The 72,089-nt window shown below is 41.6% G+C and overlaps 1 protein-coding gene and 1 pseudogene across 1 annotated transcript; both read left to right on the top strand.

Moving 5' to 3' along the window:
• Positions 1-11,694: 11,694 nt before the first annotated feature.
• Positions 11,695-31,980, top strand: LOC146611895 (plasma membrane calcium-transporting ATPase 1-like; annotated as a pseudogene).
• Positions 31,981-67,125: 35,145 nt separating this feature from the next.
• On the top strand, positions 67,126-67,902 carry olig4 (oligodendrocyte transcription factor 4). Its single transcript, XM_085343319.1, has one exon. It carries the CDS (start codon positions 67,126-67,128, stop codon positions 67,900-67,902), a length of 777 nt encoding a protein of 258 aa, XP_085199445.1.
• Positions 67,903-72,089: the final 4,187 nt, after the last annotated feature.

Below are 72,089 nucleotides of genomic sequence, written 5' to 3' on the forward strand. Positions count from 1 at the left end.
TCTTCGTTTTCAGTGACCAAAAACGCTGTTTACGTGTGGACGAAAGGTGCAAACGCATAGAAAAATCTGCGTTTTCAAAGATACCCGGGTACGTGTGGACGTAGTCTGAGCATGCACCAGTTTATTGTATTTCCAGACTTGCTTTCGGCACAATTTACAGTGAACGCTACTCTGTTTTTTGTCAGACTTGAAATAGCCGAAATACCTTCACACTACGGAACTTCTGTGGCTCTTCTGTTCGACAATCTCTCCGGCATTGGAACCATCATCTGTTTTCTCTTCGGTAACCTTCGGTCACGCTCGGTTGATTTTTCTAGTCGGCACACTCATTTCCTCCATTACCCGGGCGGTACGGTGGCTGGCTGCTTCCCAAACAAATACACATGTGCGGTTTGGCACTTGTGCTGTACGTAACAAGTCACGCGACGTGACGCTGCGGCTGTGATTGGTTCGGCTCTGCGCTACTTAATTTGGATTGGCTGACTTTTTTTTTTTTTTTTAAGAGGACAAGAGCGGCGAGGTCTATCGCAATAGTTCAATTTTTCTATCGAGAAAAAGTTATATCGCAATACATATCGTTATCGTTCTATCGCCCAGCTCTACTCACCAGTAACCAAACACTCTACTGCTTCTGTTTTCAAGGAAAGTGTTTAATATGCTTAAAATGTTTCTGTTATTCTTTAAACTGGTTAAGTCTAATTGTTGAATGTTGCCATTGTGTTTCTTAAATTTGTACAGTCTTAGTTCAAGCAGTAGGATCAAAGCCATTCCTTTGATCCTGACCACCTCTCCAACCACTCTGTGCTGGGGGAGGTTTTATTGTAGATACATCCTATCTGAAAGATCTGTTTCTTTTGATGTAAGCTTCCTGGGTTTATGACCCTGACACACACACACACACACACACACACACACACACTCTTACAGAAGTTCACACATATACATAAAATGCTTTGTCTGTCTTAGAACCAAGGGGGCGTGGCTTTGTTCTGTCGTGTTTTGTGTGAACTGTCTCTCAATAAATGGTAGCAGGAGGAGGTCAGATCTGGGGGTCATTTTCGTGGTGGACACAGACGAGGCCTCCCTTGCGCAAATAATCGATCGATCGACTGTCTTGTTTTCTTCATGATGAATAAGTCTCTAGAATTAGCGGGGCTTGTGGAAACACAGACCCAACAAAACTCTTCTGTATTCTTGGTGTCTCCGGTGATTTTTACATGATTTAATCAGCAGTAATTGATCATCGGTGCAATCTTGTGAACCAGTGAAGCACTGGACAAATTGGATGTAATGAACCATGTCTGTTTAAAAAAAATGCAAAGGCATGTCCTTTTTTAAGAACTCAGCCATGGATCATTTCAACCTCCAGATAGTCTTTCTCAGACTTTACCAGAGTAGCTTTGTTCGTTTTACAGTATCACACAAAGCTATAAGTAATTCTTATAATGGGACATAGTGAAGCTTTAAGCTAATAGGGCTTAAAGCCACTTTTTCTTGATCAGCTATCCTTCACAAGTTTAAGTTATGGAGAGCTGGTGGGCGGGGTATTGTTTTTAATCAGCTCTTGCTGACATCATACAGATCTAAGACAAACAAAAAGCTGTCAAAACAGAGTTTAGAGCATTAAAAAGCCTGAGCTTTAACGTCACGGACATGTCTTTTTGGTATCTCGTTATTTCAACCTCCGAGGAAAAGGGACTGGTTGCTGACCCTGGAAAAAAACAAGTGTATTCTCTGACCTGGTTGTGTGGGTTTGCTGGGTAAAGGTAGTTGCAAAAAGGATGCTGCATCAAAAACCTGTTTGTAATCTCTTAATTACTGTTCACTATCAGAGTAATCTGTACAGGCTTGATGGTTGCCTGCAGCTTGCATGGAAGATGCAGATTTGTCTGCAAACACTTGATAATTAACCACAAAGCGGTAATGAAACTTGAAAAAGAGCGATGTAAACCAAACCAGGTGACTTCTCTCTTTCAAAGTCAAACTTCTTTCTGGTTTGTGTTGTCCTCTGCTTAGTAGGCGAGTGTTTGTAGATGAGTTGGTGCCTTCTCTGCAAACTACACAGCAATAGTCTAGCAGCTAAAACAATCACGAGGTTTTCAGTGCACCCATACGGTAAAAAAATACATTTTTCCTGGCCAAAATATATTTCAAATATATGGTAAATATATTTTGTATTTGTGATGCTCCAAAAAAATATATTTTTGAAATTGAAAATATATTTCTTTCAAACCAAAATACATTTCAAAACATATTTTAGGGTGAAGAAAATACATTTCCAACCTTACAGTAGAATGTATATCAAAGTATCCTTTATTTAAAATATATTTAGTGCAATAATGATGATAATGATAACAATACTAAAAGTAACATGTTTTATGCACATCTGCAAAAAACAGTTGGATTCAAACAAAACAGAGTCAAAGGTCTATCACGAATTAGGTTGTTTATTCATTTGCTTACAGTATTTCACATTACACAATATCTCACTATAATGTAGCGTTCATTGACTTTGAAATTATCTGTCAGTGATACAGTAAACAAGATACAACAACTGCTATGTACACTTTAGTTTTTGACAATATATACAATTTAGTACTTAAAGGAACACACTCCACTGTTTTGGAAATAGGCTCATTCTCCATCTCCCTCAGAGTTAAAAATGCAGCGTCTTCTTTCTAGATCCGTACGTTAATAGGGCTCTGGAGCGTGATCTTACGGGATGGGGCGTAGCCAGGATTTTTGGTCAAGGCGCCATATTAGCAGGCCAAACAAATGCTTGCTGTGTGGTCGGTTGTAATGTTAGATTGCACTACCGACAAAGGAATAAGCTTGAAAACAGGCTCTCTTTTCATTGTTTCCTCACCTGGAAACATCATGAGGGAGCTTATGTGTTGGATGTTACCAAAAGAAGGCGTCTAGCCTGGATAGCAGCTGCGAGACGAGCTGATATTCAGTTCTCTACCAGCCACAGATATCTGTTGGTGTGCTCCAGTATTTTCATTCAGGTAAGTTCTAAATAAGTTCATATTATTATTTATAGCCTGTTAATTTTATTTTCAATAGCACAAACTTAGAACAAACATGCAGAACTACCTTCTATTTATAGAGTTGCTAATTATTTGGCATTATTGCAACAAACCAGCCTATGAAATGAATGAAACAAATCCTGACTGGGTTCCAACACTACACATGGGGCACTACGAAATCCCTGCTTCAAACTACATGCTACATACCACCATGCCAATCAGATTACTTCTTCCATGTGAGGGTAAAAAGGTGACCTTCCTGGATAAGATGGCAAAGGTTTGCTGCGTTTTGGTGAACATGTGCCCCAGTGTGGTAGTAAAACCAGGGAAAAATGCTCTTGTTAAATACTTTTAAGTCTTGTGCTGTTTATGTAGTGATAAGTTTTCAAAAGAGACAGTAAATTACAGAATGCTAGTAGTGGGTGATATTATACAAATGCTGTCATGATTTTATGTGAACATTTTGTCATTTGTAAACTATACATAACATTTTTTCTACATTGTAACTGATGTGATGTTCGACAAAGTGCTTTTAATTAAAAATAGGCAAACATTTCTTTGTTTCTTTATTCAACTTTTGAACAGTGGTATTTAGTAAGTACATATTCAGTAAATGCAAAGTATTTACATGGCCCCCTAAATTAAAACATTATGGGTTATTCAGAACAGAACTATGCTTGGAAAAATATTGTCCCATCAGTTGATCCAACTCCTCCACAGTAGCAGGTGGAACTTTTCTTTTTTGAGGATGGCTTCTTTTACCTGTCACAACGAATGGTCTGTTTATGTTTTGATCAAGAACCTTTTTTTTGGGCAGCTGAAGAGGAGAAGTCTATCTTATGGCCAACCTCTGGCTGTATCTTGGTCATATTACCCAGCAAAACCCAGTATGCAGGTTCATCTGTAACAGTCCTTGTGCCACAGATCCTCACTGTTGCTTCTACATTAAACAGAAGAGCAGTGACATGGCTGCAAGTCTCCACGACTCTAGCCATACAGCTGCAGTGGGCGGCTTCAACCTTCCCTGTGATGCTCACAATGACCTGTGGCTGCAATGCTGCAATTCAGTCTTTAAGAGTGCAGGACCTAAAACACACACAGACAAAGTTCATTTAAAGACAAGAACTTTAATAAGCCAAGTCCGACACAAATGTGTTTTATTTACTTTCAAATCCATTTATCATAAATGTAACAAATAAAGTGTTTTTATGTATCCATCTATAGAACGCTGCATGTTATATTCTAAATCTGCATGTTTCTTTTTAGAAACCTATCAGCAAAAAATGAACCTAAAGTATGTAATGCAAGGATGTAATCACTTTCAAGAGGGAGAAAACATAAAGTTCGACTTTAAGTGACAACTATGGACACCTAATATGACAAGCAGATTCTGCAGGTCATTAATCAATGTATAAAACTAAAACAGAATGTATTTTTAGTGACACAGGACACAAACAAGGAAGCAAGATGTGTAATTAGGATTATTTATAATAAATATGAATTAATTAGGGCAATTTCTTTAACCATAAAGAATAACAATCCTTCAGGACAGTGTCACATCAGTGCACTGAACTCATTATGTTATCCACCTAACAGCCTCCACATGTTCTCACTGTCACTGCCTTGGTGAATTGGATGTGCGCCTCCAGAGATTTATAATTGCGAAATTGGTGCGCCGTGTATGCTCTGACTCCACAGACAAGGTATGAGAGTAGATCATGCTAAGTCAATAGCGGTTTGGTCTTCAGGGTTTCTACTCCACGGCTATATTTCATACGGGTCCACATTTCAACAATCAAGTACCGTCTCTTTGCATCTGGACAGAATCTGTCTCTATACCGTCATTTTCTTTTGAGCTACGTTTCAGAATGGTTCGTAGCAATCTTGTTTTGATTCGTGACCTGCCAAGATGGTGCTGCGCTCCCACAATGCATTGCGACATTACGTCAACTCCAAAGCCCTTTGCGTGCAGGAGTGTATGCGCATGCGCATTGCCACGGTGGTTTAAAAAATAAAGATATAATGAAAAGTAATTAATAAAAATTAAATATTTAAACATTCCCACAAATGTGCAATGAACGTGCAAAAACTCTCTTTAGTAGTTGTTGCTGTTTCTTTCTTTCTTTCTTCTTTTTTTTTTTTTTGAAAAATAACGACGTCTCTGAGGCGCGAAATCTGACAGCGAGAGGAACGGCCGGATACAGGAGACGGGAAGAAACAAGCCGATTATGTTCGCGTTAATTAAGTGGTTGGAAGATGTAAAATTCTCAATTCTGCCAACTGAACATATACGAGATTTTAATGAGGATGAATAATTAGCCGGCATGGAGGAAACGGACCTTTATTTCGTGGAGTGGCGACAAGAAGCCAAGGCGGGTGGCCAGTCTAAGAAGCCTCCATCATCAAGCTAGCAGGTGCCTTTTCCCATATAATATTACTTTATTCTCGTGTATTTGGAACGGAAGCGTAGAGCTGCCACCCAGGCAAAAGAGAAATATAAGTATATCACGTTATAACGTGAAAAGTTTATCGTTCTAACAATATACTATCATGTTTGAACAACATGTTTGAACAACATTGTACGAAAAATGTACATAATTATCACGTCCGTACAATATTGTGCGAACGTGACAATTATGTATATTATAATAACGTGATATTATATTATACAAACATGAAAAGCATAATGTTAGAACAATAAACATTTCACGTCATAACGTGATACAGCTCTATTTTTCTTTTGCCTGGGTGGCAGCTCCACGCTTCCATAATTTGGTAATCAAAATATGTAACTTAATTAATTATATTGTGACGTACTTTTGCCTTTTCTTATTATTCTGCCTTCTCAATAACTATCAAAGCCTATTCACATTTAATTTGGCTTTCACAGAAATCCTACCTCTCCTTCTGGCTACAGAGTACTTACCAAGGTTAGAAACAAAGAACAGTTATGCTTTATTAATGTTCGCTAATTACAATGTTCCACATTTCCTTGCTTTTTAAGTCATTTTTAGGCTTTTTAGAGTTTTTGTTTTTTATTTTTTTAGCAGTAATGTTTCTGCCTATTTATTTCAGCCCATGAAATCGAATGCAGATCTTCCTAATGTGAGATTTACATAAATGTAAGTAATTTTGTTTGTCATTGTCATTAATGTTGTTGCTGTTGTTGTTTTTGTGCAGTTTGCAATCATATAAACCTAGCAAGCATCAGTCAGCACAGTGACTAACCTAAACAGATTCTTGCTTTATTCACATATATTATATGTAATTATATATACCTGCACATTGTACCTAGGGTTGCAGCCACTTGGCCCCACCCCATTGTTGTGACAGCCCTGATTGTACTTATACACTGCATCTGAACAGGGAACAGTCTGCCACATTAATGTATTTTTAAGTGACTTGTTTGTAATACATGAATTTGTTTTTTACAGATGTCAAAGTCTCAACCTCATGCTGCCCTCCCCCATCCTCCTAAAGTAAGTATTTGTTGTTGTAGTTTTTTATGCGGTGTCTGTGTCACATGCTAATCATAATTATTGAAATAACTGTTTTCTAACAGATTTTCCAAAACACTAGTTATGTTTGTTGTCATTCAGACCAATACTACTGCTTAGACATTGTTTAGTGGTCATGCATGTTTGACAAGCTCGTTATGATACCAAAACAGTAGGCCTATCACAATAATCGATATATCGACTTAACACACAATACATGTACATGACCTCAATAATTGTTGATGATGTAATTTATCCGCCATTATATTTACAAAAATAAAATATAATGATAACATAACAATAACATTAAATAACATTGTTTTCTATTTGTTAGAAAATTTACTATTTATTCAAGTTTTTAAGGTATCTAATATTTTGATTCCTAATTTCAATGATCTAAATACTTTAAGAATTAGATGTTGGTTTGTCAATTGAAAGTGTGTAGATCTTGCATTATTATGGTGTTATATTATGATTATACATTCAAAGACATAAAATGGTCTTAAAATGACAATGACATAACTTGTCGCAATTGTTTATGGGGCAATATACCGACCAACAAAAAGTCGCTATCGTAACAGGCCTTCAAAACAGACGGTTTTATGATTGATAAATTCAAAAAATAAATACATTTAATTTCTCTGAGATTCTCTAATATTCAGTTACAGTTCACAACACAGTTACCCGTACATGCAGTATTATACTGTAAATATAAATCTCTGCATTTAGCATCCCACTAGAAGCGTCACAGTTACTGCCTCTTTTTTTTTTTTTTTTTTACAAATACCTGTACTATCACTAACACATTTACTGTTTTACTTTTAGCCTGTGGATACAAATGCAGATTTCCTTAATGTAAGTTGTGCATTTTAATTACATCATGTTATTTTTATTATTATTTATTTATTTATTTTATTTTACATTCAAATATTTCAAGCTTCTTGGTTAAAGAAGCTTGATTGCTAGTAGGTAAAGAATAGTTCACCTATAATTCATATTCCCAATTAATTTCTCACCTCTGATTGAATGCCTTTGTTTGTTTTCCTTTTGACTATAACAAAACATTTTTGCTGGATATATATGGTGAATTTATATGCATAGATACAGTCGTAGTGCTTGACACATGCAAACAGCAGTAGATGTACTAAAAAGGAAATAATTACAATCATGATGTTGATTGCTGATGTCAGTATATATATTTTAGAGGAATGTTTTGTTTTTCACCCAAAATGAACTATATTGCTTCAGAAGAGATTTATTACCCTATATAAACAGTATCTATATATTGTTCTGTTTTTTGTTTGTTTTTGTTATTTTCAGGTTCAATGGTGCGTGTTCTTCTAATGGCCGCCTTCCCACTGGAGGTTTTGATCCACAGCAATTTAAAAGGTAATCAGCTTTGAAAGTCAGTTCAAATGGTTAGCTAATAGTACTTTAAAAAGCCTACAACTCTGTCACCAGTTTCTTTACCAAAAATTACCCATAAAAGTATCGCTCAATAGCATATATTGTAGTTCAAATGTTTAGTTGTACAAATATCAAATTTTTGGAAATCTAAAACTAGTCAAACACTCAAATGTTCATGCTTTTTATAGGAGGACAGAGCAAAACGGACATCGGCGCAGAGTGAAGAACTGCCCTTGATAAGGACACTATGACAGCCATATATAGTAAGTGAAGACTTTCTGTGTATCTAAAATTGCATACAGCACAAGTAACTTACTTTGCAACCATTAAAATAGGTTGTAAAGTAAGTTACCAATACAAATAGGTGATGATGCATTGTAGTGGTTGGTCTCAGACAAAGAAGGTCAACAGATTTATGAATGCTGGAAGGTAAGGAGAGACGACCAAAAGGGGTGTTAGCATTACTGTAATGTGAACTGGATAGACTTCCCATCTAGGGAAAAAAAGAGGTAAAATTATGCGTAAAATATATCTGTATTAATATCTGTATCTATATAAACAGAAATATCTGTTTGCTAAATGAAGCCAGCTAACATATATCACATTTTTATTTTAACTCTGATAAAAGTAATAGAACTGTGACTTTTGTTTGTTACAGTGGCGGTAAGGAAGGGGTTTCCCAGCGTGTCCAGAAGGGCTTTGAGGATTGCCGTGAAAGCTGGGGGAACTGAGACTGCTGGAAAAGGAAAAGAAATTACATTTTAAGTATGCTGACTTATGTTCATACAATCACACACACATATACACACATATGTGTGTGTGTGTGTGTATATATATATATATATATATGCTAAAATACATTTTAAATATATAAATATATTTTAAAATGTATTTTAGCACATATATTTTTTGGCCATTTTTTGTATATTTTGAAATATATTTCAAAATGTATTTTAAAATATATTTTTTTACCGTATGGGCAGCACCATACACCACTTTGCAACCAATTTCACCAACCTCTCACTACCACACAGTTACACACTTTTCCCCTTAGCAGCTGGTCATTACCATGGGGTCATGGTTTCCAGGCCTGCATGACTGGAGCAACCACTCAAAACCAGGTGGTGAATACTCATTTTTTACTCTTTACTGGTGGTTGCCAGGTGGTTATCAATCGATCTCCATGCCTGTGTGACGGTTGCTGGAATGTAAAGGAGGCTGCACTTTAGGACTGCTTGGCCAGTGTTATCAAAGGTTTAAAGGGTTACGGTCTCACTACAGTTGTAGATACCACGCTATAGAAAATCCACTGCATGGAGTGAATCCATACATGCATGGGGAGAATATGCAAATTCTACACAGAAAGGTCCCAGCTGGCTGGTGGAGTCAAACTCAGGACGTTCTTTGAGGGCATACTGTTGAACACTGCACCACCTTCTTAGATAATGTTTGCTTTAATTTTGTTTGAGAGAATTTAATGTCTAGAATAAAAGCAGCTTAACACATGTGGGCTGACTGAAGGCTTTCATACACTGAACCAGGAATGTTGCTCAGCTCAAGCGTTCATGCTATTTTTTACCGTTTGTTTTTGCTGTTTTTGCTACCAGGAATCTCATTTCTCACAAGCCAAAAGGACGGATTTTAAAACAATTTTCCAGCTGAACAGCTGTTTACCCACACAGCAAGATTTCCTGGGAAAGAGGCTGGGGATTATTAGCAAGTCATCCCACTCACTGAATTATGCTCTTAACACAGAGATGAACTTACTGTATCATCTTGAAATAGGAAGATGAATCCAATTCAAAAGTGTAGGGGAGCTGAAAATGTACTGATTAATGTACTAACAGATTCTTTTAGTGACTCACACTCATGGAAAACAAACAATGATCTTACAAATGATGTCCTTTTTAAAGCAGGCTATTTGCGCAGCATACACAGAACAATGTTATCATTAAATATGAAATATGTTTCTGGTGACCTAATGAGTGAAATGATCATAATCGACGTTCTCATAGGGCTGTTTTGCATTTCCAACTCCTGAGGGATGTAGCTGGCCTTTTAGTAGCTAATGCTGCAGTATGTTCACCCCATAGCTGCTAGTTTTGTCAGTATGTTGTTTAATGATGGCTGAAATGAGCTTCCTGTTGAATTATAAAACAAAAGGTCAGTGGAAAAGTAGAATTCTCTGTAGGGTTGTCAGGATAAAGATCTCCTTCAGTCATCTGATCCATTTAAAAATATGCATTATAGAAGCTTTAGCGCTTTATCAGCCACAAACAGTATTGATGTTCACGCAGCAGTCATTAAATTGACTGAACAATATGCAGTCTTTAGTTGTTGTTGAAATGTTTAAACTAAACAGAAAAGACCCCGCAGAGATTCTCCTAAAGGAAAATCTGTTTTTGTTCATTCCACTCTTCCCTGATGTGTGACTTAGCGCTGCTTTATTTTTTAATGTTTTCTAATCAGCTCTAAAAATCATGCTTTCAGTATTCATGCACTTGTTTATCCGTCCACTTCATTATGTACACCTTTAACTGCTGGATAATGCAGATATTTAATCAGCCGACCAAATTATTATTATATTTACACATTTTGAAATGGTCAAAAACGACCTCCTAAAGTTCAAACCAAGCATCAGAACCGGAACTTGGTGCCAGACTAGCTGGTCTGAGTATTTCTGAGTATCCTGGGATTTTCACACACAACCATTTCTAGGATTAACAAAGAATGACCTTACGAAGAGAACATATCTGATGAGCAGCAGCTGTCTGCTTTAATCTGATTAATTATTAGACATTAGTAACTCAAATAAGCACTCATTTCTACCAAAGTATGTAGAAGAGCACCTCTGAATGCACAACACACCTTGAAGCAGATGTGGTGGAGCAGCCGAAGACCACACTGGGTGACACTCAGTGTCAGCTAAGAACAACAAACTGAAACTCCAGCATGGATCATCCAGCTTTCTGGGATATATTTTCTTGGCACTCTTTGATCCTCTTAGTACCTACTGAGCATTGTTTAAACACTAACCTATTGTTGCTGGCCATTTCCATGCCGTTATGATCCCAGTGTACTCATCTCCTCATTCACAAAATTTATTTCACTTCAAACTGGTTTCTTGGACATGTCAGTGAGTTCCCTGTACTCAAATAGCCTCCACAGTAAGCAGATCTGAATACAAAAGAGCACACAACAGGAGATTCACATCATGGATCTGAGGCTGAGAAATCTGCAGCACCTGTATGATGCTATCATGTCAACATGGACCAGAGTCTCGGAGGAATGTCTCCAGCACCTTGTTTGTGTGCAATAAAGAAATTGGACAGTTCTGTAGACAAAAGGGGTCCAACCCAATACTAGTAAGGTGCACCTACCAATATCTGTGAGGGATCATTTAGAAAATGTACTTTTAAGTAATAATTCAAACAAACTGCAGCAATGATATAATCTTCATGAGGAAGGTCCATGTCTACTCAATTTTGCGGGACAGTCCATCACTGCAATCAAGCCAAAAGACACGTTATAAATTTTTGTGAGATGCCGTTAGTATTCATAAAGTAGCAAGATTTTATAGTGAGAACGACCCACTTACTCATCATCCCAACATATACACCATTTCTTTCCCTCTGGCTCTGTATGGGTCACGTGGATATACATTTTATAATTCTAAAATGAGAATAATGTCAAATTAGTTCCCTCTTTAAAACGTAGCCTGATTCATCTGAACCAGAAATGTGTTTGGTGCAAAAACCGGGATGTGTGTTCCCGATCCGGTCGAGCTGGCCTCTGTCCCAGACCTTCTGTCAGCTAATGTTGTCGTTCCTTCATCACTGGCTGTAAGTCAGCACCCATTACCTCTTTGAGCCACCCTTCCACTTTCCCCGGCCACCCTCTCGCCCTGCTTCTAATCACTGCCAACATCAGCACAGGAATGCTAATGGCACCTGTTATGGGACGACTCTGAGCTGACTGTTCCCCAAAATAATAACCGACTCCCACGTTCTCTGGGAGCAACAACAGAGCGCTGCCACAGGCATTATTACAGATATAAACTCATCACAGCAGCAGCAATAAAGGTGCTTTAGTAATGATGAGGGGGCATTTGTGTTGATGCCGAGTTTAGGTCATTAACCCTCACGCCAAAACTATAAGCTAATCTTTTATTGCAGTAATGCTGGACAGTACAGTGCGTTTGAAGCCATGCACCATGTTTCCACCCATTCACGGGAGTGTTACAGGCCCAGACGACAACGCCTTGCTGCTGGAATTGAAATCCATCGATCTGAGGAAAGGAACAGCAACTGAAAGCAAAAAACAGAAAAAACAGAATAAATTATTTTTTTCTGCTGGCACATTATTGATCAGGCATGTTCTGGGGCCTTTCCTCAAAGGTTCTACAGAATGATGGAGGAAGTGAGTAACAAAGAAAGGGAGATGAATTGAAAGTAGAAGTTGGGATGAAACAATTTAAATAATCACTCTAAAAGTTGGGAAAGAAATCCTCTGTGTTTCTATTAATTCCTCTCTCTCACCAGAGTTATTACCGTCTGACTCTTAATTACTTTGTGGACCATGGTAAGTCGATGCTTTTATCCTGAGAAGGACTTTTTTTCTTTTTTGTCAAACATGAAGAAGCTCTTCACACAAGCTCATTTTTTGAGGACCGCTCTAGAGGATAATTAATGGGTGGGGGATAAAAAAAAAAACATGAATAGTAATGTGGCAAATATGGCATTTTCTGAGCACCCTCCACTCTTTTCTCTCCTTCATCTTTCCTCAGGGAGCACTTACTGTGTTTGACGACCAGCGTAATTCATTTGTAGACGGCTGTTAAAAATGGATGTGCGCTTAATCATGGAGTTACAGTGTGAGAGGTTTGTTTATCTCTGTCCTCACTCTCATATGTTCCCAGAGGTTGAACTGCTCTGCAGTGGATGTTCAGGAAAAGAGTACACCCCCCCCCCCCCCCCCCCCCGTCATGTGTATTTTCCCTACGGATGTGTGTACGCGTGCATCTTCCTGTTTATTCATGCGTCGCAGGGCCACGTTAGATAAATTCACAGCCATTTGCCCAGAATGGATGGCCGCTATTAACGAGGCAGGGTCTACATCATTTGGCCAGATAACACTACAGGCTGTGATGGCTTTGCCTATTGCATTACTACACAGCAGCGAACCCTGTAATCATCACAATTCTTCAATCGATGAGGCGTCTATTCAGTGCTCCAGTTCACAAATCGACTCCTTAGCCTGTAGCTCACCCATTCATCCCTCTCTTTCTGTTACTGGCCCGACATGAAAGCTGAAAACACTCTGCTGCCTTTGGTGCCGCATTATGCCCCCATTTCCATGGCTTTGGGGCATTCAGCCTTTGGATAGAAAATAGCACTGGATTGTTTAACCTAGGCATTGATAATGTGGCAGATGGCTGCTCTTTGAGGACACCGAGCACAATAATTCCATTAAGTGTTTAGCTCCACATCAGCACAGAGGCCAGCGTTTGCTTCCTCAGCGTCAGTTTACCAGAATTCACTGCATCTCCCCATGAGAAGATGCTTATTTCTGCTTGCGTGGACATGCACAGCATGGATGATAACCATGCTTCCATGAAAGTGGAGCCGACAGAGAGGATACTTGAGGAGATGCACCAGTGATTCCTCTTTTGTTTGTTGGGAAATGCGAGGTGAAGTGCTAAAATAATGCAGTTATGTGGTTTTCTCCCTTTGCCCAATTCTCTGGACATTCATTAGAGTATTTCTATCATTCATGCCCAAACTGGACCATTTCGAATTAACCCATTGTCCTCATCCACATGGACTAATGATGTAGATGCACATCATGCAGATCATGCTGCTATGGGTGATCAGAAACCTCTGAGAGTCCCTGAAGTGTATTGGGAATCAATTCCCAATACTCCCAAAACTCGTCTATATCATGTTCTGTTAGTTTATGCTCTGGAGCGTGATTATGAGCAGGACCTTAATGGAGGGGTGATGCTTTGGCTGTGATTTACAGCCCAGCTTCGTTTACAATAATGGATATAATGTAGGAAGACCCAAGTGAGAAGATGGAGAAGAGATGATGATAAATAATGAAAGTAATTTAGACAGAAAAGTCATGTTGACTGCAAAATGCAATGTATCGCTTTGCTTTAACAAAGAAACAAAAGAATTGTAACATTCGAGACCACACTCACAGAAATCAGTGCATTATCCTAATTAATCCAACTAGCAGATCAACAAATCTCTGAATTTCCCTCCGTCTGTTCTCTACCCATCTCCAAAACCAGCTCTTCAATCTATTTCAGACTTGGCAAATGCATTCCTCAAGACCCAAATAAGTGCAGTGCCAAATTTGAAGTTATTGGATGAGCGGTTCTTGTGTTTTTGGTCTCCATTGCCAACATTTCCTCAAGAGGGACTGCTGGCTGCTTCACTGTGTGTGTGGGGAAAATCAAACATATATGCAAGCATGTTTTCTTGGCCATCGCAATGGGAGTCTCCATCCACACTAATGCATTCCCATGCTTAACCCTAAATGTTATTCTCACAACTAATCACCAAACCTTTAGCCTATCCTTTATCGTCTTATTTTCAAGTAATTAGCTGTTTTTGGTTTGCTGAGCCAAATGTTACTCAGTCGTGTTGTTTGGATGAGAAGATCTCTGCACAATCTGCACAGCTACATTTTAAGTAGACAAACAAACTGTGTGCAACCGCCGTTATTCAAGGAGTGCTTCCTTATAAAGTGCTGCAGAAGAATGCTCCTGCAGTAAGGTAACAATCTAGTGAAACTTGCACACAGTGATGACCTAATAGGTCACAAACGTCAAGGTCATATTTGTTGTTCTACAGATTAAAAAAATACTTAAAACAAATCAAAGCTTCAATTAGTTTCCTGGCTGGTTTTGCTCATTTCAGTTTGTTTGTTAAAGTTTTATTTGGCTGCTTTAAATACGCAATACCTGTCCTGTGAATTTTAAAGCCATTAAATGCCTCAAAAACACTTCTGTTTTGTTTGTAGCCCGAGGCTTTTACTTCTCCATTCCTTGGGGACCAGGGGATGCGCTGTCATCCCTGCTGCGCTGTACAGCTGTCTGTGTTATGTAACAGTAACTTTGCCTGTATGTGATGCGTTCAGGGGACATTTGTAAGTTACAGGTACTAAAAATAACATTGGTTACACTCGCCAAACGAGCACTCAGTCATAATGATAACAAACAACGATTACTCAGTGACAGGAGGTCATTTTATCTACAGGTGACAGTGTTGTTTTAGGCATTACTGCCACCTTATTTATTTATTTATTTATTTTTGCTTGTTTTAAAGATGCAGAACATAATTTTCTTTTTGGAAAAACATAATCAAGAGAGGAATGCCCTTAAGAAGATCAGTTCGTTTAGATGAACCTCGTTATTTTAAGTAACATACAAGCATCTGTACACCTGATCATTCATTTATCCTCTTCTGCAGTGTGGCGCTGAAGCTTCTCCCAGCTGCCAAAGGACAAAAGTTGGCGTACACGTGGACATCTCATCAGTCTATTGTTTTGCTGAATATCAAAGATATCAATAAAGAACCTCAAACTGCCTCAAGCTTCCTTTGGGGTGTGTGCTGTATGAATGTACTGTAAAAGTGCTTGGACTTCTTGTTTAGAAACAAATGTGTGAGCTGTATTCAAGTTCGCATTAGTTGATCCTGCTGTTTTTAATGTACTCATCCAACATGGTACACTGCCTATGGGTGTCTTCTTGTGTGACATTGTTTGACGTTAGCAGGTCAGGTGTAACCTCCACAGTGCTGCCACTACAGATGGCTCATTAGACTAGTGTTTGATACAACCTCCCCCCCTACCCTCTTGCGCTCCACTCCAGTAACATCTCCCATCCCTCCATCCTGCTGTCACCCTTCTTTCATCAGTCTAACACTGTACCAGCTGCTGCACATCTAACAGACACAAAAGTTCACAGAGGGAAAGAAGGCAAGAGCTGTGCAACATATTGCACTACGACAACTGCAAATAAATATTTTATGTTGCAGTTAAATGATGTCCACACCATAGGAGAGTGAAATGCTCACCTATATCACCTGGGTATACATCACTAAATAAAAAAGGGTCATTCAACACATAGTTCTAGTCTAGAGATCTTTAGTTGCTCAATAACTGCAGAGGTCCAGTCAAATTAGGGAAGATTCTGAAGAGCATTTTACAAAAATGACATCATATAAACCAAATAAATGTAATAAAATTACAGTTTTTACCCATGGTAGTTTTCTTCGAAAGGCAGGAAAAGCAGCGTTCAATGACCACAAAGAGTGTAGTATGCATGTTCAAATTTTATGGCATTTTTCGAGACCCTTAACGCTCCCAGGCGTAAAAAGGTGTCATGAGGGATTTTATGTTTGCTGACTTTATTAAGACTTTTTTTTTTTTTTTAAATAAAAATGCCTTTCTTTAAGAAATGAAAAAAAGGACAATTTGTGTCCGAAACACATCTATTGACCCTAACGGCTTCTCATTTCGCTTTTATCAGTTGCTGCCATCGTTTGTAAATGCAGTTTTTTTTTGGCGAGGCAGAGAAATAATCATATTATTTCAGTTTACAGCAATTATATTCATTTTAAGGTGAGTGAGAACATAGCTGTCACACAGAAGTATAGGTTTAATATAAATGACTTAAGTGTAAATGTGCAGTTAAAACAACCCAATAGCGACTTTTGAAGGCTGTCTAGCTAGCTAAACAAACTACCACTGGCAACTGATGTTAACCAAATTAGTCCTAAAATGTAAACGAACTCATAACATTTAATTTCTGAGTTTGTCTTTGGTGATGTACTTTAATACATACAAGTTATAAGTATAAAAGCTATATTGGCAAAGGCTTTGAAAAAGACCATGATTTGGTTATATGTGGAGGAAAATGGCGCCAGTGTGTACGGCAAGCCGTCTTCGCTCCTCCGAGCTTTTTCTGTTGTTAGCTATTCTATTTTTTGTATGCTTCCGGGATGGAACCACACTAATTGTTTATGATCGTCAAACGCTGCTGGATCTCCGACCTTTGAAACATCAACCTGCATATCCGTATTGGAAGCCGGGAAGCGACATCCCGTTTCCTAAAGACACGACTACATGCATACGCTGCTTGCCTTTCTTCCCCCCCGCCAAGAAACGGCCCAGACGACGGGGAAAACGGAGCGGCATCCGGATTCGCATCAAAACCTATTTGAAACTACATGGTGTAACCAACTATCACACCATCTCGGATATCTTTCAACCTTTATTCTCTTCCCACGATCAGCACACCATCAGACTACTTCGTCATCGATGGACCCGCCAAGTCGGACAACTCGCTAACCCGGAACTACCAGTCGTCCACCCCCCAATTAGAAGCTGGATGCGGGCTCGTGGTGGTGGCGTAAACCACAGCAACCTACGTCCGCTGAGACGTGTTCCGAATAACGATGAGTTGACTACGATTCAGATGGCTGTGCTGAACACCAGATCGTTGGCGAACAAATCTTTTATCTTGAATGATTTTTTCCGTTCCTCCGAGCGGGACTTCTTATTCCTGACAGAAACCTGGATCCGGCCCGGTGAGTCTGTCCCCCTATCGGAATTTCTCCCACCAGAATGCACCTTCATCAGCACTCCTAGGACTTCGGGCAGGGGGGGAGGGCTAGTCACGGCTTTTAAAAACAAATTTCGTGTGCGACAGCTTCCCCCTGCCATATTCTCTAGCTTTGAGGTGCAGTTACTTGAGCTGATCTGCCCCTCCCCGATCCTCTGTGCGGTAGTATATCGCCCACCAAAAGTCAATAAGGATTTTATCCACGAGTTTGCTGATTTTCTAGGAAACCTTTTGGTTAACTATGATTATACTCTCATTACTGGCGATTTTAATATTCATGTTTGTTGCGAGTCGGACCCACTGGTCAAGGACTTTCTAGCCCTCATAGACGCTTTTAACCTTACCCAGTGGGTCAGCAAACCAACCCACATTAAAGGCCACACGCTTGACCTGGTACTATCCTACGGTCTGGACATCTGCATCACAGACATTTACAATCCTGGGATTTCGGACCATTTCCCGGTTTTGTTTAATGTCAATGTGTGCAATTTGGAGCTGAAACGTGAGGGTCCTGTGCAAAACCTACGCATGATTAATTCGGAGACTATTATTCAGTTTTCTATGGCTCTGACTGACTCTGCCTTCTGCGAAGCTAACTGGGATACAGCTACATCGGTTAACGATCTCGCTAACTCCTTTATCGCCACCTGTACTTCTATTTTAGACACTGTAGCTCCCCTAAAGATCAAACGCCCCAAACCGTCCCGCCAACCATGGATGAATGATCATACCCGTACCCTCAGACGTGAATGCCGCCAAGCGGAGAGGAGATGGAAGAAAGACAAACTTCAGATCTCCTTTGACATTCTCCGTAATTGTCTGAAGAAATATCAGAAGGCTGTTAAAACTGCAAAAGCCTCCTTCCTGTCAGAGATCATCGCGATTAATAGCCATAAGCCACAGGTCCTTTTTAGCATTTTTAACTCGTTAATAAATCCACTCTCCACCCAGACCGAGACCTCCCAAGCTTTATGCGAAAAATTCCTAAACTATCTTTCAGATAAGACCACAGCATTAAGATCCTCATATCTACCCATTGAAGACACATCCTTAACGTTCGAATCCCTGGCGGTACTAGAACAGTTTGAATCTGTCTCCTTTTCGACCCTTAAGGAAATAATAGCCCAAACGAAAAATTCTAATTCCCGCCATGATGTGCTTCCTTCTCGCATTATTAAAAATGCCCTGAACACTATAGGACCCTGGATTTTACTTTTAATGAATTCATCACTGCTATCAGGCAGCGTCCCCGCTATGTTTAAACATGCAGTTATCCAACCTATTATTAAGAAAAGTAATCTTGACCCAAATGTCCTCTCAAACTATAGGCCGATATCTAAACTCCCCTTTATGGCTAAAGTTTTAGAGAAAATTGTTCTTAAGCAATTGCAATCTTTCTTAGAGGCAAATGGAATCAATGAAAAATTCCAGTCTGGTTTTAAACCCCACCACAGTACCGAGACAGCCTTACTGAGAGTTTTTAATGATCTCCTCGTAACTGTTGATACAGGGCGCCCTGTGGTTTTAGTTCTTTTAGACTTGTCCTCTGCTTTTGATACGGTCGACCATGATATTCTCCTTTCAAGGCTTGAACATGTAGTTGGTCTTAGAGGCAAAGTACTCTCGTGGTTTAAATCATACCTAACTGAGAGGTCTTTCTCTGTCTCTATGGGAAATCACTCTTCCTCCTCTGCACCTCTCCGCTGTGGTGTGCCCCAGGGGTCTGTGTTAAGTCCAACACTGTTTTCTCTCTATCTGTTACCCCTGGGAAAAATTTTCAGGAACCACAATATCTCTTTCCACTGCTATGCGGATGATATCCAAATCTACTTCCCTCTAGACCTGGATCTCCAATCCCCGCTATTGCCGTTGCTTAACTGCCTGTGTGACGTCAAAGACTGGCTACTGCATAATTCGCTCACCCTCAACGAAAATAAAACAGAAATGATCGTCTTTGGTAGCCACATGCCGTTGAAACAGCTATCGGAGACCTTAGGTTCTTATGCCAGTCACCTATCGTCTACTGTAAGAAATCTTGGAGTAGTGCTGGACAGTTCCCTCAAATTAGATAAGCAAGTGGCTGCAGTAGTAAAAACCAGCTTCTTTCAACTACGCCAAATTTCGAAGGCAATGCCTTACTTACAACACAAGGACCTTGAAAGGCTCATTCATGCTTTTATAACCTCTAGGCTGGACTATTGTAATTCTCTTTACCTAGGCCTGCAACTGTCCCTCATCCAACGCCTACAATTAGTCCAGAATGCCGCTGCACGCCTTTTAAGCGGCACTAGAAGACAGGATCATAGCACTCCTATTCTAGCTAACCTCCATTGGCTTCCTGTCAAATACCGTATTGTTTTTAAAATCCTTTTATACACTTTTAAAATTTTAAATAACCTGGCACCTAGTTATCTGATTGACCTTCTTAATTTATATATCCCCTCAAGGGCACTCAGATCCTCTAATCAGGGGCTCCTAATGCAACCAATGTCTCGACTAAAGACGAAAGGGGATCGTGCCTTTGCTTTTGCTGCACCAAAACTTTGGAACAGCTTGCCAGTTGATGTCCGTGCGTCGGAAACTATTCAATCTTTCAAATCACGGTTAAAAACCCATTTGTTTAAGCTCGCCTTTCAAACTACTTAGTATAATTTCCTCCCGGTTCGTGCTTGTTATAATATTACCATCCTATAACTGTATTTCTTTGTTGTTGACTGTTTTCTTTTGTTGTAAATCTGCAAATATGGCTCGTCTGTGAAGCACTTTGTTGTACCTGTGACTCTTAAATGTGCTATAGAAATAAAATTGAAATTGAAATTGGTTGAAAATAAATGAGTCACCACTCCTTAAAAAATATTTTGGTTCCAAGGAGCCACCTGTTTTCCCCCCTAACTCTTTTCAGGTGGTTTTAAGCCACAGTTCTCCAGACCTTCTGAAGTGCTTTAAGAGTTTTTATTCTAGCATTGGCTGTATTTTAACTCAGCTAAGTTTTTGTATTGTAGAGTCAGCACAACATAAGTGCGGGCTTTACTACACAGGAGTGTAGTAAAGTACTGTGTGCCAGGCTAAAGTCGTCACCTAACAGAGGTATGTTACTTCCACTATGGGCTGCATACAAAAGATGAGCATAGCCTCAGATCCATCACTCACTTGTTTTCAGATGAAACCGTAGTTTTTAGCTGCTGCCATGTTGCTGCTATTTTTTATTAGACAAATTAATATTGTAATCTTATATTTTATACCAACAGAAAGTATTTCTCAACCCCACAAAGCAACAGATCTGTCTGATCACTTCTTTAAATCTAGTGAAAGTAAAATATTTTTATTCTAAATAATAGTCTACTTCTCAGGATGTTCCTGATGACTAATTTAATCATTGTTTAATGGGGATTAAAAAAATGTGAGGTCACTGTCTTAAAACAGTCTCAGTCTTAGAGACTAGGTCCTTACAAATACTGTGTGTATTTAAAGGCTGTTTGAAACCACGAGTTACATTCTTCAGCAGTCCAATCATATTTTAAATGTTGCTGAAATATGTGGCACTTTGCTCCTTAACTTACACATCAGGACATGTGAGTAGTATAACAACAATAAATACGAACAACAGAATGCTTAGAATTACAATAAAAAAAAAAAAAATAGATGAAGAAATACTAAAATACCAAATGAGAATAGAAAGGAGGCTTTGACCTTTTTAATCCCTCTCCAGTATTGTTATTCCCTGCTGAGCGAGTGGGCAGTGTGGTTTGTGAATGCGATAATAAGGCAGTTATCTAGGATTGTGAAAATGATGCCATAGATGCATCTACACGTCACCAGGAGATAAATGGGTTTCCTTCAATAGAGAAATGGGGGCAGGTATGCAGATTGCACAAGTTTGATTCAGATATACTAACATACCCCATGGTGACAAGAATAAAACAGGCTGCATGTTTGATCCCAAACACGCTGCCAACGCAGTAAAAGCATACCTGGATAGAAAATAGAATAGAAGTGAATAGAAGTTGTAATGTTTTTGTAACTCCTGCTGCAGGTTTGGATGGAAACCCAGAAGACTTACAAAGGAGGATGGAGATGTTTGGAGCAAATGTTATCCCCCCTAAGAAGCCAAAAAAACTTTTTGGAGTTGGTGTGGGCAGCCCTGCAGGACATCACTCTCATTATCCTGGTTATGGCAGCCATCATTTCGCTTGGCCTTTCTTTTTACCATCCACCCAGTGCTGAAAGACACAGTGAGTATATTTAATTTACTCAAAATAAGGAAGGAGTTTAGATTTTTGTAAGCCAGAGTCTCGAACAGAAAAGCACAAAGCAGTTTTTTCCAGCAGGCTTAGCAAGAGGCGTGTGACACTGCACTCATGGTGTGTGTGTGTGTGTGTGTGGTGTTCAGAAGTGCCTGTTCATCAAAGTAAACTTTCAGCCTGTGTATATAATAATAATAATAATAATAATAATAATAATAATAATAATAATAATAATAATAATAATGGATTGGATTTATATAGCGCTTTTCAAGGCACCCAAAGCACTTTACAATACCACTATTCATTCACTCTCACATTCATACACCCTGCAGACTGCGGCATTGAGCTACCGTTGTGGAGAATGAAGGTGAAGCAGAGGCTGAATGGATCGAAGGCGCTGCCATTCTCCTGTCTGTAATGGTTGTGGCACTAGTGACGGCCTTCAATGAGTGGAGTAAGGAAAAGCAGTTCCGTGGCCTCCAGAAGTGCATTGAATAGGCGTAGAAGTTCACAGTGATCTGGGGGGTGGGGGCAGATGATCCAGATCAAAGTGTCCGAGATCATGGTTGGTGATATAACACAAGTCAAATATGGTAAGAAATTTGATTTCACACAGCTGGTGTTGTCGAAGCATGATTTCTACGAGTCACTCACTCCAACACTCTCTTATCAGACCATCAGTAATGATACCAGAGATGTTATTTATTTAATGCTTCACTTTAAAGAATATATATTAACTTTGATTTCCCCAAACCCCATCAGAAAATATGATTACTTTGCCAAATGGATCATCGTGGCATTGCCGTATTGGTCCATTTGGTCGATCTTTGTTTTTATTATTTATTATATTTTATTTTCAGATGTTACAGACGGGACAGACATGAGTGGGAGATAGGAAAGGGAGAAAGAAAGAGGAAGGAAAGGAAAAACAGAAGGGGAGAGGGACAGTGAGAAAGGGGGGGAGAAAAAAAAAATCTCCTGGATCACCTGTTGAGAGAAGAATAGAAAACAAGCAAAAAAGACAAAAAAAAAAAAAAGAAACAAAGCAACATACTAAACACAACACCATCGCATTAATCTAGCTAAGTGTAAACAGCAGTAAATACTAAATATTCAATGTTGTTGTGCAGCACGCAGGACAGATGTGCTTCGAAGTAGCAGCCAAGAAAGGTGTAATTTGGGTCTACGAGCAGTGAACACCCGTGTGCATACCTGTGTGGATCAGCGCGCTTGTATTCCAAAGGTTTCTCCATGTAACGATCTGCTAGGGAGTGTGGGGGGGCCACAGCCCTGTCCTCCAGGGTGTGAGGCAGGTATGGAGGAGATCAAAACTCCAGACATCCAGAGGCCCCCAGAACACAAGAAACCATGGAAGACCAACAGAGGGGCAGCCGCGCCACTGTTCCAGTAAGAGCTGAGGAGAGTCCCAGATGAGGGTTCACTCAGCAGCCGCGGAGCAGAAGCCAGGGGGAGTTGCAGTGACGCGCCCGTGAGCTCCGCCGGCCGCCAGCTGTGCCTGAGTGACCGAGCCCCAGGCCGAGAGGCCGGGGGCACCCCACCCCCGAAGGGGCCCGAGCGAGCCCCAGGCTCCAGGCCCCGATAAGCGGCCGCCAAGGAGTGAGCCGGTGTGTACCTGGGCGCCCACCCCCAGACACAAAGAACCACCAACGCACCGACACCTGAGGGAGTCCGCCACAGGCAGGGGAAGTGGTGGTAGGTGGAGATAGGCCTCCAAACCTTGGAGGGCCTGAGATGTCCCCAGAGAGGTGGCGTCTGATACCCAACCTGACATATAGACACAGACATACAGGCACACACAGACACAAACATCCATTCCCCCCCTCATGCTCTCATATGCACTCACTCCACACTCAACCAACGTGGAGACAGACATAAAGAGACGCTGTACACACGATCACACTTCCCAAGCGTACTCTACAAACCGGGTCTAGGTACCCTTGCCCCTGGAGGGGGGAACTGCACCCAGACCCAGGTGGTGTTACCCTTTTCCCTGCGGTGGGGAGAGGCAGACCACCCCGACTCCGTAGCAGCAGGGAGGCCCCACACTCCAGACCGCAGTCGGACGGCCAACTCCACCTAGCCCTCCCGCTCCAGCAGGCTGCAGAGAATGGGGGTGGGAGAAGACTCCAAACCTCCCTCCACCCGCTCATTGTAGTGTTGATGCATGTGTGTTCTAAGGTGCAATTAAAACCCAGGAGGGCATGGAGCTACCTGCCAAGGAGCAGCAGGTAAGCGCATAGTCCCTCCTGATAGCCCTCAATGTCTAAGTGTATTTAAAATTGAGAGGTGGGCAACGACGCCAGGGGTGAGGTGTACACCCTGATGGTAATTTGGACTCCGTGATTGTGCCCACCCCCAAGATCCTATATGTATGTGTAATGAGAGTGTGAATAATGTGAATGTCTAAGTTGTGGGATAAAATTGAAGCAGAGGCAGCCAGAAGGGGACAGAGGGGGGGGGGGGGGGGTAGCCTCCTCTGCACCCTGGTGACATACCCCTACTCCAAGGCCCTGCATGTGTGGGTGGTTGTGGTGGAGCGGGAAGAGAGAGGCAGCTGGAGATGGGGAGGGAAGGAAGGGAGGGGCAGGTAACCCCTCCCTGGGGCCAGCTCCCCCGCTGACCCCAGTAGGCACTCCCACACTCCGCGACCCGCCAGGGAAAGGGGGCCCAGGCCCATCCAGACCGGGGCCCAGTGCAGCAGCGCCTCCCGGCCCCACAGAGCCCGGGACAGTCCACCCAACCCCACCACAGAGAAAACTGCACCCACCCCACCATCCACTCATCTTCCAGACTACATAAGACAGTAAACGCCCAGGCTGAGATCTTCCTCCACCTCTCCTGTATCTCCCCCTCCTGCAGAGAGAGTTCCTGAAGAGAGGAAAGCTCCTGCAAGATGTGACCATCTCCCCCACCAGTTGAAGAGCCCCCCAGGTGGTTCGACGCACCGGCGGAACCCTGCTCCAGGGCCGGGCCCCCATGCACCCACCCGCCCACAACCCCGGCAACACACCAACCAGGATCCAAGCCCCCGAGGCCCGGCCCGGGCCCCAGCCCAGAGACGGAGCGCCCCCAGAACCTCACGCCCATCCCGGACCCACCCAGGGCCAGCCAGGCTACCAGGTCAGTAACCCACGTCCGTCAGCACAGACCCTCCCCTAGCCCCGCTGCATGCAGCCGCGAGGAAACAGTCACCTGAGAGCCAACAGAGCCCCCAACCGGACATGACCGCTACCCCGGGTTGAGCCCCCCAAGGAAGATGCCTCCGGGGAACCCCCCGACGCCCTAAGCCTGTCCCTACCCCCACACCAATCACAACAGTGAAGGTGGGACCAAATTATGACCCCCCACCCCCACTAGGTGATGGAGCTGATAAAAGGAGTCCAGAGCAATTGATCTGATGTGGTGGCAGAGGCTGTATCAAGACTAATGTAATCTAATAGATAATTTCTATATTGGTTAGAATTAAGATTATTTTTATTTTTCCAGTTCATGAGGACTGTTTTCTTGGCTATGCATAGGGCAGTGAAAATCATATGGGCTATATTCTTTTCTGAAGTGACATTATCTAAGCTGCCCAACAAACACACTAAGGGGGAGGTTGGAATGTTACATTTCAGACACTTTGATAAGTCTTCACATATCTCGCGCCAAAACTTTTGCACTGGTGGACAGAACCAAAGAGCGTGGATGTAATTGTCTGGTGTATTGCCAGGGCAATGATCTTAAGGTCGACGAGAGTTCCATAACTGGAGAGTTGGATCATGTCAAGAAGAAACTTGACAAAGACCTCATGTTGGGGCGACCGTGGTTCAGGGGGTTGGGAAGCGCATCTGTAACTGGAAGGTCGCCGGTTCAATCCTCCTGATCCGTCGGTCCTGGTCGTTGTGTCCTTGGGCAAGACACTTTACCCTACCGCCTACTGGTGTTGGCCAGAGGGGCCGATGGTGCGATATGGCAGCCTCGCTTCTGTCAGTCTGCCCCAGGGCAGCTGTGGCTACAACTGTAGCTTCCCTCCACCAGTGTGTGAATGTGAGAGTGAATGAATAGTGGCATTGTGCAGTGCATTTTCTGCATTTCATGAAAATGCAGAAAATGCATAATAACATTAAGATTATGTTATTATGCATTAATAACATTTATGTAGTTGCTCAGCTTAACATAACCATGATATCAGTTGGCTGGCTCATAAGACCTTAGAAGTGAGTGATTGCACATGTAAGCATGATTGGTTCAGATAAACAGACACATGTTTGAAAGTTTAGCAAAAGCACAACATCAAAAAAATTCAGCAGCCAAAAACACCACCCTCCAAAAACAGCTTTGTGTTTTTTATGATGCAATATATATGTACACATTTTTTTTTAAGCACAGCATAAGTCATTTAATTCTCGTTTGCTTAAAATGCCTGAGCAGTACTTTAACATCCAAGCTGTTCTCACTCACCAGTTATTTAAACTTTAACAGTGATTAAAAAAATCTTTAGGTTGCAGTCAGTCAACACACATCATAGTGAACACTTCTGTTAAACTCAGGGTCTGAGAGTAACAACCTATCTGTCATGGCCTGGGTCTAGGGACCCAGGGCTCAGGCATTTTCAGTGTATGTTTATGTTTATGTTTTCCGTGTGTTGTATTGGTTTGCTCTCCATCTCTCCATGTGTCTCTGTGTGAGCTTCCGGAGGTGTGGGTTCGCTGAGGAGACTGCGAACCCGGAAGTGGTCTACTCGAGAGACGGCCGCACCTGCCGCTCGTCGTCCTCTGCCAGCTGCAGCAGATTACGCTCGTCTAGGAACGGCATTTAGGACTGCAGCTGAGCTGAGGCCGACGCTGGATCCTTGAGTCAGAACTCGTCAGTACTGCCATGAGCTTTTACGTAACCTCCGCGGAAACAGATCCCCTGCTAACCCTCTGCCTTTTGTGTTACCAGGAATCGGGAGCGGAGTACGCCTCTAAAGTCACGGTGTGGGAATTGGAGTTTTTTGGAGTCGCCACCTTTCACTTCTCACGGACATCTGCACTGTGTGGGATTCAGGGAGAATCACCACGGGACCACAGTGCTGGGATTTTGTATATAGTTGTGTGTTTTTCACCTCCTGTAAATAAATCCACTGTCCTTCACTTAGAGTCTCGCGTTTGGGCCCTGCTTTCACTGTCACTCCACGGTCTGCCATCGCAGCCCGTGACACTATCTCTCTTCCTGGTAGGGTTTTAAAGTCAAGAATCAGTGTATATTTAGGCACACAAGGATAAAAAAAAAATTAAGGGAGAGCCTTTATAAGAGGAAACGCGGAAAAACAAAAACAACAAAACAAACAAGCTGAATGTCTTATTGACATTTCTTTTGTCGACTGTAGCAGAAAACAAGGACGGCCCCGCTGTGGAGATGCAACCACTCGAAACTGAGAGTGAACCAGAGAAGAAAAAACCCGTACAGAGAAAAGAGAAATCTATCCTGCAAGGGAAGCTCACCAGGCTGGCTGTGCACATCGGCCAAGCAGGTACAAACAGAGTTTGATAAATGATGGAGACTGAGAGTCAGACATGTCAACAGCATATGAGAGCATGGGCCCACCTCTCTGCTAAGAAATAGACCACACATCTATACATCATCATGCTTGTGAATATTTAAAACACACAAAAACCCCAAACTAAAAATTTTATAGAACTGAAACAGCCACAAAGTCTACATCTGATACACATGAGGGACAAATTGGGAGAGTGAGCGCGGTCCAGTCTTCCCTTGTTCTTGTGTTTGCTTCTTACTCTAACAACTCAGGAAGCAACACAGACGCAGTGGACAGAATAAATCTAAATAATTAATTCAACCAGAAAAACAAGGTAAGACATAAAAAGGTTGCACACAAAAAAGACTAATATGGCCAAGAAGAAAAATAAACAGGAACAGCAGAGTCATAAGCAACACTAACTAGAGAACTGTCGAACCATGACTGTGATGACAACAAGACAAGTAATTTTGTCTGATTTGTCTCCTACCTATGAGAAAACTCAAACCTAATACGCTATGCTGAAGTCTGCCTTAATTCCTGAAATTCATGTGGAGGACCGAGGAGAGTAAAGAGGCTCCAGGAGGAGCTGTAATCAAGGATGCACAGTTGGGATATACAAACCACAGCAGGATGAGGACTCTCTAAACAACTCATCCTTTTTGTCTCTTAAACTTTTTATTTAAGATGACAAAATGTTTTGCCCTTAGGAGGTGAACTCCTAACTGTTGGCGTGAAAACACAGTCACTGGTCAAAAAGACTAGCCGCTAACCAACCAACTGATCAAACACACGGATTCGACTTGCCTACTGTATCTGCAATAGCAAAGATATGACTGTATAGGACTCAGTAAGAAGGATTTTATAGCTTCTGTATAAGTTTGTTTTAAACCTTGTCCAGTGCAGATCACAGCAAACCCACAACACCTTTTGTACCCTCAGTCAGGTTCACAGACGAATTTCCTACTCTTTCTCTGCCTTCAGGTCTGATCATGTCGGCTCTCACCGTCTTCATCCTCATCATTCGCTTCCTGATTGATACCTTCTGGATCCAGGTTGTTGTCTGGTCCTACGCTTGTGTGCCCATCTATGTGCAGTTCCTGGTCAACTTCTTCATCATTGGTGTGACGATGCTCGTGGTGGCTGTACCTGAAGGTCTCCCTCTGGCAGTCACCATCTCCCTAGCGTATTCAGTCAAGGTGTATTTGTATGTGGCATTACAGTCTGACAACGGGAACTCTTCAGTCTGTTAGACTAAATGTTTTATTTCACATGAAACTTACACGGCAGTGTAATGTTTGAAAGCTCCCAGATGAATGTTTTCACTATTTAGTATTTTTAAAACTGCATGAGTGTGTGTGGGTGTGCTTTTTACAGTTTTATTTATTGTGTTCCTGCTAAGCTGGAACTATGACCCCCACTAAAATAGTACTACTAAGACTATTTTGATGCTCGTTAAACAAAATTAGATCAACCATAATTTCTGCTCTGATGTTTTTGGTTAATGAAATAAAATCTTAAGACTTGGGTAACACCGCTCTCACTTAGATCAGAAAATGATGAAGGACAACAACTTGGTCCACCATCTGGACGCCTGTGAGACGATGGGCAGCGCCACCACCATCTGCTCCGATAAGACGGGCACACTAACTATGAACCGTATGACAGTGGTGCAAGCCTTCATTGCAAACAGACACTACAAAGCAGTGCCAGAGCCAGACCATATCCCTGCCAACATCCTGGACCTGCTGGTCCGGGGCATCGGGGTCAACTGTGCCTACACCTCTAAGATTATGGTGAGCTGTAAAAATAGCCATTCATTCAAAGACCGTGGTGAACATTTGTAGGGTTAGTTTGGAGAACTGCCAGAGCAGGTCAGAACTTATCTGATCACTGCCTCCTGGATCCACTGGTAAAGTAGAGCACAGACAGGTTCAGATATAAGAGCTAAAAAGCACCAGTAAATACCGCATTTTTCTCTCTGCTTTGCTCTGGACTTTCTTGCTGTAAGGCAACAAGGCAATTCAAATATATCAGTGACTAATTTGTCTGACATGAGTGGAAGCAGGATTATCAGGATATCTACTAATCAGTAGTTTGGTGGTTTAATCCCTTGCTGCTCTGGTCTGATGTCAAGGTATCGTTGGATGAGTAAGACGTGTTCTATAAAAGGTCTTTGAACTCAAACATCAAAAGTTGAACTCATCCTTCCTTGTTGTAGTTCTCCCTACATTGAACGCATCCCAAACATTAGGTCCACCGGAAATTCAGGTGTTAAAATTGTACCTTTTAGGAGACATTTTAGAGCTTCTAGTGGTCCTCACGTATCGCGTGTCTATCCAGGAATCACTGACAGCACAGTTTTTGAGTGGAGGCAGGTTGTCGCGGTACAAACGATGGTCCTGCCCTCAAAAAGCAGATGTTGGCTTTGCTATGGTAACTGCAGTAGATGCAAATGCATATTAGGAATTATTTATACTTTGTTACAACATTTTAAGCACATCAGAAGTTCTGAGAATAATGGCAGGTTCATAAGCTAACCTACATGTGATGGTGTACAGGGCATCGCAGGCACAGATGTAGCCAAAGAGGCATCTGACATCATCCTAACAGATGACAATTTCAGCAGCATAGTCAAGGCTGTTATGTGGGCCAGAAACGTCTACGATAGCATCTCTAAATTCTTGCAGTTCCAGCTCACCGTCAACGTGGTCGCTGTCATTGTGGCCTTCACTGGAGCCTGCATCACCCAGGTAAGAACCGCCTCTACTGTCTGTATGAAATTTAAATCACAGCTGCTGTACATTTAACCAGCTACATACTAAAGTGCAGTTTTCATGTAAACAGAAAGAAAGGTTTGGGGACCGCTGGCTAAGAGTACTAATCAGGTGGAACCAGATAATCTTCCACAGCACACGTATGTGCTGCAGCACAGTGGTTGGGAAACACTGCCATATGTAACGCATTACACAAACAAGTGTTACTGTTTGTATTTATCAAGTTCTCTCCTTGTGGATTTAATAAAATACAAAAAATGGCAGTGGATTTTAACAGAGTAAAGTTCATTACCCACTCTGAATTTTGTACGGCTTGTTTATTCTAAATGACAAATTAATACAAATACTTTATGCCTATTGGCTGTCTTGTACTGCACTGTGGCTGTGTGGATAACAGTTTCCAAGCAGTAGAAGACAACGTTTCTGCCATTACTGCTGTCTGGCAATGAGTTCGATAGTAGATTCAAAGGATTTGCCAACAAAAGAAAACAAATTACATGATCATAAATTATATAGCCTATAAATTTCTCCATTTACACTGATATCGATCTAATGTTAAAATACATTAATGGGGTTAAAGAATATATCAATATAAGCAATATCATTAATGTAAAGTGGAAAACAGTGGCCAAATGACTCCAGTCTTTATCTTTTTCAAGACAGGCAAGATGACAGATGACTTATGATCAGTGTAACCTCTTAAATGTTGAAGAGAAAACCACACCCTCTTGGGCTTTGGGACCCTCCTGTGGGCACAGGTGAGATATGAAATTATGAAACTAAAATATAGCTTTTGTTGCGCTTTCCGGTGGTTTATTAGTCAACCAGGCAAGTCATAAAGAACACCGTGAACAGCAGATCAGAAAATAATACCTACCAAAATACTTGATTGAGGAAAATAAGAATAATGACATGAGTCTCTTTACAGCTGATCATCAAAAGACAACAAACCTTCAGGTGGTCGCAGTACACCTTCAAGCTAAGGATGTGTGGAGGTACACGATGTGTTGCTGTTGTCTGATAGCTGTAATTTTGTCCTTTGGTTTCAACTGTCCCCACTAAATGGCTGAAGTTTGCTTACAAGGGTGACGATAGTGACAGTGTGCTTGACCACGGAGACCTCGATCCAAAGACAGGCAAGATGCTCTGGTACTACGGCATCAGACATGTCAGGGTGCAGGTTTACAGTAGTTTCAGACTTCAAGATGAATCTGTGTGCGATCGTGTTTTTCAAATATAATTCCCTCAACAACCTCATTAAGAATACTTTACAAAGCTTTAAGTTTCTACACTGGTGCAAGTTGCCTTTTGGACAGGGATTATTATCCAGAGTGAGGATGTCTTAAATATTACATACGGTCCAAACCTTAGCCTCAGATTTTAGGTGAGTGATGGGGGCCTTTAAGTTTGGGCTTTTTTCGGTCCACAGTCAGAACTGAAAAGGTGACTTTTATGTCCTCACAGGGCAATTTTCTTTTAGACAGCATCAAATATAGTGAAGATCTAATGGTCCTGCAGCATCATCATTGATCATTATGGAAAATATTCAAGATCATTAAAAAAACAAAAACAGAAACAAAAACTTGATATGGTACAATTGACTGCAATGTCTCTATTGAATGTCTGAATCTACACCGTTGAAAGTAAGACCTAGGGGCATGACGGTCTATCTGAGTTAACAGTCTCTCTCTCTCTCTCAGATATGTGTGATGAAGGCCTTCAGGGACAGCCTGTCAGTCTGTGAAAGTAGGAAGACATTCAAAACTCAGAGCACCATCCAAAACTTGATGCACTGTCCCAAAGACTTCATATGCCAGATCCCTGTCAGCCATGAAAACGGGGGCAGGAACAGCCCCTCCACAAAATGAAATTTGTTGGGTGTGCATGCAGGCAATAAGGTGGCCATACATACTACTGAGCCATACAAAAATGGATCAGCCTAAGAGAATCCAGTTTTGAAATTGTTGATGAACAGTGTTGCGCCAATTTGTTCTGAACACGTTACATGCACGTCAATAAAGATTTTCATTTTGTTCATCCAGATCTGAAGCGTGATTAAAGTGCTCTCTTAATAATATCACAGGATTCTGTGTTCAAACTCAGTTCCTCTAATGGTTTCTTAAGGAAGCACCCTCAAGTAACCATTACAGGCACAGTTGTTCCTATTGTGGTATCATTTTTCATCCTTTGAGGTTTTTAACAAAACCACTAATAAAACTTTCTTTGTTAATTAAAAGCTTTTTTGCCAGGTTTAGTTTCTTTTAATCTTATGGGAGTTCAGTTCACAGCTGATTTAAAAGACTTGAGCACTGTGTGACATGGTAAACTGCCAATGTCTACTGGGGTACTCGAAATACTAATAAAAAAAAAAACCCACAGTTGGTTTTGGACACAGACATGTCAGCAAGAACAATGCACATTTCCAGAGGCCCACTGTCAAGCAGAATCAATCCTGCTTCCAGAGACAATAGCCAACTACAGCCACAAGAGACAGTATACATCATGGACATAGCTTCTGTGTGAGAAAAATTAAGTTAGCTGTGGTTTTCAAAACACTTCTAAGAAGACTTCTAAGAAAAGAAAAGGTAAAAGGTAGATGAAAAACTTCATTTAACAATAGAAATTGTCATCTCAAGGCTTCAAGATGAGATTTTAGAAACCAGTGGGTGATCTCATGGCAGCTTTCGCCATCTTTTACAGTCTACGCTTATAGGAAGGCAGTTCGGTGTGCTTTAAAACACCCACATCACATGACCACTGAGGTTTTGCTACGCTTCACCCCAAGTGCAAGCAGTGGTTTACCTGCTGCTTCTTAGCAGGCGAAGAGCCAGCATTTCCAGTTTGGCTGGACCAGTGGAACTTTTATTTTTGGATTCATGTTTTTGATACTATCACTTGTTATTTGTTACAAACAAGAACAGGCTTTGTATAAAACAAAAACCCAGTGTCTCAGTATTATTTTGCTGTGGATTGTGAAGACCAGTGTAGGCTGTCCATCCGATTTAACACAAAGATCCAAAGTTTAATTAAATAAATACCATTTTATTCAAAGACTATTATAGGCATGAGAGAAAGAAAGACTGTGGGGTGAGTCCATTGACTCATACCAGCAGAGCGAGAGGCACGGTGCTTTAGATTAATTAAATTATGTCAGGACAAACTATGTGCTTTCAAAGAGAAAAATAAACCAGGCAGCTCTGATCTATTCGCTTTTTTCTGCTTTCAACAGAAAATGCTGTTGACTGCATTAAGTGACTTCATCCTCACACTAACTTGTTAAAAGCCTAAATAAAAATGCAAGAAAAAACATCTGTTAATTACAGGTGACCCATTTGTTAACGATTCTCACGATAAATGAGGTTCTCCCTCTTTTTTCTTATACTTCTACTGACACTTCTGGTGTAAATGTCTCATGAACAGCAGGAGAAAGGCACAGGTGTCCACTATAATCAAATGTGTCATTCCCTGTGTCACAACATATGGCATCCACAGCAGTATGTTGCAAATAAAGTTAAGGAAAGTTTCTTCATCTTTCCACGAGCAACCTCTGAACCATGCGTTTGCTCACATTTAAAATGGTATTGATCAATGTGAAACAGACTTTGGTGACTGGTCAGAATCAGCCTGTGCAACACTTCTGTGTTGTTATTGCAGCGTTATCGCCCTGATACCGACACTTCTAGCTCATAAACGCAGCTTATATTAGGGAGAGCAGTGTGTCATGATTTCTGAAATGACTCCTCATCAGTTTGCACATTTAAAACACATTTTAATGATTACGAAATGACTGTGCTTTTCATGTATTTTTAAAGTGTTGTTGTTGTCTGTGATGTATTCTAAATGATGATGCCTGTGGCTTTTTTGCTTACCTATTTGCTGCTATGCTCCTTCCTGGTTGAACTGAAGAGGATGCAGAGGGTGGAGCTAGGTAAAAAACTCCTGACTAAACAGGTGGACCAAACCATCTACTGACAGCAGGAGGGGGAATGTTTTCTGTATTGTGGTTTCCCTGCCTATGTGTTTATAATGGTCTGCTCTGAGTTATTCTTGTTGTGTGGGTCAGTTTATTAAGTTTTCCATCTCCCATCTGTTGAGCAGTATTTCTTAATATTTCTTGGCATGTTTTATTGTCCTACTTACCTCTTAAAATGTCTTGTTTTCATTCCTTTTTTTGATATAAATGTTGGTACAGTCAAAGCCACTTTTTGAACAGTGCACCTGTGTCTGTGTTTTCTTACCGCCTCCAGTTTTTCATCTTCTCTCAGGCAATTACTGAAATGGATGCATTTATATGCACATGTACAAGGTGACCTAAATTCAACATAAAATACACGTTATTACGGAAACACGAATTACGGCTGTTTTTTTTTAAAATTTCATTACTGCTAAGTGCGATGCCTTACACTGGAGCATGCATTGCTCTCTGTGCGTCTACTAAAGTTTATGACTGTGGAGTCAGTTGTGCATGCCTGCTGTTGTAAACCACGGTTGTGTGTGGAGTGAGTGTGCCGTGAGATATCTTTCCTCCATTTGTTTTTGCTTGTGAGTCTCCACTAATTAAATGGCTGACTGAAATGGGCTTGACCCATAAAGAACCAGGAGGGCCACACTGCCTTATTGCTTCTGCAGCAGCCACCGTAATTTAACACGTAACCCAACACACACACACACATGCAGACACACATCTACTGTACACAAAGCAGTATTTTACAAGAATAGCCCACAGGAAAGTGTGGAAAATGTCATCATGACCTACAGATGCTTTGCTTTTCATGCATGAGCGAGATACACCCTTCATCTTCGATGGAGTGCTTGGGAAATGTCGGGCTCTAGAGGAAAAATAAATTAGAGAAAAACACAAGAAAGGGCGGATGAATGAAGATCAAAGGTGTTTTTTAAACTGGGAAAAATTTCCATCAATATTTAAGCACGGCTTATTGGCTGTCTGGCAGTGAGAAGATAGAGTGAGGAGCGAGCGAGACAGAATAGTACCGAGATTCTCTAAATGTAGTTTCAATCTTTTTATAATACGCTGAATATTTTATCACAGCTGTAGCAATTAAGCTGCTATAATTTTCCTTCTGCTGCAATTCAGGGTCCTCTTTTCTTTTCTTTTCTTCTCTTCTCTTCGTCAAAGAGGTAAACTCAATATTTAGAGGTAGGTCTTTCCTCCAACTTCTTAGGGAATGCAGTCCAACCCTTCATTCACCTTGAACTCACCGTGCTCTTACAGATTGCAGGCATGTACGCACTAGGGCTCGATGTGGCTGTCTGTCAAAAGAAAATTACATTAAAATTTCATTTATAACGTGTTAGGAGGCGGTACAACATGACCCCAAACTGCTCAGACTCAAAGAGAGGAACCGTCGGTGCCTAAAACAGAGCTACAGAAATGGCCCAGGGGGATGGATTCCCCAGAAATTTCTGTGCCAATGCTCCAAATCAGGTTACATAATTGCTGCATGGAGAGAAGATTTTAGCCACAGAAGCTGAGCCTTTTGTGCTCTTCAGATTTACAGCCAGCTGTGTCTGTTTTCTATGTAAACTCCAACCCATTCTTCTCTTGATTCAAGTGATCTCAAGAGATAAATCAATAATCATTGACCATATATGCAGTTAGGTTTCATTTCCCTGGTGTCTTTACTCCTCTCCATCTTTTTCTTTCCTAAAATAGGCAGCGGAAGGACATCAAAGCCCCTCTCACAGGAGAAACCAGTGAGCAGCTACTTTAACAGTCACTTCCTTCTCACTTGCAGACAGTCCTGGAAATTGAGTCGAGGTTCAGTGTGTGAAAGTGCAGAGGTGGCTGCGAGAGAACAACACATTGATTTCATCTAAAAGGCTGTGTTGTCTGGGTGCAGGTAATGTGTCTGAGTGCTGGCTGGGAGAGAAGGACTCAGGAGAGGGCTCACAACTGCTTGGTTATGTTGTCTAATGAAAGCTTCATTTTCTCTGATTTTGGATGAGGCTCACTTCATCCATCACCCGGAGCACATCACAGAGAGGTGGTGGGAAAAGAGCGGAGCCTCTGGGACTCTCTCCATCTCATCCTTATCTCTGAAAATGAGAAAGTAGTAATAGGACATAGGTGGGCATTACCACAGAAAGCAGTATTTACTGCTTTTAGTAGGATGGGGGAAAAAAATTGCAATGACCCTGATTTGGCCCTGCTGGAGCAAGATATGGTGTGTTTAAGGGATCAGAAGTGGTTTAATAAAAGGTCAGAATCCACACATCGAACTGAAACTGTTTTTAGAATCCAGTCAGAATAATGTGGACACAAACAGTTGGATCTGAATGTGTGTAATCTACAATACTGTAAACAAGGCTCGATCCACACCTTATGGAGTGTGAGGAAACTCAGATGATCCATCTACTGTTCGCTGAAGACTCATCTGAAATGTTCTCAATGGAAGGATGACTGTCAATAAGCTGTCGTAAAAAAGGGAATAACAAAGGGAAATGTGAGAATTTGCTGAGCTTTGCCAAATTACATGAGAACTGATTTTCCAAACACACTGTCAATACATTACAAGCAAACCTGGATAAAAAAAAGCACACAACAAAACACAATCAGTCATAGATCAGCTCATATCGGATCAATTTGACAGGGAACAAAGCAAAAAGCAGAAAAATCCCAAGAAGAGCTTTGAATATCTTTTAGGGAGTCTGGAGAACTATTCCTAAAGACGACTTTACAAGAAAGTGCCCAACAGAGTTCAGGCTGTGTTGAACAATAAAGGTCATACCAAATATTGACTTTCAAGCTTGTTACAACCGCAAAACCTCCGTTGTTGCCTTATTTCCTGTTTTTCCATGTGCACATTTCAATGAATAGCTCCACCTATTTCCCATTTTCCTAGAAAATATAAAGAATTGAGAGTTGGCTCAAGGCTTTTTGCACAGTATTGTATTTGTGAAGATATGACTCAAATTGAATTTTGTGCTATAGTATCTTTCAGTGATAAAGAATCCTTACAAAGCTTCACGGATCCAGACCTGGATTGAATTCAAAGGTTAATTACTTCTAAGCTGAAGTAAGCCCCACTTCTGGCAACATATTCAAATGAAACCAAACTCAATTGAAAGCAAAACTACAAAATCAAAAAAACGAATGAAAATAATGCAACAAAATAAAAACTAAAGTGGAAGAAAAACACAACGCTATAATAACTCTGGGAAAGACAGAAACAGAGCAAAGTAGTAGAAGTTGCAGATGCTTGAGGGAATATGGTGGATCCACTGCTTCACTAATGAACCCTGACTTAGCTGACCTCTCAGTGCTCCGGAGAGCATTAGAAACCACACAAACACACAGTGCAGCCAATTATACCCAAACCACTACCAACGCACACAAGACTACAAGGGAGAGTGGGACAAAACCGCTGATGAGTGTGTGTGCTATAAGAAGGGATGGTATTGTGATGAGTCAGAGGATAAATAAAGCTTAATGTGAACATGTAAATAAACACAGACAGTATTTAAAGCTCTGCAGTGCTCTCAGTCTATTAAGCTAACTAAAACCTTACCATTTACTCTCTTTGCTCCCATCAAGAGGTTGTAGACAGCGCTTTTTAGAAACAAAACACAACTCTTTGTTAAACTGCACAATGCATATCCTGTGCTAAACAGCAGATATGAACAAAATGAGGCTTAAATAATGAAATCCAATTTGAAATTACAAAAAATGTTGACAATGTTTTAACAGTTTACTAATGCAACAGATTCTGTATAAAACACTGATGTTACATCCTGGTCTGAAAAGTGAAGTGATTCTTTCTAATGGCCAGCAGGGGGCAATTCTGTATAGAACATGGGCATAGCCAGCATGACGTAGGACAGTTGAGACAGTTTAATGACTTGAAGATGTGGATGAGCAGAAGTTCCAGCTTCCTGCGTCCAGATACCTGTTGATCGTTGAGCCACAGCCCTAACTCATTTATCATTGGTGATACTGTAGATGTAGATGAGTGGTTAAAAAATTCACCCCCCTCAAAGTTTTTACGAACATGTAAACCATCCACAGATGTTAAAACCACTTTTGTACCAACCTGTAAATATGTTTTTAATGCTGTAAATGTGGCCAGTTAACATGGGAGTCTATGGGAAATGATCTGCTTGTGGAACTAGCCTCAGGTGGCCAGTCAAGGAACTGCAGGTTTGGGTTTGATAGAAGTGCTTTGTTTGTAAAAGAACGGTAATGTAAGGGGAAATTGCCCTTGGCTCCTTTGAGTTATGACCATGAGTTCATGGTCTTGAGTACAGCATGAGGTTGGGTAGCATAGACATGTGGTGACTAGCAATGCCACCTCACAGCAAGAAGGCCCTGGGTATGAGTCCACCAGCTGGAGCCTTGTAGAGTTTGCATTTTCTCCCTGTGGCTGTGTGGGTCGTCTCCAGGTACTTGGGGTTAAAACTGTCCAAATCCATGCATGTTAAGTTAATTGGTGATTCTAAACTGTCCATACGTGAAATGTTAGTTTGAATGGTTGTCTGTCTCTCAGCATTAGCCCTGTAACAGGCTGGTGACCTGCCAAGGAAGTACCTCACCTCTCAGCCCGTGACAGTTCTGTGATCCTGTGGTGATCCTGAATTGGATAAGCAGAAGAAAATGGATTACATACATCATGAACATGAAGTTCATTTTGTAAACTGTGGTCCTGATAGGAATTAAAATGATGTTAAGCTTTAGGGTAACTGACAAGTTGCTAACTTCTGAGCATGCAAGGCATTTTCCCATTTTTGTTTCCAGATTAAATATTTGGAAACATCGGTTGCGAGGGACATTCAAAGTCATCTCACTGATCACAGGAGGTTAGTGGCGGGGAGGACCCTGTGGAATAAATGGAAGTGACCAGGCTATCTGTACAGGGTCTCCGGTCATATCAACTTCATAGTATGATGTAAGCTATTGGAGTGATCTAACAATTCATTGAACCTCCTACAGGTGGACCAAAATAAATTCCAATGTTTGCGCTGAATTTGTTGCTCTCAGCTTGACAGAAAAGACAAATGTGTAAGTTTAGCTTCAGGGAAGCAACAGAGGTCTCGACACGGCCACCTTACATGACGTATTATAAGTTCAACAGTTTTAATGACTTTCAGTGCCTGCGAAGAACTCCAAAGCATTCATTTCTCGTTTGTATTCTTTCCATTAAAATGTGAAACAGAAACGGTGTGACGTTTTTTTTTCTTCCCATGGTTTTGTTTTCTCCTTTGGGTTTTTGAAAATGTAGCAGTATAGATATTAAGGTCTCCTTCACCTCCTCCTCCTCCGCACTCCCCGGGGATCCCTTCACACCCGCCGTCTCCCATGGATACCTCAACTCTTCCTCTCATCACCGTGGAGACCCAGCAAGGCGTTCACTCCCCGCAGGCATTGGTCCAGTGAGCGAATCCACCAACAACACTCTGTTATCACTTTGCCTAATAGAGTAATTTAGCTGCTTCACATTCCTTTGAACGCCTAATATGTCCCTGCACTGACAAAAGCCTTGAATGGCTCCCAGGTTCAGTGTTTTTAGTCACACCTTATTAGTGCCTTATATCATTATTGAGCATGGGTTTGCAGTGTTACCGACCTCCTAATTAGCATCCCATTTGAAATCTCCCCACTATTACTGGTAACTTAAAAGAGGCAGGTTGTATTGTTTGATCATATATTCAGCTTTGATACTTGTTTCTGTTATATTTGCAGCAACCAAACTGTTCAATGTTACAAGAAAAAGGACACCTTTCTCTGAGGCTTGCTGGGATTTGTTGCCTCCTTTGCTGAAACAGAACTTAGAGGTTTCTTTCTCATCCTGGTAGGCAGTGCTGCCTGCAAAAGACTTGTTCAATTAACCCACTCACCTGTGGGACATTCTGTTGTGTCTGATTTTCCATTGGTTTTCTCACCTCCACCCACTACCGCCTTATAAATCTGTAGCATCACCGTGGGCTTCATATTTATTGGAAACGTATGTAATGTACAAATAAAAAGTGGGTTTTCCTGCATGCTAGCTGCTCTAAATAAACCCTGAAATGATTAAGTCCTGTTTTAACAGTTCGTTTAGCAAAGACACAAGGTCACGGTTGTACTACAAAATCCTTGTATTTCTCCTTAAGCCTCAGTAATCTTCTACTGAGGAATATTTAACCCCACAAAACTTCAACATTTTGTATGGGCTACTCATGTCTACACATACAAGCAATTTTCTCCTGGGACACTTTGCTCATAAGCTCGAGAGCTCTTCCCCCAAGTGCTGCTGTCCTTCTTCTCTCGCTCTCACACAAACAGAGCTGAAGATGTCACAGTTCTCTGCACTGGAGCTGCCTGCGTGTACAACAACGTACGCTGAAGTGTCTAGACCTTGCCCTCCCCGTCCACCTCCTCCAGCTCTTCTGGTGGGACCCTGAGGTGTTCCCAAGCAAGCAGAGAGACACCAGCATGTCCCGAGTCTGCCCTGAGGTCTGCTCCCAGTTGGTCATGCCTGAAACCCCTCACTTTAGAATCACCATGAATCACCACCTTACTGTCGTGGGTGTTTGTGTGCTCTAGTGAACCTGGGGTATGTTGTCTGGAGTAAATGCCCCTCATAGGGTCTCTAAAGGAAAACTGGTGAAGTTCCTGCTGCAAATTTTTAATTATGGACTCAACTTTTAAATGTTTTAGCTTTTTCTGATTTGCTCTCTTATAAACAGACTGTTTGAACAGCATGTGGGTGGGGCTTCAATGACCACATTAAGGCTATATTCTGTATAACTATACAAATATCCAAGAGAAATACTTTGAAGCCTGAGCTTGTGGCTCGTGTGGATTAGGTCCCCTTAAACATCAGAAATAGCTACTATGTTATATAAATAAAATGGTTTTAAAGTGGATTCTGATGTTTTATAGCTCCAATCAATAATCGCAGAGGAAAAATCCTTCCCTTTAAGTTTGTGTTCAGTGCAGTCCGTCTGCCATGCCTAGTTTCATGAATTTCATGAAACATGGTGGAAAAATGAAGCATGGTCAAAGGCAGAACCCCTTGAAATTGTCATGGGTCACTGGCTTAAAAATTCAAAGACTAGGCATTAACCTTGGTGGAGGACTGCATTTTTCATTTCATGATTTCACGCCAGTTTGAGTACCGTTCATTCGGTTCACATTGAAACAGTTACACTGCATCCCATCTACATATTGTATTTTTCTATAGATGTAACCATGTTGAGGACAAAAATATGCTGGAAATCATTTTATCCTATCTTTGGGGTGGCAAAGGGATTATCATATTTCCCAGTTCATCAAATCGCTCATTCCTTAATAATGACACGAGTAATCCCTCTGTATCTACTTTGGACAAACAAAGTCAGAAATCTTGCTGTTAATGTCTGCTTTCCATGCACTCTGATATAAATGACACTTTTCCGAAGCTGCCATGATGACCTCATACGTTACACTCCACCCAGGTGCCCAGAGTGTGACTGTGATATGAGCCGCAGCAGCTGAAGTGTATTCAAAGCTTGGGGCCCATTTGCTGGTGTCTGATCTGAGCACGTGCCTGTTTATCATGAAAACATTAATGCAGAGAAATGTTTTTCTGTATTGTAATGGATTACGTAAGACACTTTCCTTTTAACAGTTGAAGTACAGGCATCCATGATTTATAGTTTAAGGCTTCTGCAAGCACATATGGAGCACGACAGAGAATTACTGAACCATAACAACAGAAGATGAGAGCAGAGCTCACTGTTTCTTTTTCTGGCCGGCTGGCACGAGGCCACTGCAAGACACACACGGCTGCACTAACTCGCCACCTAATATTACAATGGCTCAGCTCCTCTGTCTTATGCAAGTCGTTTATGAGTCAATCTGTAATTTACATTATAGATATCAACAATGTCCTTTTCACCAGCTGTAATTACGTTCTGCCCAGTCGCAGATTGTATTCAGGATATTTATAATAACATCATTTTGACTATTTAAATATCTATATATATCTGTAATCTAGTTTTGACCAGTCAAAACAGTTTGCATAATCAGATAAAATCAGATAAACAACATCTTGATTGGTTTTTAATTATTTCTCATGAATATCATAATTGATACTAGCTTAGCACAGCATGTGTCAGTTTGACCCAGTATTTGAGTTGTTATGTTTTGGTTTATTTTTGAATGATGGATTGTTCTTTATGTTTCTCTGGTGCTTTGTTGGGTTTTATGATGAATCTGTGTTTCAGTTATTTTGGTGTGTTTTTGCATTATGGATTGTTTTCTTATTCTCTTGTAGTGCTTGTGGTGGTGGTGATGATGATGATGAGTTTCATCTTTCTGTTTATCCGTGTTTAAGGATTTGTTGTTTCATGAATTGTTTGAGTTGCATGTGTTATAGTCTGTCTGCCTCTCTGTCTGCGTCTTTGTTTAGTGGGTTCTTGTTTCCTGTTTTATTGTGAAGGTCTGTGTCTCATGTGAGTGTGTTCAGTCCTACTGCTCCCCTGTCTCGTTAGTCCAATTTCTCCCAGCTGTGTCTCCCTCCTGTTGCCCATTCCCTGATTACCACCCTGTGTATATTAGCCCTGTGTTTTCCTGTGCTCGGTGTCGCGTCGTGCCTTCGGATTATGCCTGTGTGTTTTCGTGTTCAGTATTTTCGTGTTCAGTACCATTGCTCAGTTTATGTTTGTTTTCTGCCAGCAAATAAAGCTGAGGTTATTTGAGTTACAATTCAGTGTTCGAGTCCTGTGTTTGGATCCTCCTCTCCGCACACAGACCCTGACACAATTGAAGGAATGAGTCCTAAAATCCATAAAGTTCTGGTGCATCTGTTAGTGCATCTCAAAAACATAAAATATGATGAAGAATTGTTTTTAAAAAAAATATAATTCAAAAGGGAAACATTTGTATATTCTGTATTTACTCTACACTCAAAAACTATTTACATCTAAGTAATTTGATGTCAATTTTCCCTGTAATTTTATTACAAAAGTACAATGTAAAACTTGATATTTAATAGAATTTGATCAGTTTCTTTCCAGCATTTCCTTGAATAATGAATAATTTAATAAATAAACCTTTAATTTTTTTTCCAGTTGCATTTTAAAATGATTGCTTCCTGTTTTTAAGGGCGAACAGTTGGTTTGTTTTTTTAGTGTATGTGAAGTGAAAATTTTCAAGCCTTTGTTTTACTTTAATTGTGATTATGATAGTTCATGAAAACAAGAAATTCAGTATATTAAATTATTAGAGTATTTAAGATCACTCAAAAAAAGATGCACTTCTAAAAACAGATTACTTATATACTCAGTAGTTTGTTGGGGCTTGTTTGACATGAATCACTGCATCAATGCGGCACAGAGGTGTTACTGATGGAGGCCTTCAGCTCATCTGTATTTTGGGGTGGATGTTTATTATCTGCAATGTTCAGGTTGGAGGAGTTGGTTGGCCAACTGAGCACAGTAATAACGAGGTAATCGCCTCTGTCAGTGCGCCCCAGGGTGGCTGTGGCTACACTGTAGCTTGCCATCACCAGTGTGTGAATGTGTGTGTGAATGGGTGGATGACTGGATATGTAAAGCGCTTTGGGGTCCTTAGGGACTAGTAAAGTGCTATATAAATACAGGCCATTTACCATTTACCATAAATGGACTGGGCCTTATATAGCGCTTTTCTGCTTAAGCACTCGTGCTTTAAACATCATTCACCCGTTCATACATACATTCATAGAAGCACTTTTTTATGTCTAAGTGCTTTGTATATCACAGTCTCACATTCACACTCCACTGAACACATCAAGAGCAACTCAAAGTTTAGTATCATGCTCAAACCCATTCTGCATGCCGAGGATTAATAGCGGACCTGCTCTACATCCTGAGCCGCAGTCACCCTGACATCTGGTAGAAGTTCTGGCATTGTTGGCAAGTTTTTGGAGCTGTTGATCAACGCCTGCTTCAGGGGTGCCTAAAAAGAAAGAATCCCGATAAGATCAGATGCCCAGTATACTTCTGTCTTTGCTGAAACCACTGCTCACACTGCACTATAGAGCTGATACCAAGAGGAACACATGTGAGTAATCCAGTTATCGACAGGATCCCCTCTTTTGTGCGCAGACGGCTCCATAGCCCAATTTCACCTCAAAATATTGAGAAAAAGCTCATCATCAAGGAATTTGGGGTGAAGGAGAGCTTAGTTTTTGACTTCTTCTCCGCGTGGGAACCTACAAAAATGTTACAACTGAGTTTGTTTTGCTTTGTGAATACGATGTAATGTTGAACATTAATACACAGATGTAACAGAAATGTTCCAATTGGTGAAAATGCAAAAACAAATTGCCATAAGCTGCTATCGAAAACATTCAGACTATTTAAAGCTCATTTAAGATGTCTCAGATAGGCAATGCAATCTTGAACTGGGGTGAATAAAGATACTGTGAATTGGAATTTTGAGCAGTGAGGAAATAATTATATCTGGAAGTGGAATTGAAACAAGGCACAACTCACATTGCCGATATCTCCAACATAACTGTGGACATCTGTAATCAGGAATGCCATGCATGCCTGTTGTCGGAAGAATGCTTTTACGAATATATGAAATTGAATTTTTGACTAGATATCTGTGATACATGAAATGTTAAACAGGCTTTGAATACATTAATCTTTTGACAATCTACAAACCCTCTCTTGATTCCCTCAGCTCCTGCCCTGCTGTTTTCAACCTTAAATAAAAATGCTTCCATTAAACTGTGATTCAATTTACCCTCCAAAATCTGCTCTTTGTTGTCTTTCAGTGAATGTGAAGAGCTGGTGCAGGGAAGGCGTAAAAGCCCTCTCTTTAACAGGCTCATAAAAACAGAGCTACAGCGTAGTGGGCTGGTTACATTACGAGAGCGTGAGGAGGATTTTTATGAGGCGCGAGCGGCCCCGTGTAAAGCTGGGGAACATACAGATCAATGCCAAGAGCCACTGCAGGCACTGAAAGCAGCTCACGCCAAGGGAGCTGAATCTGTTTAATCCCCAAAGAGATATCTGTGCTGCGCTTCAGAGCCACAGAAACTTTAATAAACGTATACACTGCTTTGACCAAAAGCTGTGCAGGCTAGAAAATCTCCTACTGCCTACAAGTAATGTGATCTAACACAACAGCTGTGCAATACATCTGTCCTTCTGCTGTATGAGAGTACAGTTTTAAACTCATTTTACATTTTGGGAAACAAGCTTATTCACTCTGTTGCTGTCTAAATATAAACACACAGATCTGATCTGCCTGCCAGCTTCTGTAAAGCTCACCGTGTGACACATTAAACTTGTATAAAAGTGGAAAAGTTGTGTACAGGGGGCCTTATTTATCTTCTTCCCATAACTATAAGACTCTTCTTTTAGTGTCATACAGTTATAAATAATTTTATCTACGCTCATTCATATGAATCGTTTCTACTTTGGGGACTGCAAATCTTTTTAAGCCTGTAACCCCAAACTGTCGAAAACAGACTCATTACACAAAGACAGGAATCTGGGGTAATGGGTAACTGAGCTAATATCCCAAGCAGTACTTCCAGACTCATATTTCAATATGTTGGATGTTCTTAGTCAACACCTGCCCTTTGTAACAACCACCTGTGGTCACGGACTACATGTGTTGATGTCTGGAAAACCATACAGCAGATGGGCATCAACCTGCATCCAGAGAACTCAAATGCACAATTTCAGAGACAAGGTGCAAATTCAGAAATCCAAAGTGTGTTTGCAGCAAAAGATTTCAGTGAACTGCTCATCAGGCAGCAGAGTCAAAGGTCAGGGTCATGCGCACAGGAAGGGAAAAGATGCTGGAACGTTCGATTTGTGATACAAAAATGCTCCGGCACTAAATACACACAGTAGTAGGACGATTTCTTAGCTGCACAGGATCACATGTTTCTGGTTCATTGTGTTTTTGTGCATTTTTGGTCTTCTGGTGTAAAAGAAGAAGAAAAAGAATCAAGGCAGCTTCATCTTACACACAATCTCTCTGAGACCTATCTTAGATTACAGTAACTGTGGCAAACTCATCCCTGAGGGGCGAAGGGACGCTCATGGCTAGCTCTGGTACTGGCCATCTTTGATGACTTGCTATGCTATTACACTGAACAAAAATATAAACGCAACACTTTTGTTTTTGCTCCCATTCCCCATGGGATGGACGTAGAGACCTAAAATTCATTCCAGATACACAATATAACCATCCCTCCCAAACAGTGGTCACAAATCAGTCCAAATGTGTGGTAGTGGGCACATCTGCTATATTGAGATAATCCATCCCACCTCACAGGTGTGCCACATCAGGATGCTGATCTGACATCATGAGTAGTGCACAGGTGTACCTCAGACTGCCCACAACAAAAGGCCACCCTGGAATGTGCAGTTTTTTGCGCTATTGGGGGTCTGGGGACCCAGAACCGGTCAGTATCTGGTGTGACCACCATTTGCCTCATGCAACACATCGTCGCATGGAGTCTATCAGATTGTCAATTGTGGCCTGTGGAATGTTGGTCCACTCCACTTCAATGGCTGTGCGAGGTTGTTGGATATTCGTGGGAACTGGTACACGCTGTCGTATACGCCGGTCAAGCACATCCCGAACATGCTCAATGGGTGACATGTCCGGTGAGTATGCTGGCCATGCAAGAACTGGGACATTCTCAGCTGCCATCTGCCCTGAACAATGTGAACCATGATTCATCCGTGAAGCGCACACCTCTCCAACGTGCCAGACGCCATCGAATGTGAGCATTTGCCCACACAAGTCTGTTACGGCGACGAGCTGGAGTCAGGTCAAGACCCCGATGAGGACGACGGGCATGCAGTTGAGCGTCCCTGAGACGGTTTCTGACAGTTTGTGCAGAAATTGTTTGGTTGTGCAAACCAATTGTTCCAGCAGCTGTCTGGGTGGCTGGTCTCAGACGATCTTGGAGGTGAACCTGCTGGATGTGGAGGTCCTGGGCTGGTGTGGTTACACGAGGTCTGCGGTTGTGAGGCCGGTTGGATGTGCTGCCATATTCTCTGAAACGCCTGTGGAGACGGCTTATGGTTGAGAAATGAACATTCAATGCACGGGCGACAGATCTGGTTGACATTCCTGCTGTCAGCATGCCAATTGCACGCTCCCTCATTGCTTGTGGCATCTGTGGCATTTTGCTGTGAGACAAAACTGCACATTCCAGGGTGGCCTTTTGTTGTGGGCAGTCTGAGGTACACCTGTGCACTACTCATGATGTCAGATCAGCATCCTGATGTGGCACACCTGTGAGGTGGGATGGATTATCTCAATATAGCAGATGTGCCCACTACCACACATTTGGACTGATTTGTGACCACTGTTTGGGAGGGATGGTTATATTGTGTATCTGGAATGAATTTTAGGTCTCTACGTCCATCCCATGGGGAATGGGAGCAGTAACAAAAGTGTTGCGTTTATATTTTTGTTCAGTGTAGATCCAGTATAAATGTTTTCATGGTGAGACCCCTTAAGCAAGAAACGACACTGATGGGAAACAAAAAAGAGCAGGAAGTGGAGGATCTGAAATAATAACCAAGAAGTAGAAGAAATTATAGAAAGGGAGCAAAATACATCCTCATTCATTATTGATGAAATCCACTGGGTGTGTAGAAAAACTGTTGACTCCTATAAAACCATGCAATATTATTCATTCGTATGGATGCAGTTCTCCTTTCGGTCATTTATATGGTTTGTCTGTGAGCTGTGACGTGGCTCTGCAGCTTCAGTCTCGCAGCACGTAGTCTGGAAGAGTAAGACCATTGGAAGTCAGTGGTTGTGATTGTGTGGCTGCCTGTGCTGCACTGTGGTGTGTTTGGCACAGGTTCGTCTCACAGTGGGTGGTAGCTTGTTGAACTGCAGTTCCCAGCATGGTCTATCCCTGGGATACTTCTCTAACTGCTTTGGATGGATAATGCACCAGTGGACGTCGGCATTGACCGAGTCTTTGGAGCGTTTCTTTAGCCAGCCCTGGTGTCTTTTGCTGTGCACAAGCTGTCCATACAGAAGACGTCTGGCTATAAAAGCCTCCACCATGCAGATGACATCGCTGTCAATCAAAGCTGGACTTGTCTCCTTTACACATGCAGACATCTAAAAAACACATGTTAATTAGTGAGTGGAGATGATTTGGAAAAAGTCTTTATGGTAACATGTCCAACCCTGTGTTAGTGTACACAAAATACTGTAGTGGAAAAAAAAGAAGAAAGAAAGAAAAGAGGGAAAAAAAATTAAATAAATAAATAAAATGCAAAATCTGTTGTCTCTTTTATTTGGTAATTTTCCCCAAATTTAATTTCCCCAAGGAATTAATTATACCTTGTAACATTTTCCCATTTCTTTTTTCTTTCATAATCGTTTTGTAAAACTACAAAGGTTTTATAGCACGACCCATGCGGTCTAGCGTGAGGTTTATGCCACAGCTGCTCTAAATAAATTTCCAAGATGATTTTTTCTGTTTCTGTAATTGTTAATCCATCAATATGTTTATGTTTTTTAAAAATTAAAATTAGATTTTTAATGCTAAAATATCATTTTGTTGTCCATAAATATTCAAATGTACTGCTTTACAGAAAAACAGAAAAAATTAAAGCACATTGTTTTTTTTTCTTGATAAAGACGTGGTTGAATGTTATGCCTGATTCATTTCTGACTACTCAGAGATGTCCAGTGTGCCGGCCCAAATGTGGGTATAAAAACACATATCCAGCTTGTTATTTGCCTTACAAATAAACACACACGCGCGCACACACACACACGCACGCACGCAAACACACACGCACACACACACACACATGTGTGTATATATATATATATATATATATATGTTAGTTTTTAACAACTTTCTGACAGATGTCGTGATGAATTTGTGAAACACTTTATTTTGTTCTCATAGGTATGTTGACAACTTCCTTCTACACACACTGCAGGTTAAACGGTCTCTAGGGACGCCCCGTGGCTTTGCTGCACCACTGGGTGTTTTTCAGGCATTTAACTCTCCCACAGAGACATACTTGATTTGGAAGCTTCCTCTCTCTCGCTCTCCATGCACTTCTCTGTCATCCTACCAATTAACGCAGTAAGAAATGAGAATTATCCATGCTGTAATCAAATACTTGATTGTTGCTTGAATGTAAAGTACACAGAAAAGGATGTAACTCTGCAGGGTTGATGCTGATGCTTGATCTGCTCACAGTACCACATGCTGCTCATACTGTCTTGGATTGGAGAGCCACAGCTCCCCCTGGCAGTAACTGTGGATAATACAGGGGAGACATTTCACAGGAGCCTTGTGTTTTATTGCACTACAAAAGCCTGGAATGAGTGTGCATGTAAACCGGGCATGCACATGTGCAAAACACATGCACAAAAAACGCACACAAGCTACGGCTGCTCCAGTAAAATATCTCCACCTCCCTCTGGTCCTTCTTCCTTGAGGTCAATGAAACTGTGTGTAATGTTTGCTCAGCCAAAACGCACCATAAAATAGATGATCCTGAAGTCTGGAAGGGTTCTGCAAAGTCATGGGGACATTGCTGAGCCAGGGCGAGAGTGCTGATGGAAGCACAAGATTGTACACAGATGAATATTCCACTGAGGCTGAGAAATATCATTAATCAGTAACTTACCTTTTCTGTCAGGCTGTGTTCAGACAGCCCCAGACAGACTCAGGCTAAGGTCAGGGAGTGATGACTGATACAGAGCGTTTTACATCCTCTGTCCTTGTCTGTCCGTTTTATTTGGTGTAATTTTAAGGATCTTTTAAGGGTTTCTGAGATGAGTTCCATTTTGGCCGCTGAAGGTCAAGAGTAATGTGGATTTGTTGTTTGGCAGCACCCGGAGCTGTGATCACGATGTCCTCAATAGCTCTGGGCCTTTGTAATGTAGCACAAAAGATGCTTAAAAAATAAAAAGGAAGGACAAAGTTAACACAATCATGAGCCCCCCTCGAGCTCTTCCTGTCCTCCTCCTCGTCTCTTTTATTCGCAGAATAAACTGGCAGCAGCATTAAATTACTTCTCAGAGAGCGAGAGCAGGAGGCGAGGTATGTGAGATGGGAAAGGAGAATAAGGGGCTTCCTCTGTTTTCCCCAAAGTTAAGGATTTTTAGGAAAATGGTGGGTGATAATATGACAATTTACCACCTAAATATGAGTGTGAGCCTATTATCCACTACTGCTCTCACCAGGAAGAGCGGCTCAGGTTTTGTCAGGGATGTACTTTCACTGTGAAGGTGGATGTTATGGATGTGTGACTGTGATCTGATATGGAGAAAAAAATGAACTTGGCTGAATGATGTTGAAGGACTTCTTGAAACTTATTTGCTGTTTTAACTCGTCTTACATAAATAAAAGTAACACTGAGAGACGTGGAATAAAAAAACAACTCCAAGGGGAAGTCGGGTTGTTTACAGAGAACTTTCAGCCGGTGTTCTGTAATCAGAAATGCAAGTCATTAGCACCTGGAAAGCCCGCTGTAGGCCTGTTAGCGCACAAACAGGAGGTTCAGCCTATCAAGGTTTAACAGCATTTCTTTAATGCACGCACAAGAGGAAGCAGGCAGGCAGGCAGGCACGCCGGTGCAGTCCACCGTTCGTCCCTGCTGGCAGCGTGGTTTATAGTACGGCTGATTTGTAATTTCCTTGTGCCCGCAGGTCTCCTGGGGGAGCAGCTTTTGCTGCTCACGCTCACTCTCTGCATTAACTCTCATAAATGATTAAGGAGGCACATGTCGGCCTCGGTCAGGACCACTTCTCGGGGCACACCAATCCTATTAAATATAGAAAAGGCACATATATTAGCTGTAGAAATATCAGAAAAAAGAGGGTGACATGTAAATGCAAAAACAGAAATTAAAGGAAGAGCCAGTATCTCAACAATGTTAACTTTTATCTTCCCATAAATCAGTGGTTTTGAACATTTTCATCCATCCTTGTATCATCACACATCAATCCATTATGTTTTTATCATTTTATACAGCTTCATGTGTTTAACAATAACGTTTTACTGAAACTTACAGAGGTCCATTCAGTTGTTTTTTATTTTTAGTCTCTTTTGTCCATCTGAATGCAACCACTGTTGTGCCAACTGTCTTTGCTTTTCCACAAGGAGCCGTATAAACTCTCTGTAGCTCCTTATATAAGTGTTTTTTCTTTAATGTTCTTTCTTCATTCATTTCTATTATTATTTACGTGAGCACATGTGCAATTTAGCGATAACAGAGCTGACAGGCAGGGGGGGGAAGAAAGGCAGAGAAAATAGGAGAAAAGATCAGAATAAAAAGCAAAATAGAAAAACAAAATTCAGTTCTTTATTTTTATTATTATTATTATTTTCAGATTAGTTGAGCTAAGCTACCCAAGCCCTCCATGGCACCTGTTGTAGTGTCTCCTTTGAACCTCCCATGGCTGGAAATCACTGCTATAAATAACCATGTGATCTATTAGTTGGCTGAAACTGTTGCAAAGCTGCACAAACTTTACATAAAAAAATAAACATGTAAAATGCATACAGGTTACAACACTTTCATTATTAAACCTTGGGGCCCCAGAAAGATCTTTAACGTACTGTTTTTTCCATTATACCTGCACATCATCTTTATAGCAGGGCTCTGCCAAGGTGATGAATTCAGGTCCCCCTGAGGATGTCAATTAACTCGAGCAGTGGGTGAAGCTGCCGATGGGGATAGAGTACTTTCTTCAAAGGCAGGCTTGTCAGACATCCTCATCCACAGCGCTCTTATGTAACCATGTGCCTGCCTCTCAGCTTGACAACCAAATGTGCCTCATCAGCTGTCTCCACCACTGCAATATTCATGGAGCGAGTGGAAATGAGTGACGTGAATGCACTCAATCTATCCTACATGACTGCTTTAGCCTTCAGCGGAGCACTGAGACGTCTGAGATGGGAGTGTGCGCATGAGTGTGTGTGTGGTTCAAATCATGAATCTGATAAACCTTAAATTGAGTGTTACTATTATTATTGTAAAATGGCCTGTTTGTACAATGAAGAAAAAGAATATTGCATTGCATTATGATATAACACCTTTATATTCGAGCCTTGTCTTATTTAAGCCCCATATGATGAAATGTCAGTATGGAGCACTTAAGGGTGCTTCAAGCAGTTTGAGTATTAACACTAGAGGGCGCATAAATTCCTTAAAATTCTGCCCCTTTAGGCGCTTGCTGCCTCTGAAATGTGCCAAACAGGCACAGTTCTAGTGTACAGAGAATCTGAATCAGATTAAAAATTAACAGCTTATGTTGAGTTTGTTCCCTTAAAATTGAGATGAGTATACTGACAGTGATGATAATTAGAAAGATTAGGGGGGATGAAAATCATCCAAAGCAGAGATTTCTTTATCGCACAATCACAGTGTGCTGATTTATTAAAGGATTACAGAATATACCGGCTGTAGCTTTTTCATTTATCTGTCAACTGATTCCTCTCCTGCAACTGATCACAGCAATCAGAAACCTCTTGAGGACTTTATCTGCAAGCAAATGAAATAGTTGCCCAAACCGATACAAATATCTTCAAACGTATTAAAGTTTTGTTTTCTTAGAAGCTGTAAATCTTTAATTATGAAGTTAAAGATTTATGAGTTCTCAAAACACAGCAATGACCGTAAAATTTATGGCTAAACTAAATGCTAATTTCCTGCTGCAGGCAGCAGTGTAGCAGCCAGGATGCAGAGATCAGCATTCACAGTGGAAGGCCCAGAATATAGGTGATGTGTGCTTCCAATAAATTCTACAGTCTGTGCTTTGTGTCTGTTGGTAAAAAAAAGTGCTGATTCAAAATGCGAAAGAGATGTAACAGAGGATTCAGAATAACCACTGTAAGCGCTGAAAATCCAAGTGTGGTACAAGCTTGAAGGAATATTAGAGTGTATGATTATTGTTTTATTATTTATCTGTGCTATTGTGCAGACATGATAAAATGCCCTATGTCCACCTCAACCACAGACTGTAAATAAAACCCCTGTGACCGCTCACATTGGGTTGTGGACTACCGCTATTCTGCTTTGTGCATGAGCAAAATGCAGACCAGAGGACTGCTGGAAGCTGGTTTGGTTAGTAAGGTGCATTCTAATTCACTGTAATATCAAATAAGGTAGCTTTGATTGGAAAAGACTCACTGGAGAAATGGAACAGCAGACATCTGTCATAACAGGAGTTGCTTAAAGTAACTTTTAAATGGAAGGTTGTGATTTTTCCCGCACAACCATCTCTTTGGTTTACAGAGAATGATGTGAAAAGGAGAAAATATCCAGACTGCTTTGAGCTGAGGGGATGCAGCAGATACTCAGATAACCACGTTACTACCAAGGTCTGCAGAAGAGCATCTCTGAGCCTTGAAGCAAATGGGCTGCAGCAGCAGAAGACCACACTGAGTGCCACTCATGTGAGGTAAGAGTAAGAAACTGAAGTTATAATTCACACCGGCACCCCAATATCTGATGATGGTGATGTACAGATGTCAGAATTTGGCGTCATGATTCATGAAAGCATGAAACTAACCTGCCTGGTAACAATGGTTTAAACTGTTGGCAGTGAAATGGTGTGGGGGATTTTCCCGGCACACTTTGGGCTCCTTGTGCCACCTGAGCATCGTTTAAATATCACACTCTTCCTGAGTATTGATCCCACAGGGTGCCTATGTTCTGAGGGCTGCTTTCAACAAGATAACGTGCTCCTGATGACTTATTTACTTTATTGTTTAAATGAGAGGAAAAAATGCAGTCTTCCTTCTTACTTTACAACTTTACTTTTGAAATGTTTGTGCGGCAAAGAGAAAGTGGTGCTGTAGCAGGCTGTAACATCTCAGAAACAACAGTTTACCAGTTCATTAACAGACCAGTGTTTCTACTGAGGGGCTGAAATGATCAGGTCACAAAAATCCCACAAGTTATAAAAGATCTACCATGTATAATTTTTTAGGAGATTTCCTGACAAATAAAAAGAAAAGCAAGAAAAAAGGAAGATTTTTAAGTAACTAAATAAGATGGAGGTCTGGCAGTTTCTTTTTTTCCCCAGAACTCTCCTCCTGTGAGTAACCACTTCCACGCAGCTGCCAGTATTGATCTGAATGGTTCTGATCAATTTCAAGTGTTGAGCGTGTGATATTTAATCAGTGCAGGATTTGCCCTGAATTGTGCTGAAGGAGATGATGAAGCGAGTGACTTTGAGCTGCAGATGCAGTTCAGTGAATATTGTATTAAACATAATATTCTTCAGGAGGTGATTTCTCCTTTTTATGTGTTTCCACCTTTAAAAAAAATGTTATTAAGTATGTCAGCTGGTGCCAGTAGACATACTGCAGTCTCACGCAGGCGGATTTAATGATAAACTAGCAAACTCCTTTGGCAGGTTAATGTTCGTGTATCATCCACCCAGCGGCTGAGAAAGTGATCTGATGCGTTTGCCCAGTCTGTTTGTTTTGATCTCACCTCTCTCTCCCCGTGTTCCCAGTATGTGACCTTTCCCCAGCCCCACCCAAAGCCACGTACATTTTCTTTGGGGACAAAAGCTTGTCCCCGGACCCCGCTGGCTCAGTGGCAGCGGCCCGGTCCCAGGGCTGCGCCACGCTGAGCCCCCTCAGGGGCCCACGTCCTGAGGGCTGCAGCATCAAAGAGGTGTCGGGTCAGGGGGCCGAGTAGAACCTGGTTTAACCCCCCTGTGCCCTTTGCATCACAATGTCTGGATACGTTCCCACTCTCTAACCCGCACTTTCTCCGTAATATGCATATAAGATTGTAACCCTTTAACTATTTCATGTGCCCCACCCACTGCTCAGGTTATATATTGGCTTGGATATCCGACCTTGGTTAAAAGAAAATGGGGGGAAAACTAACTAAACTACTATTAATTCCCCTTTAAAGCACTTAACTGGATAATAGTTATGGCAGAAATAAGTCCACTTTGCTGTGAGTGTGCACACATTAAATAATCTATCCTAATCTTCCTGTGGCTACAAGCTTATTTCAGTACATCTTTAAAGCTTTAATAAGAAGGGCACTGCTTGCTGTTTAGCAATTTAAAATGTAGCCCTTTTTTCAAACCCAACAAACAATGCATATTCAACCAATAAAATGACGTAAAGTGATTAGGGCCCACAGCGATGCTCTTTTGTCAAGAATCACTCGCACAAGATGATATTTTAGATGGAAAAATGAAGACAGCCCGAACTTTTTCTGGGCAAGCTGATGATCCCAGCAGCCGTATTACTCCATCTATAAAGACGTCAAAGCATCTCAAATCCCTTTATCTCGCCGCCATTTCCACTGAGATGGCGATTATCCATGCCGAGCCAGACACATTATGCAACAGAGTAATAGACTTGCCATTCAAAGCTAATGGGATTATATTTCAGTCTGTGCTGCTCTGACATGTCTATAAACAGGGTTTTTGCTGAAGGGGAAACTTTTTTGCACTCTAAATTTTGCAAGACACAATGGTGCTACATTCAGGAAGTGTGGTTAATCTATTCAGAGGCTTTTTCAGTCACTCACTTTGGCTCTAAGAGGGCAAAAAACCTGCAGTTTGAACCAAAAATGATACATAGTTACAAACTGACACCGGTTCCATTCTTCCCAGTCAGTTTAACAAAATTTAATGTATAACTACGAGTTTACTTTTCGGCGGCCGAGCAGAAGGCAGCTGTTTCCAAAGGGACTCGGTCAACTCAAAAGGCAGGGGAGAAGTGGAGGGCAAAGGGCACAAACTTACAAGGGTTTCCTTTTTCTCCGATGCCCAATAAAATTGTGAAAAGGACTAAAAGTGAATGGCAAGGAAGGGGTCACTCAGAGGCACAATAGCGACTGAGGAGAGAGGAAATCTAATCAGCTTGGAGATGCAAATTTTATAGAGCACCAATTAAGGCGAGTTTTTTATGACACTTTTCTGAGAAAACAAAAAAGCAGAGCTGTCTCCTCTCAGCTGGAGGCCCGTGGTCGAGTGGTCCGGTGCACTAGTAAAACCCCTCCCTCGCTGCCTCAGCCTCAGCAGCATTGAGTCCAGGCTCTAATGGGATGGCACCTCCTTTATGCCTGCCCTCGCCCACATTGGGGAAATGAGGCAGTGTCTGTTTGTTGTTCTGGAAGGCTGCGTGTCCCGTTTATCACTGTCACATCACAGAAACACACAGAAAGAGGAGGATCGAGGGGGGCTCCGCTGTCCAATCTGTCCTGCTTTGGGCTTTACGACCACGGGCCCCACGTGGCGAGTACCCCACCCCGGACCCATACATCTCCATTTCTGCCTTTTGGGCACCGATGGCCTTTGTATCGGCTCACTCCGGCTGCCAAGATATGTGTCTGCACTGCTAACAGGGGCTTGGGTAAAGCTCCAAACTAGACAATGATTGGGGATCCAAGAGGGCCAATATTTAACCAGTGAGCAGCCCACTCATGCCCTGCCTGGCCCCACAGCCCCCTGCGCCTTTGTGGGCTCAGGGTTAATCTTTTAAAGGCTGGAGCTGGGGCGCACCCCCTCCTGCCCACTGTCCTTCAAATATACTGCCACGCAGTCACTAGAGCTGTACTTTTATGGGACCTTTTGTTTGCTTGCTACGTACTCTGCCTTTAAGTCTACAGCAATTCAAGCGCTCTAATCCTTAAATCATTTTAGAAATTAACACATCATGAATAATAGATTAGTTGGAAAGTGGTGCAGAGTGAAGACTTAAAAGGCTCCTTTGTACTCCTCAGTGCTCTTTCTTGGTAAACATAAATAAAATCATTAATTAATGACTGCTAAAAATCAAAGACTGCATAAAAGATTATGAAACTGAACATGGCGAGAGCTGACAGGAACAACCAGCAGCTGCTGCAGCAGGTGGGTAGCTATCTGACACCCTGTAGGGCTCTTTTTACATTCCTTTACATTTATGTCTCATTTCCATTTCTTCTTCTTTCCTTCTCCACCCCTGTTCCCCATCTTCATCCACATGGGAGAAATGCTGTTCTCGGTTCTCCCTCTTTAACCGCTTCTTCTCTGTATCGAGTATTTACGGGCCCTCGTAAACATGTATTGATATTTAATGCTGCCCTCAGCAGGGCCAAAGTTAGAGGCCTGTTCCTCTCTGAGACAGGAAAAGCGAGACAAAGAATGATATCAATAACAAAGATGCTGTAAACCTACACTCACCCTCATGCTGCTGAGAGGCGACGCGGCCATATGACAGCGAGCTGGCGTGACAGCTGAGAAACAGACGTGTTGCTGTTAGTGGTGAGGGAGAAATCAGAGAGTGTACTTTCCCTTTCAAATAAATATAGGGCCCTAAAGCTGCAAGGTGTCTTTTCTGTGAGGAACTGGTATAGTACACCGACATGTTGCACTGATATATAAAAAAAAGTGAAGTTAAACCAAACTGCTCACTGTTTCTTTTCCTTTTTTGTGTCACACGGTCTGTTCCCCGCTTTCTTTAAGAACTTTATTTTTGTCTGATGTTGGATTCAACCTTCACTAAATAAAGGTTAGTTTAAAAAAATGCCACTCCATCTTAAAGTCTGCATTTGTGTCCACTGTCCACATGAGAAAATGTCCTAAAAATAAGCCAAAACATGAAGACACATGTTTCCAGAGGAATTCAAAAAGTAATTAGCAGCCATTTGCTGCTTGCTACGAAATGAACTTGAGCCATCAGCCCGAGCAGCTCTATAAAAGCAGAGGTTTTGGCAGTTTGCTGGTCTGGAGCATTCAGGTGAGTGTTAACACAACGCATCCCAGCTAATGGACCTCAAAGTCAGATTGTGCATTGCTCAGACAAACTGCAAAAAACAGAAAAAGACTGAACAAATATGGCTTATTTAAAAGGATTGGCAGAAGGAAGCCTGCTCTCTCTAAAAAGAACATGGCAGCATGGCTTAGGCTGCAAAATGTCATTTGGACAGATGAGACCATGAGGAAGTGTTTGGTCATCGTTTGCCAAATGTGAAGAAAACTAAACACAGCACATCGGCACACAGCTGTCAACATGGTGGTGGAGGGCTGATGATTTAGACTCAGGACCTGAGCACCTTGTAGTCATTGAGTTAACATTGTACTGCTCTGTATATTAAAGCATAAAAAAGCAAAGTAAGAGTAACTTTACTGCTAAAGGTGATTCTTTAAACTATTGAATCATGGGGTGTAATCAGCCTCTCACCATCCAGCGTCTACTTTCACTGTATGCCTCTCATTCAATTCTCTGTTTATTCATCAGCCATGTTGTTATTTAGATTCCTGATCTTATAGCTCACGATGGGCAGTAAAGTAATAAGGTTCTCATGGCATCTCATTCAATACTGACTCCTGTTCAGTCCTTATCAAAGAAAACCTGTTGTGTCTTCAATAGATGAAAAAAAAACGTTGAGACCCATTTACATGATTTCACGAGGACAATGACATCCACGCCAGAATATGAAACATCTCTATTCAGCGACAGCAGCACGACACGGTTCTCAGATCATCGAGACAGGTCAACAACGCCATCCCTTTTCATCCCGCTACTGGTTAAACAACAGGAGGTCCATAAACTGCAGGGTCACGGCCTGATTTTTAATCAGCAGAGCACAGATCATCATCGCCAAGCAGCGCAAGTCCTTCATATCATGTGTCTGCCAGTCAGCATGTGGACACAGTTACACATCAGACAGTGGAGTGGAAACTGTCCATGTTTCAGCCACTTTGGAAACGGCAGCAGATCTCCTCATCAGCATTCACAACCAGCCATATGTGAATTGAGGTTTAATGTCTGCTCCTAATCGCCCACCTGAGCCCTTGAGTGGGTTCTGGAGGGAATGTGTCTGTGTGTGCCGTGAAAGGAGGGAAGAGGCAGGGGGTAAAAAGAGTGACTGATGAGATCAAAATGATAGCCTGGGAGCATATGCCAGAATATTAAGCGGTCTAAGATACAATTTCTACACATAAACCTGGACCCAAGGATGTTTAACGTTATAGCAGCACAACTCCACTGGGCTCACAGTTTTTAATGTCCAGACGAGGCGTGTGCTCATTGAGTTAAATTGCAGTTATTCATGTCACCACATCAAGCTAAAAGCCAAAAGAAGTCAATTGTGTGTCACTAACTAGTCTGATGCCTTCAACAGAGCAATACTTACAAAACAGACACGCTTCATTCAGCTGACCTACAGAGGCTGTATAGCAACTACACACATGTGCACGCGCAGACACACAACGCACACTCACACCCCATTGATTGGCTCGTCAATCACTGGCCAATGAGGATAGCCAGTGGCCACCAACACTCAGGTTATTGTGTGCAGTGACCCTGAGGTCAGCGGTAAGTAGCTGAGGACTGAGACCCACACAAAAGGACGGCATCATGTACTCTCCGCATACAGTGGCGTTGCCGCCGGCAGCCTTATGAATAGACACATGGCAGGCCTATCCACAGATGGGATGGCGAGGAAGAGGGGGTGCGTGAGTGTGTTACCGTGGTGAGGGAGCACAAGCGGCGGTAACGCACTGAAACAATGGTGCTGATGAAAGGCAGGAGTCGTGCCTGGGCTTCGGGGAGGGAGATTATTGGGAAAGCAGGTCCCCAGTTTTATCAAGATGGATAACGCAGAGATGAGGGGGATGGAGGGGGATGGAGGAGACAGGACGGGAGGGGGGGCGCAGACCGCTGACACAAAGCCACCCCCCATGCATCAGTGAGCGGCCAACTGTTCGAAAGTGTGACCAACACAATGGCAAACAGATACACTTTGTGAGCATCTGTATAGGCTTGTAAGCATGCGTGTGACTTTTTTGACTGATTGGAATGTATTTAAATGTTTTAAGCTCATTCGGACTACTTGAAGCCAATTCTCACGTTTACTTAATTTTATGTCCTTTTGAGCCATGACATGTTATCAAAGCTTAGAGGAACAAAAAGGAAAACATAATTAAGCTACCCAGGTTCAGTTTCACTTGTGGGGCTTGCTGCAGAAAAGTTTTCTGAGACACTAAATCATAATTTGAATTAATAAATATAATTTTTGGATCAACCCTTTAAAGCAGAAGGAACGTAGAGGTGCCTTCTGCTTTAAACAATCCATCCATTCGCTTATCCTTTTCAGGGTCGCGGGAGCCTATCCCAGCTGTCATAGTGCAAGAGGCAGGGTACACCCTGGACAGGTCGCCAGTCTGTCGCAGGGCCAACACACAGAGACAGACAACCATTCACACTCACTTTCATTCTCACATTCACACCTAGTGACACTTAATGGCAATTTGGATTACCCAATTAACCTATCCCCACAAGCTGCATGTCTTTGGACAGTGGGAGGAAGCCGGAGTACCCGAAGTGAACCCACACAAACACGGGGAGAACATGCAAACTCCACACAGAAAGACCCGGGCCTGATGTTGGAATTGAACTCAGGACCTTCTTGCTGTGCGGCAACAGTGCTAACCACCATGCCACCGTGCTGCCTGCTTTAAACAATAAAAAGTTTATTTATTTATTTATTTGTTAAATCTGTTGTTTAGTTACCTTGTAAAGGACCATTTTTTTGGGAACCAGAAAGTTTTATGTATGTATGTATGTTAAAGTGAAAATGGGTGCAAAAAGGAAGACTTGCAGAAAGCTGTCACCCCCTCTTAAAGAATACCTTCTGCCTATTAAGCCTCACCTATATTTGCTGCACCACCTGGCCAGGTAATAAAATGTATTATTAAATAGAGAAATACACATTTGACCTGATTTCTGCAGCAGAAACATCGGCATATTTATCATAAATATTTACATTCACATATTACATAGAATGTAAACGCTTGCAGAAAATCCTAATGACACATGTCCAAGTCCCTCACTGCGAATCCTGAGACCTGTCAGCCTTAGTAATAAAAACAGACAAAACATTAAACCCAGTGCAATTACTTTATTTTTTATTCATGACTCTTAAAATAAATAAAATGTTGTTTGCAAGAGTTTTTAGGCCAAGACAGACAACAGTACAATCACTACTAGCTGCACAGATTAGTACAAATACACAGAACAAGTATACTATGTATATCAGATAAAGTGTAAAATACAAAAAATACAACCAAAAATCACCTTAAATAAATTCAGTGAGACCGGCTGCTTAAGATTTAACAGCTGATTCCCCAAGTCGAGGGCTGCACAGTTTTTCCAAATTCAGCATGAAATTTCAGGACAAACAGGAGGAAAGAGTCACTGGGTAAGATGGGAATACAGCAAAAATAGGCTGAATATAACAGAAACTGAATATTCAAAATTAGAAACAGAGTGGGTGATTCATAACTCTATAATCCCAAAATGAAATAAACTAATAACACACAGCATGCAGTGATCATAGGAGTTATACCAACAGAAATTTTGTGATCAAAAGTGCTCTTGCACAGTGCAGTTCCTCTAGTGTGTTTACACCCCGACTGCAAGTTTCACAGTTTTGGAGATATCAACATCAATACAGAAATTCAGCCTTCTCTTTAAGAGAACGGAACCAGATGGCATGCGCCTTGAGGTGCTCGACACACCACAAATTTAATTTAAAAGACTCAGCAGCAGTCTCTCCTTTCATTGCTCGGTTTATCAACATGCTCCACAAATACTGCTATGAGCATTTTTAATGTGTTTCACTATTTTCCTCTTTCACCAGACGTCACCTACCAAAATATCGTTGTGGAGAAGGAAGCACCAAGAGGAACCCTAGGATCATGTTAAACACAAATATACAGGTACATTAGTAGAAAAGAGTAATAAAGGCAGCAATATAACCTAGAATGTAAAAATAAAACTACTGTGAGCCATCAAACTCCTGTTTACTAAAAAAAAAACAACAGCATTTTTCAATTTAAATGAATAATTTGTGGTTTCTACTCTGAAAAGTCAAAGGAGGTCCCCATCATTTGAGTCCCAGCAACCTGAAGGCTAACATCTGGACCCGATGCCTACAACTCCTGACGATGGTCTGCTCAGCAACCGGTTCTGCTCTGTCCCCTTTCACTCTCTCCCCCTCTCGCCTGTCTGTCCTCCCTCGGTGTCCCCCCAGGGTAATAGTGGGGTAATTTATGAAGTTCTAGCAGCATGGAGCAGGTCGGTGTATGGGACAGCCTGCTGACCGAGCTCCATTCAGCTCCAGAGGAGAGGGCCTGCACTCCTTTCATCCTGCTCATAATCAGCACCTCTCCCTCAGCCCGAATCCCCATCCTCACTCCTCTCGCCCTGCAGCCCTCCTCAGCATGCAATCCTTCATGGCCGCTTAAAGATGAAGGGGAAAGTTATTGGACTCTTTAGTGACTCATAAACATCTTAGGGGATTTTCATAGTGCCTTTGTGTCTTTGTGTTGCGGCCGAGATAATGCAATTGTTTCAGGCAGTGTAAATGAATAAATCACCGAGCAGTTTGTCCCAGCGGTGAGAGATAACAAAGGGCAGCACTCCCCGTTCTCAGAAACACTTGTCTGCCTGTTCAGTTACTTCATGAAACAACTTTATATCTCTCTGCACAGACACCGGTACTGAGAGGGAAATGTTTAGATCCACAGATGAATCAAAACAACCCGATTCCTCATATCAGCTTCTGCTGAACACTCGCCCCGCTGTGATCTCACAGTCCTGATGTGGAAGCAACACTGAGACAAACGGTGGAAACTAAAGGCAGCTGTATGTCCTCTACAGGCTCTCAAGCAGCAGATTAAACCCCAGTGTGTGTGTGTGTGTGTGTGTGTGTGTGTACAGAAGATCAAGCCACTGATCCTGTTGAACAATGACCAGCAGAGAGTGAAGGAAGCCTTATGGTACATAGCGCAGGTTTGCTCTCCAGCTTAGCGCTTTATTGAGCCATGATAGGCCCTAATCTTGCCTGATCCTCTGTCACTACAAGCATATGCCTGTGATAATGCCCTCATTTTCTGGTCACCTGAGCACTTTCACTGGAGTGCACCAGAAAGGGCAGCAGTGAGGGGGTCTCTAAAGCCTAAAAAAAGTCTGTTGCAGAGCTCAGAATTGGATGAAGGGCCCTGAAAGGTGGCACCCAGAGAAGAAAGTCAAACACTCTAGTGCAGGGTTAAAAATTGAAGGATTATGTGGACACATGAAGGGTGGCTACGCTTTCATTTGTAAAATGCAGAGATCCTTAAGTCTCTCTGTGTGGCCCGTTGCCTCTGTAAACACATGAATAAGAATAAGATTGAGGCCAAGAATGGGATTTATCGGGCTCATGCATAAAATAATGGAGTAAAAGGAGGACTGATTACACTTGTTACTTGGATAAAGTTCCTGTCGGTGATCCCGATATACATTCTGTACTTTTACTAATACACAGCTCCTGGTTTCAGCTCTATTCCACTGATGTGCTGTTCCTCATTCGTTTCATATAAGTGACATTCTCGCTAATCTAACTTCATGTATGGTTAATAAGTAGCTTGGCACATTTTCCTGTATTTATAGATAATTTATTAAGACTATTGATGACCCACTATAAATCCCTTTCTCCTTTCCTTGTGTGTAAAACACAATGAAAACTGTGGCACAGAACCAGCCATTGAAGGGCCTGAAAGACTGGAAAAAAAGAATGAAATCTGGAGCATTGTGTTCAACTCAGTTAATTAGGAACTGACCCAATTAGCAAAGGAGAGTCCAGCAGCCATGTTGGCTCCAAGCCTAACGATGGGAAAATCCATATGCTCCAAATATCTGGCCCATGCTGGCTCTCAAAGTTCCCCAATTATAATATCACTGAATGGTGGCCGAGCCAAAGCACCCTGCAGGGCCCCCCGACGGAGCTGTGGTGGGGGGGTATCGAGAGCCCTCTTGATTCTCGGTTCTAACTTTGTGTGGGTTTGTGAGTGTAAGGGATCACAAGCCCACTGACACGGAGACCAGCAATAGATTTACCAAAATCTGCACATATTTTAAAATTAGTGGTTCTTTAGATTCAAGCTCAAGTGAAGTTGTGTTTCCTCAGTGTGCCCCTGTAGGAAGAAGGAGAATTTAGGCACAGATTATTAGAAGCTAATAAGCACACTTACCTGGAAATGACTGATTCCACGTTGTCCGTTTACTATAAGGGACCTGACTTTATCAGATAAAGGAAGATGATCAGAAGAACCGCATCGTCAGAGAGAACCAGTCTGAATTTCTAACCTGATTACCTCAAGCCTGATGGGCTTAAACCTTTCAAACATTTTTGTGTGGTCTATTCTCAAATGGGGGGTACTTTAAATGATGCATATGAGTCATGCACAACTCTGGGGAAAAAATCCACTATAATAAGTAGAATAAAGAAAATTAAATAAACCACTTTGCAGTCAGCTTCCATAAAACCTCACCAACACAAAAAGCAGCAAACACAGTTAAGTTCACTGCCCGAGGGAGGCCAATTTTAAGATTATTAATAATAGACAAAAATCAAGAAAACTGTTTTTTGTGGTTGAAATGCTGCAGCAATTCAACCACAAAACAAACCAAAGAAAATCTGTTTGAACACGAACACGACCTCCTCACTAATCCCTCACCGAGGAACATACGAGAAAAACCAGGTTAAATGAAAGTACAAGGTCGTCTTGGCATCGCTGCATGATCACAAAAACGTGCGTATTTAGTCGTATTAAACATTGGAAATGTAGCTTTAATAAATCAAATACTGATGGTGCAGTGCTGTGCTGCAGCCCTTTACATGGGCCTTTTTTCTATTCATACAAAAACCCCACTAATGCAAAAACAATCTTACACACACACACGCACACAAACACTCCTTCATACACCAAGTTGTTTTTTGCACAATGCTCAGTCTGTTGCACAACCCGCTGTCATTGTTGCACTTTTCTGTCTGGTGTCTTAGTTTTGGGGGGGGTTTTGCAATTTTTGCATTTTGCACTTTATGTAGTCCTGTGTTTGCTGGTCTGTTATATGCTATATGTATCACCATGGTCTTGCACATTGTCTCGTTTCACTGTGTACTGTACCACTGCACATGACAATAAAGCAACTTGACTTGGAATTCAAATATATTTATATTATTCAAAACTCTTCTGAGAACCTCAACTGGATTTTAACTGCCCTCACATTAGTTATCTGAGAACAGTTAGAAGTTTTTGATGAGGACAATGTGGTTGACTCTGTAATTAGTTTGACTTAAAAATATTCTTGTAAAAGAAGAGATGTGATTTTGCACTGCTTTCAAAAGACTATTTAATGGTTGGAACAATTCAATGGGACTCTCGCACACTCTCTTGCTGACTGCTGAAATATTTATTAAACCATACTTTGGTCTGTCATCTCATCAGATAATCAGAGGACTGGTGAGATCAGTCTAACTTTGCTCGCATATGCATCAGCAGTGGCATTAGCAGGATATCAAAAGACTCAACATGAGAGCATTAAGCAAGAACAAAAACAAATTTAAAAGCAAAGAGCATGAGATATATGTCATAAATGTTGCACTAGGTTCATACTACAGCGAGTAAAAGATTTAGATTCATCAAAAGATTCATCCTGCTGTTTACAACGCAGAGAAAGGCAAATATTTTCTTAGCCGAGCAACCAGATGAACACAAAAATCCAGACCTGATGCCTGTGAAATGAACACAATATACTTTTCTATGATGGCTTTTCAGTTGTTGTGCTCCAGGCAAGAATCAATGCAACGAATCAATTCACAAAACTGCTGTTTTTGCCATCCTTAGAAAAGCATTATGTTCTCAAAGTCCCGGCCCTCCAGCACTGCTTCACTTGGTGCTTTGCTTGGCACAAGGAAGGCAGGAAATTCCTGAGCTGTGTGGTGAAAGCCAGCCTCTGAACACCACGTGGAGAACTCTGCTTGGTCACAGCGCCACAACATTAAAGCAGCAGATATATGTTGGATGCGAAGCCTGGAAGGAATTTTAATGCCATAAATTTAAACGAGGAAGAACGTTTTCCTTGTGTTCCTGATAGCTAGCAAGATAAAGTAAAAAAACAAAGAACAATAGGTGCCAGTAGCTTTATGGTTGAATTATAGGGAGACAATGCTGCGCCCACTCATTTAGTATCTTTTTAACTACCTCCCCCTGGACTGAAAGACCCCCTTCCAGTGATAGTGATGTGATTTCACAGACTGTTTGGGAAACCAAGTCAAATTTATCTGACCCCTTTTGTTTTGAGCTTCTGGTTGAATTGTATCTAGTCTGCCATTAACGCTGCCCTTTACATGTTTAAGAGCCTCATATGGTGCCTCATACCTTCCTCCAAAGTATCTCATGGATACCATATGTAAATAAGGCCTTAAAGGCATCATCTATCTGGTGTTATGGAAGGGGGCAATAAAAACGGTGGCCTGCTCACTTTCACTTTAACATCCGCGTAGAGAACTTTCAAGTAAAGTAAACATGTTTTTACAGCTGAGGAAGAAACTTTTGCAGATTATAGAGGTAAATTAATACGAGAAGAATTTTAAAATTTGAGATAATAAAGTCATAAATTTATGTTTATTCATCTTTTTTTCTTGGATTTTTTCTATTATTATTAAATCACCTCTCCCTTGTTCCAGGATTACTTTAAAATCTGTGCTGAAACATAAAAAAATATGCAAATACTGCCAGTTTTTAATTAAAGTTTTAACAGAGCTCTGGTTAACTCAGCCTTACACAACATGGGATCATACCTCTGTTTGGTTAATGTGCAGGGGGGTTCATCAGCAAGTGGGAGAATTAATGTGGTTGTGGGGAGGTGGACTGGGGGGCGCAGGAAGGAGTTGTTAAGAGAGGGGGGTAAAAGTGTGTCCCTTCTGCAATTGGCTGGGGCCATAAGTGTCTCATTATGCGGTGTATTGTTCCTTTGTTGTGTCGGTGGTATAAATACACCCCAGCAGGCCCATGGGGTGACAGTTTAGACACACTCACTCCTGGGGAGAGGCTGAGCATCAGGCCGAACAGCACAAACTCAGGGAAAAGTGAGGCTGTACAAAAACTGCAGGGAACTGAGAGAGTTTGGAAACCTACAGTTCAGGTCCTAAGCTCAAGCTGTCACGATTTAAGAGTTTTGGGGGTTTTTTGGATCCTTGTTTTTGTTCCTGAATTTTCTCCCTCAGCTGAAATGGATTCCGATGCTGGCTCCACCTGCAGTCGCTCCTCGTCTCCAGACCTGGTGGTGGATGACTCTGCAGGGAGCTTCTTCTCCAATAAGATGTTCCAGAAGTACTGCCACGAGAACAGAGCAGACAGTGAGGCCGGCCAAGGCAGGACGGACTGCTGTAGCGTGGGCGGTAAGAGCAAATCCAGATCTGAGCTCAGCAAGGAAGAGATGCAAGATCAGAGGCTGAAAGTTAACAGTCGAGAAAGGAAGAGGATGCATGATCTGAACCAGGCGATGGATGGCCTCAGAGAGGTCATGCCATACGCACATGGACCCTCGGTCCGCAAGCTGTCAAAGATTTCCACCTTGCTCTTGGCTCGCAATTACATCCTCATGCTTTCCAGCTCTTTGGAGGAGATGAAGAAACTGGTTGGGGACGTTTATGGTGGCAATGCCGCCGTCCAGAACCGCACAGCTCCCCATCCCACCATTACCCCTGCGGCCACGACCGCCCACCTCCCTCTGCATCCTCTGGCCCAGTCCCTTCACTCTCTGGTGGGCAGCACACCTTCAGCTCTTCAGCATCACTCATCTTCTGCCTCCTCAGCCCCAGCTCCACACTCCCCTCCATCAGCCGGCTTCCTGGGCTTTCACGCTCCAGTCCAGAGCCTCCTGAAGGACCCTCTCCACCTGAGCAGCTCCTACAGACACTTCCCCGGCATGCCGTGCCCTTGCTCACTCTGCCAGCCTCTGCCCACCACTACCTCCACATTACACAGCCTGTCTATGAGCAAGTGAGCAGGTCTCTCTTAAAATAGACTGTCCGGACCACAAACAGGAGACTGATGAAAAAAAAAATTATAAAATGATGGCTGGGGCAAAACCTTGTACATACTGTATATACACATATAGCTATCTTTTGGGATACAAACTGCTGCTATTTTTTTATTAATTGCCTCTTTTTCTTTTCTTCTTTTTTTTTTTTTTTACAGAAGTATTCTAAATGTTCTGGGGATTTTTTTTCATCAGAGTAGCTTATGTGAAATAAGTGGTGATGAAACACTGTCAAAATGGAACTGTTGTGTCTGACTGGCACAAATGCTATTTTCCTAAATTAAAATGTTGTTTTGATAATAACTACTTCTGGGCGTCTTCTTTTAAATGTGCAGTTGATTTTTAGTTTGTGAAAAATGTCTCTTCTTTCTCAGCGTCACTATTTTGGAAACATTCTGGACATGTACAAATACACAGTAATATCACAGCAATACTACAAGGGCATTTATTGGTGCTTTAAAGGACAAACTTAGAAGTGCTAAAGCTGACATTCAGGAAAAAAGGTTGTCATTTGTTGCTAACCAGTTTCAGACAGCCTAACCTCTGAAGAGCTAAAAAGGGACAGAAGGGCGAGACAATACACCAGAACAGAAGCTGAATGTGGTGTTCTTGAGCCTGGGGACCATCCATCTTCACCTCAACAGGGTGTAGGAGATGAAAGGACGACACAGGCGCCGGGAAGGCGCGTCACTTTTGTCTGACGCAGGCAAGGGACATAGCCATGTCCTCAGCTCTAGGCCAGCCATTTGTCACTGTCTCATAAGAACATGGATATAGGAACACAAAGGGCAGATTTTAAGCAAAGGACATAATGGAGTCTATATTAAAAAAAACCAGGTCATTTTAATTCATACAGGATGAATATTTCTATCAGCACATTAAGACATCAAATCAAGTTCCAGCTTTCTTCTAAAAATAAAAAACTGAACAAGCATACGTTCACTTTACACACGCACACTGCCATGAACATGATTTAGTCAAACAGCTCAACAAGGACTAGCCTTCACTTAGCAGCAAATCAGGCGTGTAAAATACATGCTTATCCTCCCACGGCTGACAGATGAGTTGGAGACCAGGGGAGAGATGAAGAGATGTAAATCATTCTCACCCACCTCTCACTTTTACCCCTCCTTCTGCTCTTGAAAGTGCTGAATAGGTTCGAACAATAGCCATGCGTGGGACACAAAGGCCGGGGGAGTCCGAGCTCTCGTGCCTGGGACACAGACCCCCTCCATTCAATCTACATTTCATCATGGTAACAAGCGCTGTCGGGCCAAAAGGCCTGACACCCTCGCTCACCACAAAGGCGGTTAGCTCTAATATATGAGGCTATTGACACTGTAAAGAGCCCCTGTCAGTACTGGGGGATTGTCAGCTGTGGGATGTCTCAGTGGGGGGAAGCAGCTGCCAGCCAAACCAAGCGATGAAGCTTCTGTCGTGGGGACTGGCGCTGCAGCGTCACCTGGTCCCCAGTCCCTTGACACAGAGACCCCCGGTCCTCCCACAAGACCCCCCTTTATTGGGACACAGGTGGGAATGGGAAGCAGAACACATTGTAGAGATTAGTGGGGATCGGCCTCCCTTTGCTCTAGGTAGATAATTAGAGACAGTGACTTGTGCAAAGCTGGTGTTTCCTGATTGGCACCAGATGGTGTTAACCCACAGTACGGCATCAGCGGTCTGCAGAGTGCGCGCAAGTGTGGGTGTGATGACTGCGGTGTGTAATGGATATACCTCTTAAATCATACAATATGGACATGTCCTCTGTGCACCATTATGGTCAGCCGCTGCTGTCACCACAGTGCTCTTTAGCATACGCTAACCAGCAGTGGCAGCACTGGTTTCAGTCACAATGTTGTGCACAATTAACTCCGAAAATTACACACGCTGGTCTATATTAGCAAGGGTGGAACAAGTATTCAAATCCTTTATGTTTCCATTTTCTGCACTTATAATACTCAACAGTGAGTGAAAGTTATGCATTTAAAATATCGCCTAAACAAAAGTAGCTGCTCTACTGAATGCCTCTGAGAATACAACTGAGAATATAAGATTAATTCTCATTTTACATACATTTGGTGATTTATGTGCATCGCCCAAGGCATGGTTTATTCCAAGCAACTTTAAAGATAGCCATCTTAAAATATTGCATCAAATATGTCCAAAAGACACAATTTTAGGAGGCTGAAAGCAAAAGGTACTGGCAGGAAGGTATTTGACATGCATTTATTTATTCTATCAGGTTAAAAACATTGTTTTCATGCACTCTGGATAACCCCAAGAACACTAATTTCATTACTGTTACAGCAACAATTAACCGAGGCACGGTGCTCAGAGCAACAGCCTTTAAATGTTTAATTAGAGCCCCGTTAGTCTCGCAACCCCAACTAATTTGACCTCAGCTGTCTTTTTGTAGACTGAAATATAAAAAGTTAAGATATAGAAAGTCATTTGCTCCAGGGATGCAAAACTGTATAATATATTTTGCAAAACAACACTCATAATTACTGCTGATAAGAAAAAATTATAATCATCTATTTTGAAAGAAAGATAAAATGATTTCTCTTCACTTTTTCCTCTCAGTTCAGTGCCATCACTTAAATGACTTCTAACTGATATTAATTTGTATTTTGAAGCTGTTAAATATTTAACAAATAAACACACAAAAGTATTACATCATCCTTTGATGTAGCTGTAGACTGTTACACCAGTTAATGCATTTTATTTGGTGTAGTTGATCCAAATGAATGTTTAGATAGATAGATAGATAGATAGATAGATAGATAGATAGATAGATAGATAGATAGATAGATAGATAGATAGATAGATAGATAGATAGATAGATAGATAGATAGATAGATAGATAGATAGATAGATAGATAATATTAGCCATGAAGCTATTTTGAAAGCCTTGAACTGAACATAAATTTTGATTATAAACACAGTTTATAATCTGGCAAAGACATATGGAGTCAAAAAAGACAGAAATATCTTTTAACAGCACAAAGGATGCACTGATGTTATTACACCATGACCTTTTGTAGATGAAATGTAGACAGATGGATAAGTTAACCGCTTCAGATACTGATCAATAGTGGAGTACTTATCCCAACTTGGCTCAGGCCAACCTGCACTGACAGAGTTAATTAGGGGACTGAAAGACCCAATTAAGAGGAATGAGGGGCCGGACGGGGGACTTGTATTGGAGGACATACGCACACATTGTGCAGATTCTAGATAAAAGAGAACTTCAATTAAGGGAGAGCACACTTCCAGAAGCTTGATGCCTGTTCTTTTTACATTTTATGCTTAGTAAAGCCCAGCTCCCCACCACCACCCCTTTTCACTCAGAATACTGATGAGGGGAAAGCACAGCTGCTGGGGGTCAACACACATATGCAGTATGGTGTGCACATACGCTCACATGTATGCACACAGATGTACAGAGGAGGGAGATTGATGGGGGGACTCAGGCTGGAACTGCTTAATGCTGATTAGTCAACATAATGTCTGAAGAAGGAACGCACCGGTCTGGATTTGATGGGTTTCATAAACAGCTTATTGGTTAAATTAGTGTTAATTAAAAGAGAAAAATCAGCATATTTTTAAATTATTACTTTCCTCCATGAAAGATCTGGGTTATAGTTTCTCATTGTCTCTCTGATGCACTTCTCCAAACTATGCTGTAAGATTGGTTGCCTGCTTTTGGTCACAACAGCAAGACTATTGTTTCCAAAAATGAGTGATGAGACCGTGTAACTGTCAATAAAAAATTATTTGTAGGTCAATTAAACCCTCCCTTAATCTGAAAATTTTAAATGGAAAGGTTGTGTAATACTTAGGAAAATAACTGGTGGAACATCTTTAAACTAGTCAGTAGGATATTAGGCTATTATTAAAAAAAAATACCATCCAAGAAAAGCAGAGATTTCCAGAAGTAAAGGTGAGGAAAGCTAAGCACTCTTGCCTGCATGCAAGGGGCAAGGCAAAAACCACTACTGAATGGCGTTGGCTTTTGGGTGGTGAACTAAGGACAGCCAGACTTGGAAATCACTCCACAGGCTCAGGAACACCAATAAGAACATACAAGTTTTTGCAGCATCCAAAAAAGCACATCAACACTTTACCATGTCTGGAAAAATATTAAAAAG

Source organism: Diplotaxodon limnothrissa, linkage group LG19 (genome assembly GCF_057381915.1).
Source record: "Diplotaxodon limnothrissa isolate DT_005_m linkage group LG19, D_limnothrissa_male_GT1.1, whole genome shotgun sequence".
Classification (NCBI taxonomy): domain Eukaryota; kingdom Metazoa; phylum Chordata; class Actinopteri; order Cichliformes; family Cichlidae; genus Diplotaxodon; species Diplotaxodon limnothrissa.

Excerpts from the sequence above, each read along its gene's own strand:
- olig4 (XM_085343319.1), top strand. The coding sequence starts at position 67,126 with ATGGATTCCGATGCTGGCTCCACCTGCAGTCGCTCCTCGTCTCCAGAC.